At 36.0% G+C, this 72089-nt stretch overlaps 1 long non-coding RNA gene across 1 annotated transcript; it reads left to right on the top strand.

The window, feature by feature from the left end:
- The first annotated feature begins 4850 nt into the window (after positions 1-4850).
- On the top strand, positions 4851-35468 carry LOC138811606 (uncharacterized). Its single transcript, XR_011367447.1, has 4 exons — positions 4851-4931; positions 8224-8271; positions 33438-33515; positions 35433-35468. It is a non-coding gene; the product is annotated as an uncharacterized lncRNA (long non-coding RNA).
- The last annotated feature ends 36621 nt before the right edge of the window (positions 35469-72089 follow it).

Below are 72089 nucleotides of genomic sequence, written 5' to 3' on the forward strand. Positions count from 1 at the left end.
TTTGTATGAGTCAAGCGGAAAAGGTCAGATAATGTAATGTTAGGAAAATGAACCCTTAGATATGTATTTTAATGTTTTTTTTCTCTCATGCATGTGTTTCTAACGCATTTATAAGATTATTTCTTTGTTGCTTTGTATGCCCTTCCCCACAGTATAACCCATGCTTTCACTATATTTTATGTCCGTATAATTTGTGGAGGAGATGGGGAAAAACAAGTCGTTTAAGGATACAGGTGGACCTGTTGCAACAATGAGAAGTACAAGTTGTCATGTCCAAAACTAGCTTTACAATGTCGGTTTTGGGGGAGAAGAAGGATTGGGATTGGGGAGGGAGGGGGGAGGCTGGGAAGGGATGTCTAGGGTAAACAAAGGAGGAGGCTGCAATATTTGGTAAGAAATGTACGCATTATCCTGCCCATGTAATTGTAACCCCTCCATACAATATGTTCACAAATAAAATAAATAAAATTTAAATAAAAATAAAAAAATAAAAAGATGCGTTTGCTATTTTGTTCAGTCCTGGGGCTTTAAATCAGGCCCTGTACCAGGCCTGACATTATAGTCTTCAAGGATGGTGAGCTTCCCCTTCCCCCTCAGTGCAACAGAGCTATCGAAACCTCAGTTCAAATCCCGTCACTCACAAAGATATTCATCCTGATGTCAGAAGCCAGTTGTTTTAAATATTTTCATCTCCTGTGTAAGTCCTGAGTCTCAACTAGGAAGGGGAATTCATAGGCAACCCTATAACCATGGGAACAGGTTGTCCTCCATGTCAGCACAGTTAAACCTGTCACCTTACTTAGTAAAATACACAATACCTCCATAAAGTAGAAACAAAATAAGGAGAAATTCACTGAACACAAGATGTTGTACACACACGTATGTCAATATAGATCGTATGTTTAAATTATGAATTCATGACTGTAGTGGACCACCCTGGTGATCACTGTCAGATCCTGGGAATGGCCTAGCTCATTAGTAGCTCACAGGTTAGTGTGTTCACCTTGACCTATTGGCCAATTGGTCCTACTAGGCCCTGAGTTAAGATCCCAGCACTACCAACAAGTGAATCGTGGAGTAAGAAGCGAAGTGTAAAACTTGTTTTCCTTTTCTCTGAATATCCTTGGTGATCCTGAGAATCCTGGTATGATGGAGAACATTTCTATAAATCTATATGCTTTGTGAAAGGATGTCATCAATGTAATACATGGAAGGGGTTTCATCATAGTACAATCAATGGTAAATAAATGAATATAACAAAAGATACAAGAACAACCACACCAAACATGTATGGTTGAACATCTATAGGTAAGTAAATATCCTATCTTTACAATGTATATAAATAGTATGTTTCCAGGGCTGGGGCTTGAATTCAGTACTAGTGAACAGGCCTGACTTTTTTATCTTCATCCCCATTGCTGCAGGTTTACCCAGATCCTGAGTTCGAATCCAAATCCTGGAAGAATAAACAGCATGAATTGCAAGCCAGGGAGCTAATTTTTTTATTTTACTTTTCTCAATACGGTGCTTGAACTCAGGTTATGGCAACTCTGCCTCAGCTTTGATAACCCTAGGCTGGGGTACAGCCACTAGATCTATAGCTCCTCCTGGGATCCTAGACCCCCAGGCCTTGAAGGGAAAGCAATGCACAAAAATGGCCATTTTACGTTTTCTTCCTTTGCATGGTGACCATCATGGGTCTGAATGACACTGTTGCAAAGGGTACTTCACCTTGCATTGCTGAAGGCTGCCAGACTATCAGGATTAACAATGGAATGTTGTCAATGTCAGGGTTGAATGAATTGATCATGGATGATGCTTTATAAAATTAGACAGCATCATTTCAGGAGGCTGATTGATTTGATTTAATATTTATGAAGCATTGAAAGAATATTATTACTTAAAGGAAGGCAATAAATTCAGGACATTGATTTCATTAATAGTTTAAGAATGGAAACAATTTATTAATTACATTAACTACATTGAGGCACAATTAATACCCAGGAATTGGTAAGAATGTAGTTTATATAACATCTTTGACACTCTATAAAGATATATATTTATTAGCGTACTGCCATCTGCATGTCAACCTTTTCTTATTTTGGTAACCCCTGGGGCTTGATCTGAGGTCCTGGGAACACCCTGTCAGCTCAATTTGCCCCAGGATGGCATGCTAACACTCACCCATTCATGAATTGGGCCTTGTAGGCTTGTAGGCATTGAGTTAAGATGCCAGCACTACCAAAAATGAATCGTGGAGGAAGAAGATGATGGTGACACATGTTTTCCTTTTCTCTGAAAGTTCTGGGTGTAAGGTATGAAGTGGAATACATATGCAGACCTATATCCTGTGTAATCAATGTAATCAATGTTTTATGTTCCATAATAGTCAATAAAATAAATGGTCAATACATGAATAAAACAAAAAATAAAATAACTATACTGAATGCAATATGGAGTCAACCAATGTATATAAATATAAATCATATATGTAAATTCTACATGAATAGGATATTTTCTATTGGTGAGGATCTATTTTAGGCATAAGGAACAGACCGGAATTTCTTGACTTCAAGGAGGCCAGCTTCCCATTCCCACACAGTGCAACAGAGTTACTAAGACCATGAGTTTCAAACCCAGACCTGGCAGAAAAATGGCACTTTTGCAGTATGTGAGGCCCAATTCTTATGTATTTTATTATGTCTAAATTTTATGAATGTGATTGTTTAAATGCTTAATAAAGAATTAACTAAAATCGATCAGTGTCCTATAATATATTGTATATAATTTTATCCTAGAATCATTCAAGAACTGCCCATTCAATCAGGACATACATCACATTCCATTGGTATTCATATGGATAGGAATGAGTTCCTTAGAATCTCCTGCCATTTGGAGGTGGCAGGACCAGGATTCCAACTGTGGGCTCCAGCTCCCAACACTTCAACCTGGGGATAGGGTACGCACCGGTCTGTCCAAGAATATCAGCAAGACCAATGATTAGGCAGGCACCAGTGGCTCTCAACAGTCCTCCTTGATACTTACAAGGCTGTAATGGGAGGATCATGGTCAAAGTCATCCTACGAAGGAAAGTCCTTGAGACCTCTGTCCAACTTCAGTTCCAACAAAGCCAGAAGCCCAGGGCTCCAGTGTGGAAGGCGAGCCTTGAGCAAAAGCAGCTCACAGACTGTTCCCAGATCCTGAGTTCAAGGTCCGGGTCTGGTAACAAACAGACATACACAACAATCTGTGCAGCCATCCAGATAAAGCAGGTCACCCTCTTGTCTCCAACTGAATTGGTCCCTGGGCAAAGGGCTGCGGGAGCTGCTGTCTTTTTGACTCCACCCATGCTGCTTGCATCACAGAAATCCAGCCACACCCCCATTATTTCATGGTTCTTTCTGACCAATGGGATACAAGAATGGTGACCACGCCCACATTCTGTGATGCCCAGTAGCACCTGGATTCCCTCTGTTAGTTTACAACATTACCAGCAGTTGAGGAAGGTAGAGGTGGCTGAGTGATGAGGAAGAGACTCAAGCGACTTTGGATTATAGTAGGAAATTGAGAAGCCTGCCCACACCCTGGCTCCCTCCCCCCTTCCCCAGGTGTGGGATTTCAAACCTCAGGTAAAGTTGCCTGCCAGCCCTCCTAAAGCACTGACCTGGTCCCTGGCCCTGGTTCTTTGCTCTTGGCCCATCTGTTTGCAATGCCACTGCCATTGATGCTTGCCCCACCTGGAGCAGCCTCCAGCAGATTTTCCCAGCAGCACAGGTGAGTGGCTGCACCCAAATCACCACTACCCGAGGTCAGACACCCCTCTGGGGGCACCATGACCCCCTGCTTGTTTCCTCACGCTGGCTCTGAGGAGCCACCTTTCTGCCTTGTGCATTTCTGAAACAGAGACTCAATATATGATTCTGGTTGGACTAGATTGAGGTCCTCCTATCTGGGACAGGTATGCTCTACCGCTCCACCAGACCTGGTCCTCTGTAGTTGGGATGGTAGACATGTAGCACCATGCTCAGTCATCGATTTAGATGGATTATCCCAAACATTTAGTCCACAGCAGCCGATTCTTGACCACAGGTGAAGCTCTGGGTAGGGCCACAACCATCAGACCTCATTCTCTTCACAGGACAGTTTTGAGGAAACAAGGGATTTATACAGAGGGAATCTCTGGAGCATGACTTGGCATGGAGGGAGTGGCCTTTAGAGAAGGTTCTTGGCTATTCTGTTAGCAAATGACAGGAAGATACCCGAAAAGGGCTCAGGTGGGGTCAGTTATTAATCATGCAACAGGTGGGGATTTTGAAACAAAACATGGCTCTCTTTCATCATTACCCTATCCCCATGAGGAAGGGGATGCTTCACTGTGTTGAGTTTTGCATCTGGGGAAACCGAGGCACAGAGAAGTCAGGTGATCTCCTTATCATTTTAACTTCACAGGAAACTCGTCCTGACTTCATTACCATCCTCCCAAGGACAATGGGTGCTATTCAATCCACTTCTTGTGGTAGGAAGTCCACTTCTTGTCAGTTGTGGGGCTTGAACCCTAGGCATGGGCGCTGTTCCTGAGCTCCTCAGCAAAAGGCTAGTGCTCTACCACTTGAGCCCACAGCACCACTTCTGGTTTTCTGGTGGTTCTTTGGAAATAAGAGTCTCAGAGACGTTCCGGCCGGGGCTGGCTATGAACCATGATCCTCATATATCAGCCTTCTGTGTAGTTAGGATTAGAGTTCTGAGCCACCGCCACCCGACTTAATTGTAATTCTGACTTTTCTCTCTCTTTTCACAAAACTGGTTGAATGGGTTCTGGAGGAGGGGCCCAGCATCCCCATATGGCTGGAATCCACGGTGACCCTCTCATTCTGGAGGTGGGCTCTGGGTCACGAGCTGTCTCGCTTAGCCTGTTGAAACAGCTCCCTGAGGTAAGACCCACTGTGCCCTGGCTAGACTGTGAAATTCATTGTCCATCCAGCCTTACTGGACTTATTATATTGTATTGCTTTCTGCATCATTTTCTAGCACCTGGACAAACTTATGATACATACTTACGGAATGAAAATGTAATGCCTTCTTAAGAAATTCTCTTAGGGCTTGGGAATGTGGCTTCATGGTATGGTGATTGCCTAGCATGAATGAAACCTTGGGTTCAATTCCTCTGTAACACATAAAAAAGAAAAACACTGAAAGGAATGCTGTGCCTCAAGTGGTAGAGTGCTAGCCTTGAGAAAATAAAAAGCTCAGGAATAATTCCCTACCACAGAGTTTAAGCCCCTGAACTGGCAAAAAAAGAGTAATTGGAAAATAAAGAACCCATACTTGAAATATATAATTGCTCCTTTCATACTGACACTTGACAATAGCCCCTAATTCATGTATTTTACTTATGTTAGGATACTGTGTTGAAAAAAGGTTTGTTCATTAAGTCACAGCAATTAATGCCAGGAATGTGCTTAGATGTTAGGTGAAGAGTAATTCTGGAAATTCAAAGATTCCAGGATTTTGTGTCATCACTGCTAATCACAAAATGAAAATAGTCTAAGTGTGATTTTGAAAACTTTCTGGTCAGTTTTGGCACCAAAAAGGCAGAAGGTAATTAACAGTTGTGACAGAAAATAAGGAATAACTCCAGATGGAAGGAAAAAATGATAGTAACTAAGTTTACCAGAAACTGGTCTAGAGAACCATTTTTGGTTACTGAAGAGCTAGTTGTCAAGTAGGCTTTTCCTCATTGCCTTTAGCATTCTAAATCTCTTAGGCTAGTTCTTAATCTCTGCATGATAAATGTATCTCCTTCTATGCTGTTCTTTCATACCTTATCTCCTTTGTTTTCTAAAAATCTCATTCTTTCTACATTTCTCTATGAACATTTCCTGATACTAAATACACCTATACAGATGTCACAGGATGCTAATGTAAGGGTCCCATAGCTCATGAGTCATTAATGTAACAAAATGGAAAAGGAGGACATATTTACTGCTACCTCAATTTTTCTGAAAATCTACTATGTTATCATTTGGTTAAAAATTCCATTCTTTGTCTACACAGTGTCATTCAGTGCACATATATGCAAATATGAGCTGGGTGTTGGTGGTTTACACCTGTAATCCTAGCTACTCAGGAGGTTAAGACCAGAGGATTGTGGTTCAAAGCAAGCCTTGTCAGGAAAGTCCACGAGACCCTTATCTTCAATTAACCACCAGAAACCCGGAAGTGGTGCTGTAGCTAAAGTGGTAGTGCGCTCAACTTGAACTGAAGAGCTGAGGGACATTGCCCAGGATCAGAATTCAAGCCACACAACCAACAAAAAGTGAAATATGACTTTAAGTTTTCCCAAAAAGAACGACAAGATCAATAATCTTCCCAAGCAAAAAAATTAATTCCAAAATGATTCAGTGCACCTGCTTTTGCTGAGTTATGTTATAGAATCTTTGCTGGACATATTCTCTAAAAACAAATCGTTTAGGGATACAGGTGGACCCATTGCAACAATGAGATGTACAAGTCATTATGTTGAAAAACGAACTTTACAACTTTGGTGGGGGGGGAGGATAGGGTGAGGGGAGAGGGGGTATGGGAATGGAAGGGAAGGGGAAACAAAGAAGAGGCAAGAATGCTTGATAAGAAATGTGCTCGTTAGCTTGCCTGTGTAATTGTAACTCCTGTGTACGGTATTCTCACAATAAAAAAAGTCAAATACTAGCTTTCCAATAAACATCTAATATTTCTTCTTTGAAGAGACGTCTATACAGTTGATGTCACTTAGCATTACTCCTACGTGGAACACGAAGTATGAGGCCACTCCCTTTCTAAATCATGCTTGCTAATCACGCAACTTTGTAGACAGTAGAATAGAAGCATAATTCTGTTTCCAATGCAAATCAGATATAAGAGCATGGACTTAATTGGAAAAAAAGTCCATCCTGAGAGAGCAGGGATTATACTAGCCATCAACTGGTGGATAAGATCACATTTATTTTCTTTCCTTTACTTATATATTTTTTGTTGGTGGTGGTCTTGGCACTTGAACACAGGGCTGGGAGCTGTCCCTCTGCTATTCAGCTCAAGCCTAATGCTCTATACTTGAGCCACAGTGCCACTTTTAATTTTCTTGTAGTTAATTGGAAAAAGAGTCTCTGGGACTTTCCTGTCCAGGCTGGCTTTTAACCCTATCCGAAGATCTCACCACCACCAAGCTTAGGATCACATTTCTAACAGTGTACACTCAGCATATGTAATGTGCATGTTCATCTATCTTTATATAAATTCTTTAGTTAAAAATCTATGCTACACCTTAGTCTTTACACTCACAAAATATTTGTAATTTAAAATTTGATACTACTGGAGCAATACAACCTAAGAATGTAAAGTAGTCTGGGAAGTTCAGTTTGCATCCAGCCTGGGCAGAACAGTCTTTGAGAAACTATATATAATTAACCAGCCAAAAGTTGGATTGGAAGAATGGCTCAACTATTGGAATACCAGTCATGAGCAAGGTTGCTGAATAAGATGTTGAGGCTTTGCATACATACATGCAATCATACACATATATACAGAGGCACTTATATGTGCACAAATACACATATGAAGCAACTCTCAGAATATGTGGAAAAGTTAGAAAACAATAGAAAACATGTCCTGAGTAAGACTAGAATCAATTGATCATTTTTAATGTTAGAAAATCCTCAAGTGAACTTTCTTCAAAAAAGTTTAAGAATACTACATAGATAGGGACCAGAGATAGTAAGAGAGTCAAGTAATCATTATTAAAAGGATCAGATCCATGGAGGAATGAATCAGAGACTCCTGCAGGTGCATCTGAAAATATTCATATCCTGTGTCAAATGTTAGAACATCTTTGAAGAGTACATGAACACTCTGAGCAGTGCAGTGCATAATATTACTGGAGAAGTTCAGAATTGCTAGTCTGTATCTAGATTAAATAAACCAAGAATCTATGGAGGGGCAATGTGATACAAGGCTAGAATTCTAGCACTGAGATTAAGATAGGAGATTAGATAGTGGAATTACACAGTAATACCTTCCCTGGACCAGGTAGTATACTTTTGTCTTAATAAAATAAACCAAACAAGAAAGGAATACAAAGTTGGACGTTTGGGCTAATTTTGTCATTATGTTTTGAGAAGTCAAGTTTCCTATTGAAGTGCAACTCATATATAATCCTCAGTTGTGTTTTAAATGCACTCTTCATTACAGAACCTTAGATGCAAAATGGATCATGATTCCCATCCAAAATTTGAAAAAGTAAGTAATCATCACTCTGTTTGATTCCAAGGAAAGGATGAAGGATTACAAAAACTTAAGCCTGGGGAAATAGCAAAGTTAATCTAATGAAGGACTATGTAGATCTTGCTAAATTGGAGTTTAGATTTAAAATAAATACTTTGGTTTTGTTTGTAATTTCATATTCTATAAGATACTTACAAAATTCTTTTTAAGTACAGTGTTTAATTGACAAATTTACAAATGTTTCTTGCATTCTATTTGCCTAGAATATTCTTTCATAAGAGTTATAATTAGAACTCAGCTAATAGATAATTACAACACTTCATGTATAAAATTATAATGTGAATAATGTAGAGAGAGTTGCCAACAAATGGATGATATTAATTTATAAATTTAGAAAAAGGGCAATTTTTTTTGGTCCGGTAGTGGGGCCTGATCTCTGGGCCTGGGTGCTATCCCTCAGCTCTTCAGCTCAAGGCTAGCCCTCTACCACTTGAGCCACAGCACCACTTCCGGTATTTTTCTTTTTCCTTATGTGGTGCTGAGGAATTGAACCCAGGGCCTCAGGCATGCAAGGCAAGCGCTCTGCCACTGAGCCACCTTCCCAGCCCGAAAAAGGGCAATTTTTTGAGGCTTTGGTATAACATGGTATGAAGAGAATAATTGTGTGACATCTTCTTTCTTCTAACTGTATGTAACACAGGAAGCAATTTCCCTTAATTACTTCCTCTGTATACAGTGAGAAAAATGCTAGGTTTGGGATTTGTTTTTATTTTTGTTTTTGTTTTATTGGTTTGTCCTAGGGCTTGAACTCTGGGACTGGACACTCTCTCTGAGCCTATTTATTCTCAAGGCGTGTGCCCTACTATTTCAACCTCAGATCACTTGTGTCTGTCTTTTGCTGAGAAGTTTATTGGAGATAAGAATCTAGGGAACCTTCCTGCCCGAGTGGGCTTTTGTCAACATCTACTGCGTTGGTGTCCCTGGGTAAGGGTAACGAAATCACCAAGACATAAGGGATGCAGAGTGCAAACAGCAATTGCCACTGAATGCTGTGCTTTATTGTCAGTGGTATTTAAAGACAAGCAAGCATGATCTTTGCCAAGATTTGGTCAGAAGACATTCACACAAAAATTTCAACAGATACATTTTTACTTGACCTATGAGACAATGTCTTGGTATTTTATGATCTAACCTATTTTAGAGCAAGCTCAAACCACTTCTTCAATATCAGGAAAATGCTTGACCAGCTGATTATCTATGCTTAAGCAAGCAGAAGAGCTACTTCCTCAGCTCCCAGGAGTCTGTGACATGTGTTTTGAGACAGGGAGAGAGAAAATTTTCCCTCTCTAGCCCGGCATCCAAGAGCTTTCTTAATACTCAAACACAGCTCTCGGATAATCCTGAGGCCAGAGCCTGCATCATTCTGCCCCTTTAACATAGACCCTGAGTCTTCACAACTTTATTCTTTTTTCTTTTGTTTTAAAAGAAAAGCTTTCCACAGCGTTATCATAGACGCTTGCATTGGTTTCATAAAAATCAAATATAACAGTACAAGTGCAAACAAAATAATAACAATAATGATTCCCATACTACTAGTAGTATTTAAAATGCCATGTTGTATTTCTTTCGGATCCAACCCTTCCAATTGTTTAATAAATGCATCAGCAATATTAGAAGCATCATCATTTGTAAATTGTTTACCAAAAATATCATGTACATTAAATTATAACTGAGCAATCAATTGAGGAGCTGTAGAATTTCCAGATAAATACTACTGTATTACATTCTAATCATCTATAGATTTATTATATTTTATATTAGTAATGCAAAAGGTAGTAAAATTCCAATCACATTTTAATAATAACTGTTTTTCCACAACCAATAATATTTTTCCTAACCATCCCACTGTCTGTTTAAGAATATTAATCTGTGTTTATATTAGAGCATCAATTTCTACCTGTGAGACCCACAATTCATGTGAATCCCAGTGCCATTCTTCCACAAAGTGCTTAGTTTGTAAGGAAGTGTATAAGGCAATTCCAGACACTGCAGCAACAGTGGTAATAGCAATTAAGTTTAAGATCACATATAATGGCTCCAATCATACGCTTTGTACGTTTTAGTAGTTTGGTAAAAAAATTCAATAACAACACTATCCAAAGGATTTTGGGACCATTCTCTTCCTAATTTAACAGGTAGCCAAATATGAGTTCTTTGTTGTAATATCATAGTACTATTACTGTCATTAAAATTAAGAGAGGAATTAATGCAAGAATACAGGCGACAAGCTACAGCAATAAGACAAGATGCAGAAATAAAGGGGATCCAAATAGGGAAAGAAGTAATAAAACTCTCCCTCTTTGCAGATGACATGATCTTGTATTTAAAGAATCCCATAGACTCCACTCCCAAATTACTCAAGCTGATTCAAAACTTTGGTAAAGTAGCAGGTTATAAAGTTAACCCCCAAAAATCAATGGCTTTTCTGTATGCCAACAATGAGAAAAGTGTGGCTGAAATTAGGAAAGCAACTCCATTTGTAATAGCCCCATAAAAAATAAAATACCTAGGAATTAACTTAACCAAAGAAGTGAAGGACCTCTATGATGAAAACTTTAAAATCTTGAAAAAGGAAATCAACACAGAACTTAAAAAATGGCAAAACCTCCCATGCTCCTGGCTTGGAAAGTTTAACATCGTGATAATGGCAATACTTCCCAAGGCTATCTACAAATTCAATGCAATACCTATCAAAATTCCAACCTCATTCTTCAAGGAAATAGAAGAGGCAATCCAGAAATTCATATGGAACAAAAAAAGACCCCGAATAGCAAAAACGCTCCTCAACGGAAAGAACACTGCTGGAGGAATATCAATACCAATTTTCAAACTCTACTATAAAGGCATAGTAATCAAAACAGCTTGGTATTGGCACAAGAACAGACCTCAGGACCAATGGAATAGAATTGGAATCCCAGAAATGAACCTACAGACCTATAGCCATCTAATCTTAGATGAGGGAGCTAAAACAATAGAATGGAAGAAAGACAGTCCTTCAGTAAATGGTGCTGGCAAAATTGGTTAACTACATGTAGAAAACTAAAGCTAGATCCTTATATATCACCCTGCACCAGAATCAACTCCAAATGGATCAAAGACCTTGAAGTCAAAGCAGACATTCTGAAAACATTACAGGACGGAATAGGAGAAACCCTAGGTCTCCTTGGCTCAGGCTGAAATTTTCTTAATAAAGACCCGGAAACACAACAAATCAAAGAAAGTTTGGACAAATGGAATTGCATAAAGTTGAGGAGCTTCTGCAGGGCAAATGACATAGCTAGCAAGATCAATAGAAAGCCCACGGATTGGGAGAAGATCGTTACTAGCCATACAACGGACAAGGGTCTCATATCTAAAATATACTTGGAACTCAAAAAATTAAACCACCGAGCAACAAATCCTCAAAGAAACAACTGCCCAATAAATAAGTGGGGTAAAGACTTAAAGAGAAACTTCTCTGAAGAAGAAAGAAGGATGGCCAATAGACACATGAAGAAATGTTCAACATCCTTAGCCATAAAAGAAATGCAAATCAAAACAACTGAGATATCACCTCACTGCAGTTAGAACGGCAAAAAATCAAGATGCTGGAGGGGATGTGGACAGAAAGGAACCTTACTTCATTGTTGGTGGGAATGTAAACTTGTTCAACCACTTTGGAAATCAGTATGGAGGTTCCTCAAAAGACTTCACATAAAGCTCCCCTTTGACCCAGCAATCCCACTTTTGGGCATTTACCCAAATGTTTACAAACAAGACCACACTAAAGCTACCAGCACAACTATGTTTGTTGCAGCATTATTTACCATAGCTAAGATATGGAACCAACCCAGATGCCCCTCAGTAGATGAATGGATCAAGAAAATGTGATATATATACACAATGGAATTCTATGCCTCCATCAGAAAGAATGACATTTCCCCGTTTGTTAGGAAATGGAAAGGGTTGGAAAAAATTATATTAAGTGAAGTAAGCCAGGCCCAAATAAACATAGGTCACAAGGTTTCCCTTATTTGCAATATCTAGTATATTTATGAGTCAAGCAGAAAAGGTCAGATAATGTGATGTCAGGAAAATGAACCCGTAGATATGTATTTTAATGTTTTTTTCTTTCATGCATGTGTTTCTAATGCATTTATAAGATTATCTCTTTGTTGCTTTGTATGTCCCTCCCCCACAGTATAACCCCTGCTTTCACTATATTTGATGTCAGTATAACTTGTGGAGGAGATGGGGAAAACCCAGTTTTTTTAAGGATACAGGTGGACCTGTTGCAACAATGAGAAGTACAAGTTTTCATGTCCAAAATGAGCTTTACAACGTCGGTGCGGGGGGGGGAGAGGGGAAGGAGAAGGATTGGGATGGGGAGAGGGGAGGCTGGGAAGTGATGTGAAGGGTAAACAAAGGAGGAGGCTGCAATGCTTGGTAAGAAATATACGCATTATCCTGCCCATGCAATTGTAACCCCTCTGTACAGTATGTTCACAAATAAAATAAAATAAAATTATAAAAAAAAGAATATAGGCGACAATTAAAACAAGAAATAGTAGGAGAAAATGTAAAATTTCCCACTAAAAATACATAAGGCAGAGGTACACAAGCAGTAACATCATAAGATTTGTACAAAGTAAAATTATAAGTGGATGCAGAGTTCGACGTCCCTGAAAACGATCCATTTGATAGCATCACGGGTTTCAGCACTGCTGTGACCTTCCAAATTGAGTCTGAAAAGCAGTGAGTACAGCCATGAAACCCAGCATGCATCTGCAATGCCTCCATCTCCCTAGGCCATCAGTCGATCTCCAGTAAGTGATCCATTAATGGCTTCCAGCATCCTAGTAACATTTGATAAATCACATCTGGTACTATTCCATTCTTAACATGTGTTAATAAACTGTCCAAAAGGTCCCTAATTAATAAAATTATTGAACACTTTTCCAAATGTCCCTCTACACTCTTGCCACACAAAAGGCTGATATTATAAATCAATATAAGTAAAATCAGGACACATAGGTAAGGATAACTTGCCATCAAAGGTGACACTTTCCCAGCTACTATTTATGGACCAAGTAGTTAATCGCTTCAGCTGTGTTGTAGAATTGGAAGTGCGTTTCCCAGGTAAAACCCAATGTTGCCAATTCATAACTAAACATGGAGGAGGCCCCAGACAAACAGGCAAGGGATGAGTATAGTAAGTAAAATTTAAAAAGCTACCATCATCCTTATTGCAAAATGTCAAATTATTCCAAGGAGAGATTAAACAGCAGGAACATTATAGATGGTTATATCCATGTCTCCCCAAACAACAGGTTCCAATAAAGGAGGGTTAGGAACAAAAGCCCGAATAACTTACATTAGCATTAGCATGGACAGGGTTTACAGCAAGCAGGGCACACATGGCTAGAACAAGTTATCAGACATGACAGGTTTACCAGTGCATTGTAACATCTTCTGTCCTTCTCCAGTCAACTTTTTTACCTGTCCCCAGGTGGGCAGTGGGGATTTCTTCTTCCTCAACTGGTGGCTGATTCGTTGCAGGATATGGGGCTGTCCTCACTGGGCCGCGTCTGTATCCATTGTGCAGGAAGTCAGTATTGTTTGCCATCCTGTGTAGACACAAAACTCTATCTTCATCCCTTATGTAATGTTCCTAGTTGCCATTCTGCTTTCAATGTAATCTTAATCTATGTGGGAGCATTTAAATAAGGTTTTTGTGATATTTGTTCAAAATGGCGCTCAGCTCTAGGTAAAATATCTCCTTGTGGTAAGTTAAAAACGTTAAGAACAAAAAGAGCTTGATGTAAAATTATTTTAGGATTTTGTATGGAAAACCACAAAATATCCATACCTTCATCCAACCTTTTCCTCCTTTTTAATTTTTTGATTTGTTGTTTTAGTGTGCAATGAACTCGTTCAATAATGGATTGTCTTGGGAGTTATATTCTATTCCGGTAATATGTACCACATCATAAAGTTCACAAAATCTTTTAAATTTGATACTTTTATAGGCTGATCCAATATCAGTCTTTATTTGGCAGGCACTCCCATAATGGCAAAAACTTCCAATAAGTGTTCTATTACATGGTTAACAGTTTCTCCCGTAAGGGCAAAAGCCCAAATTTGGAATAAGTATCTATTGTAACATGTACAAAGGAAAAATGGCCAAAGGCTTGTACATGGATTATGTCCATTTGCCAGAGCTCCTTAGGTTGTTATCCTGAGGATTTACTCCAGCAGGTACAACTCTCAAATGCATTGGTCTGCAGATGGGGCACCTTTTTATAATTTGTTTACATTGAGAATAAGGTATTTTATAATCCATATGTAAATGGCCAGCATTTGTATGTAAATGAGCATGATCTTGTTTAGCAGAAGCAAAACTAATTTATCAACCTGATTATCGCCATATACAAGGTACCCAGGTAACGAAGAGTGAGCCCTAATGTGAGTTAGCACTTTGGCCTTATGTTGTTGCAGTAATGCTTGTAATTGTTTAAATAATTGGTTTAGCTGGGGTTTAGATGAATAAGGAACAGCAGTGACTATATTAGTCACAACCCCTACAGCATAGGCAGAATCAGTATCAATATTAACATCTCCCACAAAATCTTGTAACACCTTAATAATAGCAAAAAGTTCATTTTGTTGAACTGATGCTAAAGTAGTTGTTTGAACCCAATATGTATTTGTTGTCCAATAAACACTTTTTGTTTTGGAGCCATCTGTAAAAACAGTAAGAGCAGTGGAAATAGGGACCTTGGTAATTATATTATTAAATACAAATTGTTGTTTAAGCAAGCAATTCCACAATCTACCTTTGGGAAAATGATAGGAAAATTGCCCAGTAAAATTTACTAATGTAATTTATAGCATTTCAGACATGTTTAACAAATATTTTACTTGGTCTTTTGGCAAAGGAAGGATAATTTCAAGTAAATCATACCCTGATAGGGTGAATACCCATTGCCTGGCCTGTTGAATAATAATTGCCAACTGTTGTTCATAAGGCATATTTTTTGTAAATCTATGCAGTGTATAAATCCATTCTAATGGTATCTCATTTTGTCCTATAATTCCTTTTGGGTGTTTCCATGTATCTAAAATATATAAATTTATGAGTTGACTTAGCGTTACTCGATGTATAACCATTTATTTTATTCTCTGTTCTACAAATTGTACTTCTCTTTCTGCTTCCTTAGTTAAATTTCTTTTGCTATGTAAATCAGGCTCCCCTTGTAACAATGAAAACAAATTATGTAATTGATAAGTAGGAATTCTTAAGGCCAGTTCCATCCAATTAATATCTCATAGGAACTTTTGAAAATCATTTAACATATGTAATTGATCACGTCATAAAGATATTTTTTGAGGTGTGAATGTTTGTCTACAGACAACATATCCTAAATATTTTACCAACATGTCTTTTTGTATTTTTTCAGGTGCTATTATTAATCCAAATTCTTTAAATATAGATGGTAAGCACTGTAACACCATTTCTAATTCTGTCATATTTGGTCTTCCAACTAAAATATCATTCATATAATGAAAAATATAAATGTGAGGCCATTTTTGTCTAACAGATTTTAAGGCCTTATCAACATATATCTTATCAGCATATAACACATAGTTGGAAAATTCATCATTCCTTGGGGCAACACCTTCCATTGGAAGCGCTGATAAGGGCCTTGATGATTTATTTGTGGTAAAGAAAAGGCAAGTCTGTTACAATTTTTTTTTTTTTGTCGGTCGTGGGGCTTGAACTCTGGGCCTGAGCGCTGTCCCTCAGCTCTTCAGCTCAAGGTGAGCACTCTACCACTTGAGCTACAGCACCACTTCTGGTTTTCTGGTGGTTTATTGGCGATAGGAGTCTCACGGTCTCTCCTGCCCGGGCTGGCTTTGAACCGCGATCCTCAGAGCTCAGCCTCCTGAGTAGCTAGGATTACAGGCGTGAGCCACCAGCGCCCGGCCTGTTACAATTTTTTACATGTACAGGAATGGTAAAAAAGCAATCTTGTAAATCTATTACTATTATTGGCCAATTTTTAGGAATCATTGCAGGCGATGGTAAACCAGGTTGTAAAGCCCCCATAGGGTACATGGATGCCTTTACTCCTCGTAAATCAGTCCAGAATCTCCATTTCCCTGACTTCTTTTTAATAACAAATATTGGAGAATTCCATGGTGACATAGACCGCTCAATATGTCCGTTGGTTAACTGTTCTTCAACTAATTGATAAGCTGCTTCTAATTTTTCTTTCGATAAATGCCATTACTCAATCCAAAGAGGTTCCTCAGATTTCCATAATATCAATATGGGCTCCATCTAAAAATGTTAAAATTGAATATGAGCTCCCCATTGTTCCAGTACATCTCTACCAATTATGTTAACTGGAACTTCCATAATATAAGGTTTAAGGACAGCTTTCTGTCTATCTTCTGAGGTTATAGAAACATACAACACTGCTTGTCCTATAAAATTTACAAGAGTATTGTAAACTCCTTTAATATTACAGGAGATTATTTTATATAATAAATGATTAGGCCATTCATGAGTATTAATAATTGTAATATCTTAGCCAGTATCTATTAGTCCTGTCAATATCTTTTCCTGAATATTAATCTTAATCTTAGGTGCATTTTAGTAATATGAGTAGTCCAAACACATTTTTGTTGGTTAATACTTCCAAATCCCCCAATGTGGGGTTTAAATAACTTTCCAATAGATATCTATGGTAATAACAAAATTTGAGCAATTCGTTCTCCCTTTTTAAAGGAATTATCTGCAGAAGCTGACATTAAAATTTTTATTTCCCCAATATAGTCAGCATCAATAATTCCTAAATGTACTAAAACTCCTTTTGTATTAAGACTGGATCTACCGGTCAATAGGCCAAATGTTGCTTCAGGTAAAGGCCCATAAATTCTGGTAGGAATTTTTTGTGGCTTATCACCACCTTTCAAAATAAAATCTTTTAAGGCTGGTATGTCCACTGCGGTGCTGTGGGCTGTGGCAGGGACGAGGGAAAAGATGGTTGGCTGCCCTCGGTTATTAATCCTGGACTCCGGGGCTAGCCCGATGGAGAGTTTCCCTGCATAGGGTAAGCATATTTTATAGGAATTCCTTTATTGTCTCTTTTTGCTCTACACTCCCTTTCTCAGTGCTTCCCCTTTTCACACTTAGGGCAAATTCCAGGTCTTCTCTTGTTAACATCAGTAGCCTTTTTAAAATTTTTCTTTATATGTCCCATTTGACCACATCCAAAACACTTCAGATTAGAGGGTTTGTTTGCATAGCATGCCAGGTAGTGGCCATAGTTTCAGCAAACACCTGCATAGGCCTGGATTCAGATGTAAAGTCTTTGCAGGCCCTTAAATATGTATTCACATCCCCAAATTCTTTAATAGGCAATAGGGCTCATCTACAGTCCTCATTAGTATTCTCATAAGCCAACATGCGCAGCAGTTGTTGCCATGCAGCCTCTCCCACAACAGTAAGTTCCAAGGTCAATTTCAATCGTGATAAAAATTCAACATAGGGTTTACTAGGTTTTTGAATTACTTTAGTCCAAGAGACATAATGCTCTCCTACCGGTGGAATCCTTTCCTATGCCTCAATACCTATGTCTCTTAACTGCTCATGGATTTCTTCAGGAGAGTTTACTTTTATATGAGCATCCGCATATTGTTCTGTTCCACCTAACATGCGAAAGGTGTGGATTACTGCTCTGTGCATTTTGTCTAGCCCTTTTTGTACATAACTCAGTAAACCACATTTGCCATTGTAGGTGTTTAGGTTTCTTAAGCAAGGCTCTACAAAGCATCTTCCAATCCATGGGAGCAAAATTATTGTAATGTCGGGCAAGCCCATTAAGCAATTCCTTAACCTAATGAGACTGAGGACCATACAACTGCCTTCTTAAGTTTACCAATATCATAAACAGCAACACTTTCATATCTGGCTGGTTGAGCTATACCATTCATAGGGGGTGGTTGAATTACAGGATAAGAAAAAATAGGCATTTCATCATCAAACTCACTGTCTGAGCCCTCTGTTTTGGGAGGGAGTGATGCTGTAAAAATTGCATCAGCCAGTTGAGGAGCCGAAGGCTGCTTTACTTTCACTTTCTCAGGTTCTCCATTCACTCTGCTAATTTCCAACTCCATATGTTGTAATCTTGATAAAATCAATTCCATTTGCTCAGACATTTTATTTATACTTTCAGTTTATTCCTTTTCAGCCTTTAGCTCTTGTTTTTTCTCTGTTAATTGCAATGCATCCTTATCTATTGTTCTTTAACCTCAGAGTCCAATTGTAAATCTACAAAAGAAGGGGGGAACTCTTTCTTTATATCTGCTATTAATCTTTCCTCATTCAAAGCTTTAAAAAGGGTATGTAAAATAGCCCAAATGGACAAAAATATAATAGGAATCTTTTCCCATTCTCGAACAGCTCTTTCTACATTATTCTTTACTCGGGGAACCAAGGATTCCATTCCCTAACTACATTAATACACATTTCTATGTCATAAGAAGACATATTTACAGCATAAGCAGCAAGTAAATGATTAAGCATATGTAAGTACAGAGTAGATTTAACTTGTCCCATCACCCTGTAATAAAAAGTACTTTCCTGAATATCCTTTCCTGAATTCAACAATGCAGGGTCCCTGTTTGGGCACCAATTGTAACAAGCAAGCATGATCTTTGCCAAGATGTGGTCAGAAGACATTCACACAAATATTTCAACAGACACATTTTTACTTGACTTTTGAGATAATGTCTTGGAATATTATTATCTAAACTATTTTAGAGCAAGCTCAAACCACTTCTCCAATCTCAGGAAAATGCTTGACCAGGTGTTCATCTATGCTTAAGCAAGCAGAAGAGCCACTTCCTCAGCTCCCAGGAGTCTGTGACATGTGTTTTGAGGTAGGGAGAGAGAACATTTTCTCTCTCTAGCCCGGAATGCCAAGAGCTTTCCTAATACTCAAACACAGTCCTCAGATAATCCTGAGGCCAGAGCCTGCATCATTCTGCCCCTTCAACATAGACACTGAGTCTTCACAGTCTTTGAACTGTAATCTTCCAATCTTCGCATCCTGATTATCTATGATAGTTAAAAAAGTATAAATATAAATAATATTTGTAAGAATACCAGTGAAGGAAAAATGATACAACCCTGTTTATAGTGGTGTTCTTTTCAGAATATATTGGGCATCACATTAGCAGAGGTGCAGTGTATTTTCACAATGGACATAAGCTATTTTTGATGTAAATTAAGGGAATTTTGAGGTGCACCCTACAAGTTGGAAACTGGTGCGCTAGGATGACTTTATGGCATAAATTTTGTGATTGATGGTCATAGAAATAATAGCTTAATCTGATAAACAACTGCTTAATCTTGAAGAATTAATTATAAGATGCTTCATAGTTTTATCCCATATCAGAATGTGGCTCTTTTTCTGTTCACATTTCAGTCTGTAACACCCCATTGGAAACTGCATCTACTGCAGAATTAAATAACATGCAAACAGGTTCAGAATTTTAAAATGAGTATTTATTAGTCATAAGAATTTTGAAGAACACATACATTCTGTCCTCTTAACAACTTATTTACTTTTAAAAGTTATGGGATTTCATAGAATTAAACTGTTTTCTGTTTTAGTATTACAAAGTACTATATTTATTTTATTTTCAAAATATTGGGAAAAAATTTTCTAGTTGGATATCGTTCAAGTTGATGACCCTTTGATAAAGAAGAGGTAATTAATTCAAATTAGATGCCAATAAGACTGATTTTTTAAAAGTTACTACATAAAGAATAATATTTACTATACCAAAACAGTGAAATTTTATTTCATCAGCTTATTTTTTTTTAATTTTAATGTGAAAATGATGTGCACTGTGGTTACAGCCATTGTAAGGTAGTGAGTACATAACTTTTCAAATTTGTTATCCCTTCACTCAATTTTCTAAGTTTTTCTTTCACCCTAATAACCCTCCCAAGTTGTAATGTACATTTGCAACTTATTGTCTTGTGAGAATTGCTATTGCATTGGTTTGCTGTTTGTCCTTTGACTCGCCATTGTTTTTGTTCCTGTTCCCTTCCTTATTAAGGTAAATGTATACACAATACACAGGGTACCAAAATCAAACACAACAGGGGATAAACCATAGGGGAAAATCTCAAAGAAACTAGAAATCACATAGTACATAAAAAACCAACTGCAAATAAATATCTGTTTCCATATCTTGGAATTCATTTTGTTCAGCATCAGCTTATGTGGTCAAATATAGGCAATACAAACCCACTGGAAAATAGTAGTTTCATGGACACTATATCATTAAAACAACATGTTAACTGTTTTTGATGGTAAAGGTGGGATTAAGATTGGTGAATTCATGATTCTGATAAAGGAATTTAAAAAGAGTTAAAAATTTTTGACAGGTAAATTTTAATTGTTCAAACATTTTAACAACTTAGCCTATTAAGAAAATTTAAAATTGTCTGAGAAAATAGGCTTTAATGCAAAGAAATCCATGGAGACTTAGCTGAGAGGGAACAATGTGGGTGAATATGGCTCATTTTCACACTAAACAAACAAACCTCACAAACCTTGCTGTAAATCCTGTAGGTTCCCTTGAGAATTGTCCTTACCCAGGAAATATACTCTCACTGTGTGAAACAAAGTTGTAGTGGAATTTAAATTCAAAGTTCTTTAAAAAAAAAAAGACATCAAAATTTGTGAATTGACATTTAATTACCAAACAATAATTCTCTGAAAAAGAAGGAAATATAATTCAAAATCACTTGACTTTATTAAAAGTATGAGAAAAGATTAGTGAAGAGAGATGAGAGAAACCATAGGGTACTGTTTTCTCTCCAGTGGTGTAATGGGTTCTTGATCTTGATTCTTCCATTCTATCTTCATAAGCTATAAAGCCACAGCTCAGGACTGGAGTAAACAGTTCAGACAAAGAATACTCACAGAATGGGGGTTCGATACCTCAGATCCACATAAGCAAAAAGAAAAAAGCCGGAAATGGAGCTGTGGCACAAGTGGTAGAGCGCTAGCCTTGAGCTGAAGAGCTAAGGGACAACGCCCAGACCCAGAGTTCAGGCACCATGACCAGACCAAAAAAAAAGAAATACTCACAGAAGAAAATATGTGCAGTAGATGTAGGTGATTTATAACCTTAGACAATCTATTTAAATCTGTTCAAAATTCTCCCCTACCTTAAACTGCCCTCTTTGAACAGCTTTGTTTGCTTTTCCCAAGATTGCCCTTCATTAACTGCTTAAAATTTTGTGAGGTCATATACATACTTTCTAGAGATTGCTGTTTGGTTGTGCTTTTTGTGTGTTTTTGTTTGTAGTTGTGTTTTTAACTGAAGTTCAATAGGTTGTGCAATTGTGTTACAATTAAATATGTCGATCTAATTGTCCAATGCTCCTGGATCAGAGTCACTCCTTCTATCATTCTCAACCAACACTTTCTTCAAGATTTATTTCAGATTTACCACTTCTTTTATTATATGTGTACATTGAGTATTGTAGCTGTACTTGCCCCTTGTTCCATTTTTCATTCATTCTATGTCTTTACTATTATTTCTTTCTGGTTTCAACTTCCTGATAGTTATTCTGTTAAATTGTCTGTTAATACTTTGAAATGTTTATATATATTCCATGGAGTTTCAATCCTGCATATACTTGAACTGATGTCAGCATATACTTCCATAATTCATTCATCTGTAATAACAATTTGCAAGACTGGAGACGTGAAGCACCTAAACAGTCAACAAGAAAGTTTAAAAATTTCTTAGAATTTATAGCTAACTTCCAGTTTTTATAAATGGCTTTGTGCAATGGTCTGTGATTATTTGATTTTACATGGGATGATATTTTCTACTACCTATAAGTTTTGGAAAAAGAAGAAAACTAAAATTTACTACTTAGAGGAATATGATAGAAATAGAAGATAGATTTTATGTTTGTCACATCTCTGATCAGTACCCATATTCAAGACTTACAGTCATATTTATTACTATGTTGACAGATAGGGAAAATATATGATAAGGCAACACATGATAAGGCAACTATTAGTGACTTTTTAAAATGTACCTTCTTATGTGATGAAATTTACTTTATTAGATAATATTTGGGTTTGAAATATGGGAGGCTGATCTATTTAACACATTTCTGGAAGGCACCTACTGAACAACGCAAATGGTGGGAGATACTATTTCCACACTTTAATGAATGGTTGAACTTATTTGGCATTAGTGCTCGGTAAATAAATCAACTCTATTGTAACTTGATTCCTACACTTGAGAAACTTTTAATATCACTATCATCTACTTGTCAAGTGTTATTTTGGTGAATATGATTCTAAAAAGTTTATTTGAAAAGGAACATACTTTCAGGAGATTAAATGTAAGTTACATTGGTTTGAGAATGACAACATTTTTATACTACAGAACCAAGTTTTACTGAAGTGCCAGTGTTTTGAAGCACTAGGGTCTTCTCAATGTTTTTCTAAATTATACTTGACATCGAAGTCAAGTTTCCTAGCCTTGGTAGAACAATTATGGATCTATCATTCCAGGAATTTTTTTGGCCTACTTATGCTGGGCTGAAATCTTTCATTCATCAATAGGAGAGAGGTATTAAAAAAAATCTTGTGACATTTGTGATTTTGTTTACTCATATGGGCTTGTCATCTGTAAATTGAAAGTTTGAACTACAATACTTTCTCTCATATCTTGTGGTTTCTTCTTTCATTTTAAGTTGCCTTACATTTCACAATTGCTTACTGCTAATTACTGCAAGGAATTGGAGCCCTGAAATATTATAGGAAATGAGAAATTGAGATGGGACTTCAATTACTTTCTGTTAGCATGTTGCATGGGCCAAGGTGAGAAGACTTGCCATTGTTATCTGATGATGCAGATAACTGGGATCTGGTATCCTCGGACCCGTGGGTACTGCAGAAGAATAATAGCTTTTAGGCATCATATGGAGAAAAACACTTTGGGACCAGCGAGTTATTACAATAAACACAGCAGCAGTGTAAAATCTCTTCTAGATTAGAGGAAAACAATACTGTTTTTTTTTTTTATTATGTGAATTCAGAAGATCAAGAACACTTAGAAGGTATCACAAGCTTATACCAAAGACAATGAATTGATACTTTTTATATTCGAATATATATTCTAAACCTAATTATTTATGTTCCAATCTATTTATGGGAATAAATTTCAATTTATTTGTCAATTTATAAATTAATTCTAGTTAGATTCACTGTGTGAAATTTAAGATCAGCACATATAAATATAAAATATATAAGTAGATATAATATAAGAAATTGTTATGCATTGTTCTGTGTGGTTAGTGTATCAAAGGCAACTCTGTTTTAAAGTATTATCCCATTATTTCTACCTCAGTTTTTGGTAGAGTTAGACCTAAAGCTTTACCATTTGTAAATTTAAAGCCTGGAGGCAAGAGGAAACACTTTGATTAAAACATTACCCATTTAAGGCCTAATATCGAGGAGAAATATATAGACTTCTCCAGGAGCTATGGAAATATTTGGTGATAGAAAGTCATTAGTGTAAGTTCCTGCCTGGTTGTATGGTAGACAGGCCAGGACATTAAGTAAACATGCATATGAACAACTTTTTCATCTTCTTGGCTTTAGCTACTTTTGAAATTATAGGTATAATGAACAATTATATTTTTTTGTTGTTGTGGTTTTTTTGGGTCCAGTCGTGGGGCCTGAACTCTGGGCCTGGGCCCTGTCCCTCAGCTCTTCAGCTCAAGGCTAGCGCTCTACCACTTGAGACACAGCACCACTTCTGGCTTTTTTCTTTTTGCTTATGTGACCTGCCAGAATCAGCTCGACCCAGGGAAAAGTAATCCAACTCAGGCGCAAGCCCCAGGAGTGGCTTTCTTCACTGGGTAATCAGAGCCAGAGGCTGCCCCTCCCTTTAGCAGCCTTGACAATGAATTGAAATTCAGTAAACATAAATCCAGAGAGTCGCTCCAGGCTGGGCTCTGTGAGTTTCTCACAAACTAGCTCCCAGGAAAAGCTACTGTTTGCTGAAAGGCCTCAACTCTACCCAGTACCTAGCCTCATCACAGCATCTCCAAGCTTGAGGAAAAAGCCATCTCCCTCTTTTGTGATAATCAAAGCATATCCCTCCCATTGAACTAAACTGAGAGGAGGATCACAAAATCCTGGGTAAAGCAAAGCATTTTTCTGCCTGTTCAACCAAACTGACTTAAGAAACCAACCAAGCCACAGGAAAATCAAACACCACAAGCGGACCAGAGACTCAAACAAAAGGCTGTTTATAGACACAAGGGAGATACAGGATTTTTCCCACCACTCCCAAAATAAAGAACTATTTTATTTCCTTTTTTTGTACATTTTATAAAAATTTTTTTCTAAAACTTTTTTTTTTAATTTTTAATTTTTACCTTTTTTAAAATAAAATGTTTCCTAGTAACATTTTTTCCCTCTTATTATTTTTTTTTAGAGGTATATGTGTGTATGCGTTTTTCTTTCTTTTTTTTTCTTTTAAATTTTTTTTTGTTTTTTGTTTTGCTCTATTGAATTTCTGATCTTTTTTCTTTCTTTCTTATTCTTTTCCCCTTTTCTTTTCTTTCATTCTCTTTTATGTGAGTTAATTGTTTTTCTGCACATCCTCAGACATGCCCACAGTTGATTATTAGACCTTATCCTTTATTGTGTACACACTTAATCCAAGAATTGATTATTCAGTTCAAAACCTCTTAGACTTAAATTCCTTAATGGCAGTATTACCTCTTTATACCTATATAATATTTTCAGTATTTTTATTTTTAAGTTTTTCACATCTCCTTTTTATCCCTCCCCTTCTGCATTATATGCATGTGCTTCTCTGAATATTTCGTTTTGAATCTGCATAATATTTTTAATTTTTACTTTTCTATTTTTTCTGGTCTCTTATTTTTCCCCTTGCTCTTTCTTCTTTTTCTTTTATCTCTACTTTCAACCTATCCCACCTATTTCCTGCTTTGAGATTAGGACTTAGTTAAGTTAACTCTCCCTGTGCCTTCCTATTTTTTACCCATATCTCTCCCTAACCCTAATAATTTCTCGTTTGTCAAATTCATATTTGTGGTTGTTAGCCCATTTGACGTTGAATAGATGTACCTATTGAACTAAATTGTATCTGCAGACTATTGACTGTGCAAATACAGACTTTGGTTGATGCTTGTCTTAAGTTAGTGTTCTAGCACTAAACTGGTGTTATTTTCATCCCAAATGGGCCGAGTAAGCCAGAAAAAGACAAGAAAAATGGCAAGTCCTGGGTATCTCAACTCCCACTCATGATAATCAGGGGAGAGAACAGATAATTAATAATCCAGAGGAGAGTTCCCAATTAGCTCTACAAACAGTGCTGGCAAACATGATAAATGAAAAGATTGAAAATATACAAAGGAGTCTGTATGAGCATGATAGAGAGAGAGAGAGAGGAGACAAACAAAAGTTCAATGGAGGCAAACAAAAGGTCAATACAGGAAAAGATTGAAAACTTACAAAGGACTCTGTATGAGTGTGATAGGGAGAGAGAGGAGGCAAACCAAAGGTTTATACAGGAATATTCTGAGCTTAGGAAGCTACTCAAAAACTGATACAGGATTTGGGTGAACAGCTTGAGAATACTTAAAGAAAAAGGCAGGAATGGCATGAGCAGGCTGAGAACACTCAAAGAGAACTACAAGAATGGCGTGAACATGAGGAAGCTAAGCAAAGAGTAATACAGGAATTGAGAGTATACACAATGATCACTAAAGGTATACATGGAATCCATTAACAAATAGCTGAAGAAAGTCAGGGAGACCACAAAGGGAATACTGAATGGAACCCAACCGAAAAAAAGGGAATTTAAGCAAACCATAAACATTCAACTAAGTGATTTGAGAATGAACACTGAACACCAAATTAAGGAAGTAAAAAAGTTCATACAACATCAAAAACAAAGCTTCAACAAAGAATTTGAAGCCATCAAAGCTGACCAATTAGAAGGAAAAGAAATTTTAAAATAGAAAGTCTTGACAGCAGTTTAGACCATGCAGAAGATCGAAACTCGGGGATTGAAGACAGCCTAGATATTATAGAGAAAGAACATACAACCATCCAAGTCAAGTCCAAGAAATATGATAGATCTATCCAACACTTGGAAGACACAATCAGAAGGCCTAATGTGAGGATTATGGGTGTAGCGGAACACCTAGAAACAGAAGTTAATGGTCTAGGAAATTTGTTTAACAGGCTCCTACAAGAGAACTTCCCAACATGAAAAAGGATAGGCCTATTCAGATACAAGAAGCTTTTAGAACTACAAATAGACCAGACAAGAATAGGACATCCCACCGTCACATTATAATCCACATAGGATGAATTGAGAACAAGGAAAAGGTCCTTAAACATGTCAAGGAGAAAAGATCAATCACCTATAAAAGGAAACAAATTAGAATCACCTCAGATTTCTCAGCAGAGACAATCAAAGCAAGAAGAGACTGGAATGATGTATGCCATGCCTTAAAGACAAACAACCAGCACCCAAGAATACTGTATCCACCTAAACTCTCCTTCATAACTGAAGGCCCAAAAAAATCCTTCCATAGCAAAGAAAAATTGAAACAGAACATCTCTACCAAAACAGCCCTACAAAAGATTCTTAAAGATGTCCTACACATAGAAAACCAACAAGACCACAATAAAGGCCTAGAAACTGCACCCAAACTGAGAATCCAAGAACCATAGGAAGAACCCAGTTTTTGTAGACCCCAACAAGGTGGATAACATGGCAGGAACACCCAAATACCTCTCAGTCCTATCTCTCAACATTAACGGTCTTAATTCTCCAATTAAGCGACATAGACTGTCTAGTAGGACTAAAAAGTAAGATCCTTCTATCTGCTGCCTTCAGGAGTCACATCCTGCCAGTAAAAACAAACACATTTTCAATGTTAAAGGTTGGAAAAAAAAATCTACCAAGCAAATGGCCCCCATAAACAGGCGGGAGTTGCAATCCTAATATCAGATAAAATAGACTTCCAATGAAAATTCATGAGAAGACATAAAGAAGATTGCTACATACTAATTAAGGAATCTCTCCTTCAGGAGGATATTACAATTTTAAATATCTACTCGCCAAACAAGGGAGCATCCAAATTTATCCAAGAAACACTAGTTTCCCTCAAATCCCATAGAGTCCAAAGACATTAATTGTTGTGGATTTAACACACTACTCTCCCCACTAGATAGATCAACTCGGCAAAAACACAACAGAGAAACCCAGATCTAAACAACTTCATAGATCAACTAGATTTAACAGACATCTACCGAATATTTCACCCATCAGCATCAGAGTACACATTTTTCTCAGCAGCACATGAACAGTTTCTAAAATAGACCACGTTTTAGGCCACAATGCAAACTTGTCCAAATTCAGAAACATTGAAGTGATACCGTGCATTCTCTCTGACCACAAGGGATTAAAATTAGAACTCAACACCAAAAGCCACCAAAGAAAGTCCTGTAACACATGGAGCCTGAACAACACACTGCTGAATCATGATTGGGTCATGGAAGAGATTAGACAGGAAATTCAAATGTTCATGCTATCCAACAAAAATGAGCACACAAATTACCAGCTCCTCTGGGACACAGCAAAGGCAGTACTTAGAGGCAAGTTTATAGCTCTGAGATCTTACATCAACAAATTGGAGAGATCTGAAAGTAACAATTTAATGAGACATCTGAACCTCCTTGAAAAAGAGCAGCAAGATATACCCCAATGTAATAGATGGAAAGAAATAATTCTTTCAATTAATTCATTTTAATTAAAATTAAATCAGAAATAAATGAATTAGAATACAAAAAAAAAACTATAGAAAACATCAACAAGAGAAAGACTTGGTTGTTCGAAAAAATTAACAAAATTGACAGGCCCTTCGCAAATCTTATCAGAAAATGAAGAGAACACACCCAAATAAAACTCAGAGATGAGAATAGAAACATCACCACAGAAACAACCAAGACTCAGAACATTATAAGGGAATATTTCGCAAAACTTTATGCTAATAAGTTTGAGAACGTGGCAGAAATGGACCTTTTTCTAGCAAATATTGACATGCCAAAACTAAACCAAGATTAGTTAAACCACCTTGAGAGGCCCATTTCAAGCATTGAAATAGAAACTGCAATAGAGACCTCTCAGCTAAGAAAAGTCCAGGTCCAGTTGGTTTAGAGCAGAGTTCTACAAGGCCTTTAAAAGAAGAACTCACACAAATACTACTCCAACTCTTCAATGAAATTGAAAGAGAAAGTTCACTACCCAACACATTCTATGAAGCCATCATAACTCTCATCCCAAAATCAGGAAAGGACTCATCAAAGAAAGAGAACTATAGGCCCATTTCTTTCATGAACATTGATGCAAAACTTCTCAAAATTTTGGCCAATCGTCTTCAGAAAATCATACAACACAATCTAACAGGATTCATTTCAGGGATGCAAAGCTGGGTCAATATTCGCAAATCAATTAATATAATTCATCACATCAACAGGAGCATGGATAAGAACCACATGGTTATCTCAATAGATGCAGAAAAAGCATTCGACTAGATCCAAAACCCCTTTATGATGAAGGTTCTGGAAAAATTAGGAATCCATGGAACATTCCTCAATAGAATAAAGTCTATATATGACAAAACTACAGGCACCATTATACTTAATGGTGAAAATCTAAAGTCATTCCTCTTAACTCAGGAACAAGACAAGGATGTCCACTATCACCACTTCTCTTCAATCTAGTAATAGAATTCCTATCTACAGCACTAAGACAAGATGCAAACATAAAAGTGATCCAAATAGGGAAAAAAGAAATAAAACTCTCCCTCTTTGCAGATGACATGATCTTGTATTTAAAGAATACGATAGACTCCACTCCCAAATTACTGAAGTTGATTCCAAACTTTGGCAAAGTACCGGGGTATAAAATTAAACCCCCAAATCAATGGCTTTTCTGTATGGCAATAATGAGTAAAGTGTTGCTGAAATTAGGAAAGCAACTCCATTTGTAATAGCCCCACAAAAAATAAAATACCTAGGAATTAACTTAACCAAAGAAGTGAAGGTCATTTATGATCAAAACTTTAAAAACTTGAAAAAGGATATAAAAACAGAACTAAGAAAATGGCGAAAATGCCCATGATCCTGGATTGGAAAGGTTAACATCGTGAAAATGGCAATACTTCCCAAGGCTATCTACAAATTCAAAGCGATGCCAATCAAAATCCAACCTCATTCTTCAAGGAAATAGAAGAGGCAATCCAAAAATTCATATGGAACAATAAAAGACCCCGAATAGCAAAAACGCTCCTCAATTGAAAGAACACTGCTGGGGAATATCAATACCAAATTTCATACTCTATTATAAAGCCATAGTAATCAAAACAGCATGATAGTAGCACAAGAACAGACCTCAGGACCAGTGGAATAGAATTGAAAACCCAGAAATGAACCTACAGACCTATAGCCATCTAATGATAAGGGAGCTAAAAAGATAGAATGCAAGACAGTCTTTTCAGTAAATGGTGCTTGCAAAATTGGTTAACTACTTGTATAAAACCAAAGCTAGATTCTTATATATCACCGTGCACCAGAAGCAACTCCAAATGGATCAAAGACCTTGGAGTCAAAGCAGACACTCTGAAAACATTACAGAATGGAATAAGAGAAACCCTAGGTCTCCTTGGCGCAGGCCAAAATTTTCTTAATAGAGATCCAGAAACACAACAAATCAAAGAAGGTTTGGACAAATGGGATTGCATGAAGCTGCAGAGCTTCTCTATGGCAAAGGACATAGCTAGCAAGATCAATAAAAGTCCCACAGATTGGGGGAAGATCTTCACTAACCATACAACGGACAAGGATCTCATATCTAAAATATACTTGGAGCTCAAAAAATCAAACCCCCCAACAACAAATCCTCAAAGAAACAACTGCCCAATAAATAAGTGGGCTAAAGACTTAAAGAGAAACTTCTCTGAAGAAGAAAGAAGGATGGCCAATAGACACATGAGGGAATGCACAACCTACCTAGCCATAAAAGAAATGTAAATCAAAACAACATTGAGATACCACCCTATCCCAGTTAGAATGGCAAAAATCAAGAACTCTAACAACAACAGATGCTGGAGGGGACGTTGATGGGACTGTAAACTTGTTCACCCACTTTGGAAAGTAGTATGGAAGTTCCTGAAAAGACTCCACATAGAGCTCCCCTCTTACCGAGCAATCCCACTTTTGGGCATTTACCCAAATGTTTACAAACAAGACCACACTAAAGCTGCCAGCACAACTATGTTTATTGCAGCATTATTTACCATACCTAAGATATGGAACCAACCCAGATGCCCCTCACTAGAAGAATGGATCAAGAAAATGTGGTATATATACACAATAGAATTCTCTGTCTCCATCAGAAAGAATGACATTGCCCCATTTGTTAGGAAATGGAAAGACTTGGAAAAAATTATATTAAGTAAGCCAAGCCCAAAGAAACATAGGTCCCATGGTGTTCCTTATTTGCCATATCTAGTATATGTCTGAGTCAAGCAGAAAAGGTCAGATAAGGTGATGTTAGGGAAATGAACCCTAAGATATGTATTCAAATGTTCTTTTTCTTTCATGTGATTGTTTCTAATGCATTTATAAGATTATTTCTTTGTTGCTTTGTATGTCCCTCCCCCACAGTATAACCCCTGCTTTCACTGTATTTGATGTTGGTATAATTTGTAGAGGGGAAGGGGAAAAACAAGTCCTTTAAATAAGAATACAGGTGGACCCGTTGCAACAATGACAAGTACAAGTTGTTATGTCGAAAATGAACTTTACAACTTTGGTAGGGGGGCAGGGAGGGCTGGGTGGGAAGGAGGTGGAAGGATGGGAAGGGATGGGAAGGTGGAATAAAAATGTTTTTTTTCATGTTGTTGTTTCTGACACATTTATAACATGATTTGTTTGTTGCTTTCTATGTCCCTTCCCCACAGTCTAACCCCTGGTTTCACTGTATTTGATGTTGGGATAAGTTGTGGAGGGGAAGGGAAAAAAACAAATAATTTAAATAGGGATACAAGTGGACCCTTGCAACAACGATATGTACAAGTCATTATGTTGAAAAATGAACTTTACAACTTTGGCCTGGTGGAGGGGAGGCCGGGGTAAGGAGTAGGGAGAGAGTAGGCGGAGGTGAGGGGTTGGGGGCGCGAGATGGGAAGAGATGGGAAGGAAACAAAGAGGAGGCAACAATTCTTGCTAAGAAATGTACTCATTATCTTGCCCAAGTAACTGTAACTCCTTTGTATGGTATTTTCACAATAAAAAAATCGTAATTTTTAAAAAATAAATAAAATAAAAAAATAAAAAAACAAATAATATAAGGAGCTAGGAAAAAGGAATCTTAAAGTTTTACTTTATGGAATGTAATCTGAAAGGACACATTTATGAATGAACCTATATATTGTAAATCAATGTAGTCTTCAACGTATTATATATAGAAGACAATGAAATATATTATTGACTTTATACAAACATAGATACTTTTTTTAGACAAGCACCAGGAATATCTTTAGTTTCTATACTATTCATTTCAACCATAAGTTAAAATTTAAAAAACTCTCAACCTCTGCAGCAATCATTATAGATGCATACAAACAACTCGAATACATTTTGATATCAAAGTCTGGCAATTCACGTGGAAGAATACTATGGAATCCATGAATTTTTAAATTAAGATATTGCTGTTGCTTTGTATATGAAAATATGTTGTAGGGACACAAAGGATGGACTGGCACTTTTGAAATTTAAGAAACTTAACCAAACTCCTATGTAGGAGAACAATTTGTAGAGCCATCCACAATTTCAAAGAGGTAGTGATACATACTTATCCTTTTGGCAATATCAAATGAAGTTTCTTCCAAGTTGTTCTTCAGACCCGGTTTGATATAATGTTTCAACAGAAGGAGATACAGCATATCTTTGCTATTTCTATTCCCAGCAGCAAGATGCAAGGGTGTCAAGAGACCTTTAGTTTGGGGATTGGTATCTTCATCATGATGAAGTAAGAAAGAATCCATTCTGGTGTTATTCCACATATAAGCACTGTGCAGGGGTGCCAAGCCATTCAGAATTATTGCATGAATATCTGCCTTGAGCTACCAACTCATGGCCAATGTCTAAATGTCCACTCTAGGCTTCCCGATGAAGAGGGGTATACTTACCTCATCCCTAGTATACATATGAGTAGCCTTTTGGGAAAGTAGTCTCGGAACTCTAATATGTCGATTAATTTCGGCATCCCAAAGAAGAAATTTGCATGGATTCTTCTCCATTATTTTCTTGCAATTGATACCATTCCTCACGTTATCATCTTGTTCCTTGTCTTCATCAGAATTGCCTAACCAGAGACTTTGAGTAATAGTGGGAATGAGGTGTCCATGTATTTCCCCAGTAGCTCACGTTGGTTGACATGGTCAGAAAATCCGGTGAATTTTCTGCATATGTTTTTTCACCATGATTTATTTTCTCTTTTTCCATTTTTACTATTCTAAATTATTCTAACTGGATAGTAGTGAATTGATATTCACTCCGTATTCAAATGCACAGACTGAAAATGAGGACCAGTGGTGTCTTCATGTGCAGCTTATTCTAGGAAGGAGAAAATAGGAAACAATGCCTTCTATGTATATGATTTGGGAAATACTATGATATAGTGTAAGAGAACTTACTATTCAATATATGAGCTTTAAGAGCTTTCTAATAGATCCATTTTTTATTGGTACCCAACATTAGAAAAAAAAATGTATAATACAGTAGTAAAATAGAAGTCCTTTGCATGACTATTTAAATTCCTTGTTTTTTTAAAGACACTTGTTTTCATCTAAAAAAGTTGGCCTATCTACTGTTTTCAAGTGATTTTGATGATTGAAGATGCTTAATGAGAAGTCAAAATGTATTAGTATTCCTTTGATATCAATTAAATTTCATTTTTTCTTCTTGGAGAATATAATGATCGAAGCAATATTTCAGAATCAGCAAGTAATAGTTCAGCATCATGTTTCCAATGCAAGTGGATCACCAGTAAGTAATCCTCGATACCATTTTCCTCAAAGTTTTTTTTCACAGATACAATCTGCCTGCCTTCTCTAGCAGCTTTCCTAGCCTGGACCTTTTCTTTCATTGTGCAGGAAAAGTGTGATTCAACTGATTTCAGTCATATTTGTTCCTAGAGTTATCAAGGATTTAGATTCTTTTTTAAAAAAAACATTACTTGTGGGGCCGGAACTCTGGGCTTTGGCACTGTCCTTGAGCTCTTCAAATCAAAGCAAGCGCTCTACTACTTGAACCACAGAATCACTTCTGTGGTTCTGTTTATGTGGTGCTGATATGGGAAATGATAGAGCAGAAAGTGAAATAATGCAACCAAAAATATAAAAGCAAAATAAGTTAGGACAATTATGGAGCAACCATATTGTCTATGAAAATCATGAAAGAGAGAGAGGAAGAGAGATACAGATGTGCAATGACCTAGCTATCCACAAAATCAATGCTTCTGATCTATTTATAAAGCAGTTTTATTGTTTTATTTGTTAAAAGAGATGGAAATAGAATTTATGTATTTACTTGAAATTAGCACATACATTTTTAGTCACCTACATAAAGAGACATAGCTTTGACTAAATTACAGACAAGAATCTTAATCCTTGGGCTGGGAAGGTGATAAGTGGTAGAGTGTTTTTCTTGTAGCTTACTACAGTGCGGACACTACTTTCCAAAAAGGCCACTCATGAATACTAGGGATGAGGATGAGTATACCCCTCTTCATCAGGAAGCCTAGAGCGGACACTTAGACATTGTCCATGAGTTAGTAGCTCAAGGCAGATATTTATGCGATAAATCTGAATGGCTGGACACCCCTGCACAGTGCTTATATGTGAAACATATTGCAGCACACACACACACACACACACACACACACACACACACACACACACACATCATCATCATCATCATCAGATTTCTTCTTAAGTATTTTTGTGTATGATCTTAAGAAGAAATTTACATTACTAATTTGAATTTCTGAGAGAAGAGTATAATCAGTGTACATCTTGCTTCTATACTCTCAATATTTAATTGCTATCGAAGTATATGCAATAGATAAGTATAGGAAAAAGTAGGAGCCACACTGGTGGTTCATGTCATTATTCCTAGCTAATCAGAAAGATGAAATCTGATGATTGTGGTTTGAAACCAGACCAAGAAAAATAGTCCATTAGATTCTGGTTTGAAAGTAACCAGCAAAAGCTAGAAATGGAGCTGTCTTACAAGCAGTAAAATGCTAGCCTTGAGAAAACTAAAACAAAAAAATAACAAATTCTGGGACAGAGCTAGGCCTTGAGTTCAAGCTCTAGTATTAGTATTTAACTAATGAAGGAATGAATTAGTTGATTAATTACCTAAAATAAAATAAGTGGTGACATGTGGAGGGGCAGGTAAAATGTAACAACCCTGGTGACTGGAATATGTATTATTTTGTAATAAGACAAATTATAATTTGTCCTAATCACTCATATTTTATTTGAACTTTTTTGTACAATAAACTCTGAATTTGGCATGCGTGTATATGTGTACATGTGCACACATATGTGTTTAAGTGTGTGTGTGTGTGTGTGTGTGTGTGTGTGTGTGCTGTTGCAATGTTGCTTGCAAATATGAACAGGGTGAGGCTGAAAAGAGCTGTGTTAAAATGTTTTTTAAAATGTTTTTTTATTTATCAGTGTTCTGTCCTGTCATTTCAGTGGAAACACCCTTCTGTACATTTTATTTGTTAATAACATCATCATAATCGAAGCAATTACAACATTAAGTTAGATAAAAGAGATCATTTTCAGCGTTTAGTATGTGTTAGGTAAAAAGATACACATATAATTGGGTAGTAAGTTATGACTGTCAGTTCAAAATATGTATTTGACCTCTTAAATTGATTATATTTTTAAGAAATACTCATGGAGTGATTTTGACCGACTTGAACAAGTAAGTATTACTCTCTGGTTATTTCTGTGAAACTCAAGGTAGGTAAACTCCGGATTTCTGTTAAAAATAACTTTCTTTGTAAGATCGTATCTATTCACACTAAGATAATAAAATCCGTATTTTTAAGGTTTGAATATCCCATCATATTGACTGAAAATCAGTATTGTGGCTATGCGTGTTAGATATATATTTCAAAAACAAAAGCAAAAACATGTGTCACCTCCAGATTGTGGATGCATTTGAAGTTTGTACATACAAAGGTTTCTTCATTAATAGTTCTTTTGTGGGAGTAACTATCACAACTTTAACAAATAAGGCTTTTCGAATATCTTTTCCAATATAAATAACATCCCAGAGCGAGTTTTGCAATTTCTGAAAAACATTTAAATATTTTACTATTATTTTAGTTCATTGACTATACAGCTAAAGACATTTCTGAAATAAATATTGTTAAGATCTGAAAATGTAAGTGGGTATATAGGCTTTTCATGCATCATTTCATGAAAAGCCAGTTTTTATGAAACTAAAAGAAATAGAATAAAAGAATGTAAGTGAATTGGGTAACCTAATTATTAGTATAATTTTATTTTCTATTAGCACAGTCCTTTGAATGTAGATGATGCAGTTAAATTATTTTTTGTCTCACTGTGCTTGTTATTTTTAGATTATTTGTAGTTATAAGAATGAATTTGTAGTATAAATAAAGGTCTTTTAAAATGATTAGGATTAATCTTGTGTTTTGTATTCTACTCCCATGAAAATGAGTTATGATCAAGAGTTAATAGTTTATAATTGAATCTTCAGCATCATAAGAAATTTTGAAAAATTTGGTAGTATTGATGTCTTTTTTGTGGGGGCGTTCGGTAGTGGGGCCTGAACTCTGGGCATTATCCCTCAGCTCTTCAGGTCAATTCTAGCGCTCTACCACTTGAGCCACAGCGTCATTTCCAGCTTTTTTCTTTTTGCCTTTGTGGTGCTGAGGAATTGAACCCAGGGCCTCATTCATGAAAGGCAAGCGCTCTACCACTAAGCCACCTTCCCAGCCCTTCATGTCTTTTTAAACCAATAGTATTCACAAAATGGAGAGTCTTTAATTCATACTTAGGCCTTGATGTCTATGATTTTAAACCTCTCATTCCTAACATTAATGATAGGTCAGAGTGCATTTTTGGTTATAGGAAAGATAAAATATTTATCTAGGGTCAAAGGTGATTTTTATATCAGTCTTGCTTTAATAGCATTTTAAAGTAGTACCTTTCTCTCAAAATGTTGGGTATAAAAAGCAATCAAAATACTTCTAATGGTAAACAACTTAGTTGAGCTACAATGTGGAAATGATTGGTCCATAAGACCTGCAGTCTGTTTCCATCAGGAATTATGGAGGTCATTCTTTCAGTAAGACAGTGTTAAATAGAGATAGGGTCCCCAGGCAGTTCAGTGTTTAGTGAAGGGTTAAAATATGATTTCTACTATTTTGAGCTAGAAATCAACAATGTTATACTTTAGCAGTTCTTTTCACAAGGGAGGTATGCATTGATTATGAACTTTGAGTATTCATATTACAGTTCCCTATTTTCTAAGATAAAGTAAAATATTATGAGTGTACACAATAATTCTGGGAAATTTTCCTAGAATTTGTAGACTAAGTGCTGGTATTTTAGTCATAAAATAGAATGAGGATAATTGATACAGTGGGAGATGAACCTCAGGCTAACACCATGTCTGCAATGTTGTACTAGTAATTCCAACTCTGAAGACTTCAATATAATCATCTGAGAATTAAAAATGTAAGGAGCTCCACTTCATGCAATTATTGTGAGGATTAAATTATATACCATAGGTAAAGTACTTGGAAAAACAATCAATTAGCATTTGGCACATTCTACCTGTTATTTTATCATGTGATGAAATCAAGCATTTTTACTGTGATTTTATATGTGCAATGTGATGTATTGATATGCATTGCATTGATCACTTTTCTGTCACTATGAGGAAAATACCTGCAAAGAAAATTTCTGAGGAGGAAACTATTATAATGACTCATGGCTTAAGAGAATTCAGTTTAAGATCAAATGTCTCCATTGTTTTTAATCATGTTTTTATTATCTTAACTAGTTGTATACGGGAATTTCCATTCAATAAATGAGTTTTTTAAGTATAATGGATCTTTATATAACTTTTCCTACCCTTCCAAACCTCACCCCACTTTAATTTTTTCTAGTTTCATATTATTTCCATTGAATATAATGTCTTCACTGTTACTCCATAACTCTTTTTATTCCTTCCATTTGACTTCCCCTCACATCTTCCAAGTGATTGTTTCTTGGTATTCAATTTTTGGGATTAAAATTCAATTTTATAAGAAATTACACCTTTTAAATATTGCTCTGAAAAATAAAAGCTTTGGTTAATATTGTTGTTTAACTTGCATATAATTCTGGCTTCCAAATACGAGACAGAACATGGGTCCTTTGTGTGTCTGGATCTGACTTCATTTACTTAACATATTTTTAGATCTAGCCATTTCTTTGCAAATAATGTAACAGTCCTCATAATGGATAGGTGCAATACAATTGTGTATATATGACACACTTTCTCCAATCATCCTTCTGCCAAAGGGCATCTTGGCTATGGTGAATAGTGCAGTAATGAAGATGATTGTGAAAGTGATTTTACTGTAACCTTTTAGAAGAATTCATCATTATCTTTCTGGGAGCAATCCTATAGCCAGTTTTTTAGAATAAGCACATCCTTCCCTTCATCTCCATCACAACGTATTGCAAATCCTCAAAAACAAACTACCCCATACAGGTCTCAATAAGCTAAAACCACACTGTGCCCATATTCTTTCAATACATTTTTAATAATTACATAAATTTAGTGAGAACGTTCTATGTACTTTCCTAATGTGGGAATGAGAGACATAAAAACAGTGTAAAAGTAAGAAATATGCATTTTAATTAGCTATTATCATATTTAAAATCTTTTTCAGCTCTAACTCATAGCCTCACTTACTATTCTTTTAATCTTTATTTGATTACTTCATCTAGCCCCTAAATTATAACAGGTGAGTTAAATAAAGACAAAAAGTGTGGTTTGATTTTGACACGCATGTGCGAGGTTGTACAATATGGGTAAATAGATGGATTGGAATTAATAGCAATTATCCATTTTGTTAAAGTAGAGATGGTTTTCCCAAACTGATTCATATTTCATTCAACAAAAAGAAACATGTAACAATTCCCTTTGTTTTCCTCCTCATTAACTTTTGTTTCCATTTTATTTTATAATGAAGGATGATTTCATATATGTACTGTAGATACAAAAATATGTTAAACTATTTCTATCCGTATATATTGATAAATACACACATACATATATTACACAGGTTACAATGATAACTATAACTTCTGTAACTATACAATTTACTAAATTATTAAAAACATCGATGGCTCATGCCTGGAATCCTGGTTACTAGGGAGGCTGAGATCTGATGAACATGGTTTAAAACCATCCTGGGCAGGAAAGTACATGAGCCTCTTATCTCCAAACAACCAACAGAAAATCAGAATTGGAACTGTGGCTCAAAGTAATAAAGTGGTAGCCTTGAGAGAAAAAGCTCAGGGACATCACCCGGGCTCTTAGTTCAAGAACTACAATCTACCAAAAAAAATTATTTAATTTACACCTGTGTAAGTAGAGTATTTCCATCACCCAAATGTACATCCATGCTCATTTGCAAGGTAACTCTGTTTTGTCTGAAGTACCAATAAATATTATCACTTAAGTAGAAAGCATTGGAACATAGGTTCATTCTGTCTCTCTCATGGATTTTTCTCGACTCAAATACTCAAGTGTTACAATTATTCCAATTATTTAAAATCATAGCTTTTATCTTTAATACCCCTAATATTACAGTTTGAATTCAGTGTCTTGTGCCCCCTAAATAGGTGTTCTTACCACTTTGTCATGTGCCCAGCCCTAAATTATCAAGATTATTTTTTCAGATAGAAACTGGCTTCCTACTTGTGTATGATCTTGGCCACAGTCCACTTTATGTTATTCTTCCTGCAATTTAGAATAATAAGTGCATGGTATTATGTACAGATCTTTCTGTCTAGTCTGGGCTTTAGCCACTGTTCTCACAACAGTGCACTCCCATGTAGTTAGGATTTTCAAAAGTTTGTCATAGCTGATTATTTTTAAATCTTTTCATTTCCTGCAGGTTCTTGAGTACTGAATTAATTTGTGTTTTCTTGTGTTGTTTTGTTTCATTTGAATGTATGTATTGATTTGTTCCTTACTTTTCCTTTTGTTTATTTCCCTCAAGTTCTTACCTAAAGTGCTGTGAAACCAATTCTTCTTTCTCAAAATAGGGTGAACATTATTTATTCCAAAGAAATTTCAGTAACATTTAAACACCTTCATATCTATGAATGGTATACAAATGCTAAACGCTGAGAAGGGTGTTTTTACTTTCACGGTAGTCTTTGTCATACACAGATCATGAAATATATGAAGATAATATAACTACAGATGCATGCCAAGAGGAGAAAACCTTATTATTAATTGTTTGACAGAAGCTTCCCTTCTAGTGAAAGAAATATATTACTTGATGCAGGATTTCACAAAATCATATTGCTAGGAGGAACCTAAACAATCATCTAATACTGTAGACTTGAGAGTGATGACTTGACTACCTGAATAATTTACTTTTGGGTCAAATAAAAGCAGGCTTCCAAAATGAGAGTAGATTTTAGAGAAACATGATGAATTTTATGTAAATAGGTCCTTAGCTGATTTTGTTAATTTGTGACCTAATACAGGGAAATAAAGTACAGCAAGGTAAAAATTAAAGAACTTCACATTGAAATACTCATTTGTGTGTGTGTGTTCATGCGCATGTGAGTATGCAAACTCATATGTGCATGTGCTCATGCATGCATTCATCATTCTTGAGGCTTGATAGTGCCTGGGATATATTCCTCAGCTTCTGTGCCCAAGGATAGTGGTCTACCACTTCAGCCACTTCTGTTTTTATTTTTAGATAATCGCTTGTATTTTCATGATTGGACTGGCTTTGAACAGTGGTCATCAGATCTCAGACTCCCTAGTTGCTAGCTAAGCTTATTCAGCCTCTGAGTACCTAGTTAAAATTCTGGGTGTCCTCTATGCTTCACTGCTCTTTTATTCATTTCCTGAGGTAATCACAAGCCTAAGTTATATATATATATATATATATATATATATATATATATATATATATATATATATATATATACATATATGTCTAATTGCTTTAAAAATAGTTACTGCTTGGTACCAGGGGTTCCCATCTATACTCTTACCTACTTAGGAGGCTTGAGAATAGAACCCAGGCCAAAAGTTTAGTGGAATTCCTTCTCAATCTACAGCTGGGTGCATTGGATCATTTCCAACATCCTTAACTATCTAGTTACTAACATTGGAAGGACTGCGGATCCAGGCCAGTCAAGGTAGCAGGCTAGACAAGTTGGTGTTTATGTCAGATGCCATTGATGATGGGAAGGCTAAAAGGACAGATCAGGTGCATGTTTTTGTGGAAAGAAAATCCCTATCCTAAAATTAACCACTGATATGATGCTGGCCTAGAAAGAAAAATATACTCCAGTTTGAAATACCCACAATTTCCCACAACCAAATTAAGTATATACATGAACAATCAAAAACTTAGTACAATCTATTCTTTAATATCAGCTTTATCTGATTATCATATGATGTGACAGAATAGTTTCTTCATTAAACTTATGATAATTTAAAAAGTCCTAGAAAATTCTTTCACACTTATTAAGTGCAAATGAATGGCAAATTGCCTCATTTCTTACATATTTGACTACCACTATAAATTCGTCTTATGATTATTATTAATAGTAATATATTCTGATTTATTACTTTACTTTGTAATAGTTTTTAAACTTTTTTGCTTTTCTGCTAAAGTTGAAGTATTTAAATAGTATCATCAAAGTATATTCCTTGCATATTTAGGGAAGATTTTTAGAAAGTTTTTAACCAATGGCTTCTAAGAATTCTTAATTGGTATATATATATATATAGGTTTATTTTGAATTTCAATTAATTTTATTGTATTGGTAATGTACAAAGGAGTTAAAGTTACATAAATGAGGTAATGAATACATTTCCTAGGGAAGGAACATTGTTATATCTTCCATCGATATTTTTGTACACTCAAAACAAGAACCACTGATACTTTTGCTGTTGCTATTGATCAATGGGTTGATATACAGAGGGTTTACACTTAATTAAGTCAACTAAAGAGTACACTTCATTTTATTTTCTAAATTTCATATTTTGTGCTTAAATGTTTTCATTTGTTTCTTTAGGATAATTCATTTTTTTCAGAGTTGTAGAATTAGTTTATTTATTTTTGCATGATTTTCACACATGTAAATTATTCAGACATGTATTTTGCTTTTATAATATTTAACATGTGACTATTTAAAATTGTTTTCTTAATTTTTATAATGTTAATGATGTTAAATAAATTTATTTTCTTATACTTATTAACATATTTGTCCAGGTAACAAATACTTACTGTATTTTCAGGAAGCACATACTTTATTAAGAAAGGCTTGTTGATGTGATGAATAATATTAATTGATTTGCGTATATTGAACCAGCTTTGCATCCCTGAAATGAATCCTGTTTGATCATGGTGTATGATTTTTTGGATGAATTGTTGAAGTCGATTGGCCAAAATTTTGTTGAGAAGTTTTGCATCAATGTTCATCAAAGAAATCGGTCTATAGTTCTCTTTCTTTGATGAGTCCTTGCCTGGTTTTGGGATGAGGGTTATGATGGCTTCATAGAATGTGTTCGGTAGGGAGCTTTCTCTTTCAATTTCATTAACTACAACAGATGCTGGAGGGGATGTGGACAGAAAGGAACCTTACTTCATTGTTGGTGGGAATGTAAACTTGTTCAACCACTTTGGAAAGCAGTATGGAGGTTCCTCAAAAGACTTCACATAGATCTCCCCTATGATCCAGCAATCCCACTTTTGGGCATTTACCCAAATGTTTACAAACAAGACCACACTAAAGCTACCAGCACAACTATGTTTATTGCAGCATTATTTACCATAGCTAAGATATGGAACCAACCCAGATGCCCCTCAGTAGATGAATGGATCAAGAAAATGTGGTATATATACACAATAGAATTCTATGCCTCCATCAGAAAGAATGACATTTCCCCATTTGTTAGGAAATGGAAAGGCTTGGAAAAAATTATATTAAGTGAAGTAAGCCAGGCCCAAAGAAGCATAGGTCCCATGGTTTCCCTTATTTGCAATATCTAGTATAGGTATGAGTCAAGCAGAAAAGGTCAGATAATGTGATGTTAGGAAAATGAACCCTTAAATATGTATTTTAATGTTTTCGTTTCCTTCATGCATATGTTTCTAACGCATTTATAAGATTATTTCTTTGTTGCTTTGTATGTCCCTCCCCCACAGTGTAACCCCCGCTTTCACTATATTTGATGTCAGTATAACATGTGGAGGAGATGGGGGCAAACAAGTCGTTTAAGGATTCAGGTGGACCTGTTGCAACAATGAGAAGTACAAAATGTCATGTCAAAACCAGCTTTACAATGTCGATGGGGGGGGAGGGGGGTATAATTGGGTGGGGGGAGGGGGGAGGCTGGGAAGGGAGGTGAACGGTAAACAAAGGAGGAGGCTGCAATGCTTGGTAAGAAATGTATGCATTATCCTGCCCACGTAATTGTAGCCCCTCTGTACAGTATGTTCTCAAATAAAATAAAATAATATTTTATAAAAAAAAAAAAAAGAAAGGCTTCATTACTTGGTCACTTTTTGGAAATATTTTTACTTGAAATAAAAAAATGTTTGAGCTCGGCATGTTGTTTTGTGGAATCCATTTTCTAGCTATGGTGGGAAGTGTAAATAGAGTTTGTAATTCGGGAGATACTGAGAAACTCTGTGACCTTATTATAAAACTATTCATAGTGAACTGATTAGAGATATAGCCATCGCTAGTGTTATATACAGCACCTCGCTATCATATTCTAAATCTTGAGTTAAAATACAAGTAACATCAATCTTTTTTCAAAATAAAAGGACACGTTTCAAAATGTTTATTATTTAAAACTTATTTGCAAAGGTTCTCATTTCTTGTATTAATTTTCAATTTACTTAAGCTATTAAAATCCAAGCATACTGTGATTATTTTATTTCTACTAAACTTTTAAATAGTACAAGCAATATTATGATATCATATAACATACTTTTACTATTTATTATAATTTCCTCTGTTTAATATGATAAAATCTATATTCCAAATATGTGTATGTGGTGTGTATGTGTGTGTTTATATGGTTTTTGTGTATGTGCACTTTCTGTGTACTTTGTAATGTTTGGGAGGTCACACCATTGCTTTACACATGCTAGGCCAATGTTTTACCACTGAGCTATACTGCCTAGTTATAATCAAAATAGTGTTTTAAATCATGACTTTGAAACTTTCATTCCTAGTATGTTTTTTCAAAATAATATATGATAAAACGTGATCCATATTCTATCCACGCTAGCAATATTTAGTTACTTAGAATATTCCCACTGCCTTTCCACTTCCAAACTCTTGTGTTTGTTATTGATAAAGGTTTTACTTTGCTTCTTTTCTCTCTTCATTTTTTTTCCTTCTTTCTCTTATTTCTTTGAGAATTAATTATCATATTCTTATTACAATATCCTTACATTGTTACAGGTATATACAATGCTCTATTTTTTATTTTATTTTTCCATTTTCACTGACTTTTGGTCCAAACTATTAGATGGATTAAAAAGAAACTTGACTTAGGACAATTACTCTTCTCCTTCTCTTCTCTGAATTCTTTCTGTGTTTTGAAACACAATAGCAATGTCATATAGCTCCTACATGGTCCATCATTCTTTCCCCTCTCACTCTCCTCTGTTGTATAGCTCAAGTTGTTATCATTCAGATTTATTATGCTACAGCATTATCTAAATCTTAACTCATTCCTAAATTAATTTTAGTTGTTTCAAGTATTCTCTAAAGACATTTCTCGATATATAATATCTGGGGTCTTGTGTTTTTACAAGGTACAAAATATGAGTGACTATCAAACATCTAGATATCTCTGTAGAATATTGGTCCACCTGCTCAATAAACTTGTATGTAAATTCAAGGAATACAGGTCAGTCAGAACAATCATGTAAATTCATTCTAGCTTTGAATCTTATTACCATGTTTACTAGTGAAGACAAAATAGTTCTACTATAAGAGCAGATACATAGAAGATTGTAACAGATTTGTCAAAAATAAATTCTTAGTTTTATGGTCAATAAATTTTGAAAACTATCCTATAACTTTATGAAATAAAAATAAAATCTTAAATGGTGTATTGGCACTATTGTCTCTTGAGATTTAAAGAATGATCTTAGACTACTACCTCAATACTTTTTTGTTTTGTTTTGTCTTTTGTCATTCATGAGGCTTCAACTCTGGGCTTAGGAGCTGTCTGTGTGCTCTTCTGTTCAATGCGCGTGCCCTATCGCTTGAGTCACAGCACCAGATCTGGTTTTCTAGTGGTTTATTGGATATAAGAGTCTCATGGACGTTCCTGCCAAGGCTCGCTTTAAACTGTGATCCTCAGATCTCAGACTCCTCAGTAGCTAGGGTAACAGATATGAGCCTCAGGCACACGTCCTACCTCCATCCTTACACAAAAATTTAAAATAAAAAATGATTATCAAACTAAATGTGAGATGTGAAAACCTATAAAATATAAATATAAATATTCATGACATTACATCAGTAAAGGTTTCTAAAACTTTGACATGGAAAGCATTAGTGGCTAAAGATAAGCAAGAATAAACTGGATTATATCAATTGATAGCATTTCATAATTCAAAGGACCCTATAACCGAAGTGAAAATATATCCAACAGATACAGGGAACATATGTGTTAATGCTCCAATGTTAATGCTACAATGATTCTGAATCTTAAGTATTTTTATATCTTCTAATTCTATATAAATTTTTTCCTGAATAAGATATTTCTTTGAAGAACATATGCAAATTAATAGTCAATAGAAGGAGCATATAAAATAAGTTCCTCTTTAGTATCTAAGAAAAAAGACAAAGAAAACTCACTAGTCTGAACCTAATATAAAAAGATGACACAAAATATAGTAATGCATTTGTGGAGAAAATGATAAGCTCTACATAGGAGAATGATTTGTATAATAGTTCGATCATTTTAGCAAGCAAGATTTCAATTCTTCAAAAGGTCAAAGAGAATTGTATATGATCCAGCCATTACACTTCTATGTATGTATTAAAGAGAAGTAAAAATCTTGTTTGGACAGGGAATGTAGTTCATTGACAGTGCACTTGAGTAATATGTGTGAGACCCTGGAAATAATCCCCAAAAACAAATTTGAAAAGACACACTATAGAGGATGTATGCTGGACAAATTCCTGTAAGTGAATTTTATATCTATTTTAATGTCTGTTCTAAAATTTACAGCATTTCTATTTGAAGAAATGCAAGTTTGTGAAAATTAGGCTTGGAAAACCTATCATTGTATAATTTACTTCCAAAGCACTAAATCTATACAATAAAAGGAGATTAAATATTGCATGTAAATTTCATGGCAACAAAAACAAAACAATTGTTAAAATACTTCACATAAATTGCAGAATACCTAAAAAGATGTTTTCAATATTGACTAAAAATTCTTTGTAAACTACAGCATTTAAAACAAATATGTGATTTTGTGTATTTTGAGTGTTTTTGGTCCGTTTTTTTTTGAGTTCATACAGAGATAACTCAATCAAAAAGTGTATGTGATAACTGTAATATCTAGGAGTTATGCATCACATATAAGTAATTGATAACCTTTTCCGCAAGAAACTTTTAGCAAATGACAGAAGACCCAAATCCATGCATCTGCATTCTATGAAAGTCATATGTTACTTCCTCAATTCAATTGCTTTTCTCTACTTTGCTAGGAAAAAAATTATTCTCAAGGTAAGAGCCAATAGCAATGAAAAGAAACAAAATACATAATCATCTTTATTTATTTGTGAAAATAACAAATGAAATAAAACAATTCCACTTAAGCGACTCCAATATTAGTACCTATGAAGATGTTCCTGAATATCAATATCCAATGAATTTTTGGAATTTTAATTTCTACCAACATATTAAAACTAGAACAAGAAAACAAATATAGCCTTGGAGCCAACCAGCACTGGACTAATTTTTTTAATTGTTTTGAAATTACAAAAGGATTGATACCATTAAGAAAATGATTTTTTTGGAAATCAATTAAAAGTGTTTATTACTTATTATAACTCAAATACCAAACAAGAGTATTTTTATACAATCATTACAAATATCATTTTATTACTATAGTAAAATATAATAAAAGACCAGTCCCAATAAATTATCATTATTCTTAATTCTTAATTATTACCTTAATATCTTAATCAAACTAAATAGTCATGTCTTTAACATAAACATAAATATTCTATACTTTTTACCTAACATTTTCCAGGGGCATGTATTCATGTTTCTAAGAAATGTTCACAGCAGTTAAATGGTGCTTTTGTGAAATTAATGTGATATATTTTGTTGTTGTTGTTTGCAAGGCCTGGGCATTATTCCTAAGCCTTTTTATGCTCAAAGCCAACATTCTACAACTTGAGGCACAGAGGTAATTCCGGTTTTTAGTGGTTAATTGGAGATCAGAATCTAACAAGTACTTCTTTAGTGGGGGGATCCAGTAGTGGGGCCTGGGGGCTGTCCCTCAGCTCTTCAGCTCAAGGCTAGCACTCGACCACTTGAGATACAGAGCCACTTCCAGCTTTTTTTCTTTTTGCTTATGTGGTGCTGAGGAATCTTACCCAGGGCTTCATGCATGCAAGGCAAGGGCTCTACCACTAAGCCACCTTCCCAGCCCCCTAACAAGTACTTTCCTCTCTGAACTAGTTTCGAACACAATTCTAACATCTCATTACCCAGAACAGCTTACATTATAGGCATGAGTCCCTGGCGCTTGGTTGGATGTATTTTTTAAATTTTAATTATGTTTTAAGATTTTTGTTTCACTATAATATACATCGTTCTACACATAAATTCATATATATGTATATATTTCTGATGACAAATAATCTCTAAAAATGTATGTCTTTCTACATATAATATATATATATATATATATGTATATATATATATATATATATATGTTGCTGAACACAGACTTACTCTAAAACTTTTATGCTATTTTTTTACCTTTTTCATTTCAAAGACATACAGTCTATTGTTCCAAAAGTTTCCTAGAATAGACTCACTAATATTTCAATAGAATGTAGAATCTATTCCTTTCAAGGTAATTTTAGATATACACATGATATTGCAGTAACATTTATACTATATTACTTGAAATAATTCTGTTCACACTCTTAAATCTTTGTGTGTAGTGATGGGGAGAGAGGAAGTTATTTCATACTGGTTAGGAATTTGCAATGCTTCCAAAATCTATTCCATAATTTGATATAAGCATGTAGTCAATCTACCTGTTATGGTTTAGTATTTTTGTTTCTTTATTTGTGCAAATTTTTAATATGGATGCATGCACAGTGGTAACATTAAAAATATCAATCCAGATTTTGTGGGTATTTATATTTCTCTTGGGAAAACTAATGAGCTCCAAGAAAATGTCCATAAGGAGCCTTCTAATTCCAATATCACGGTTTGTCTTACAATGCTTTAAATTCTACACACTCTAATGTGGACATAGGGTCATATTGTGGAACTTTTCTCCTCAGAGAGTTAGAACTACACTATTGCTTAACATGGACATTGTACCTTCATACATAGACAGGGCATGTGCAAAGAAGAAGTGGTAGTTGAACAATTTTCTTATCAGTTTTTACAGATGAAATGGAAATAGAGCAAATATGAGCTCAAAAGGAATGTGCAAAGAAGACAAGGGCACAAAATAGAATGTGCCAAGAAATGCTGAAGTATAATTTCAAATAATGTGCTCAGGTGTGAGGGTGTGTTCAAAGTACAAATTCAGACAATGTACTTGGATATCTTGGGGAAAAAACTGCTTTAACCTATTCTGGGATAATTGTACAAGTACAAGCCCTTAACTCTGACTTTAATCAGCCACAACATCATCAACCAGGGACTATTTTCCAACTGCAAAGTGAGAAAAAAAGGGCTCATCACAGTTAGTGTTCAGGTTAAAGCAATGGCAATCACATAACTTTTCTATAATTCTTCAATTGTTTTGGAGCATTAAAATAGGAAAAAGCGAAGTAATTATTTTGCATGAACCTAAATTAAGTAGGATGTATTCTATTGGTCTCTCTTTAACTTGAAAGCTATACATTATGTCTTTTTCTACTCTATCTTGGGACAATGATATGCGGTCAGTCATTTTTTTCTCTTCCCCTTCTTTTGCCCTTCCACTTACATAATTGTTATTTAAAGAGACATACTTAAGCTTGCATTTCTAAATTCTTCAAAATTATCTGAACTACTTTATACTTCTGGCAGCCTTCTATATCTTTCTCAAGGGAAATATTTTTGTCACTACCATTTTTATCCTCTATGATATTGGATATCTTCCTGCCTAATTCACTGCAAGATATACACGAGACTCATCCAGATATCTCAAAACTCGTACCACCATAAAAATCCTATCTTACTTAGAAATCATGCTTTTAGAATGTCTGGGGAAGTGGCTTCTCTCATTTTTGAATGACACTAAGTGATAGTTATATGCAGTCATGTTTTAAACCAATATGCCACTCAGTAGATGAACGAATTGACAAAATGTGGTTTATGTATGCACTGGAAAGACTTGGAAAAATCCTATGAAGTAAAATAAACAAGACACAAAGAAACAGATTCTGTGGTTTCCTCATTTGTAAAAAGTTAGAAATGTCTAGGATAGGGAGTTCCGGGAAGATGGCGGAGGAGAAGCTGGAATCTGAACAAACTCTCGCATAGAAAGTAGGTTTAGAGTTCCAGTGAACAGTACTAAGCCAGAGAATCACACCAAGTGTGTCATCACAGGACAGAGAGTTAGACAAGAGAGGGGAAGCCAAGGAAACGCACCAGCTGCCGCTCCAGCGGCGGGGTCGCAGCGGCGACCACCGCCGGAGTCATACCTGAGACACAGAGAGTCGGGGACGAAGGAGCTAGACGCAGTGGACGAGCGGATTCTATTCAACACCAACAAGAACCAACAAGGAGCAAACATCTTCATCCTGCTGTTTGCAGACCAGAGACAACCCAGGATCCAAGTCTCGGCGTGAGTACAAGCCGACATCCTCACTCCTCAGGGAGCAGAAGAGGGAAGGCCACCCCTCCCCCCCCAGCACCGGTGATCTCCATCTTGGATACCGACAAAGCTCGGAGTTGGGGCTAGCTCCAGCTCAGGCCTTGGATTAAAATGAGTCAGTTAGCAGGTCACAAGAACTTAACGCCGAAGTGACCTGCCAGACTCAGCTCCAACCAGGGAAAAGTCACCCAGCTCAGGCGCCAGCCATCGGAGTGCCTTACCTCACTGGGTAACCAGAGCAAGAGGCTGCCCCTCCCTCTAGCAGCTACCACAATCAATTGAAAAACAGAAACCCTGAGAATGGCTCCAGGCTGGGCGCTGTGAGCTTTATCACAAAATAGCCCCAGGGAAGAACTACTGTTTGTTGAAAGGCCTCAACTCTACCCAGAACCTAGCCTCATCACCACATCCCCCTCTTTTGTGACTCTCAAAGCAGACCACCCTCCCAGAAAACAAACCTGGGAGGGGGATCTCAAAATCTTGGGGAAAGCAGAGCATTTTTCTGCCTCTTCCAACCAACCGACTTAAGAAACCAATCAAGCCACAGGACCTCAAGCTGACCAGAGACTCCAACAAGAGACTGGTTGCAGACAAAAGGGAGATACAGGATTCTTCCCACTCCTCCCCACCCCCCCAAAAAAAAATCAAAAGACTTTTTTTTCTTTTTTTTTTTTCTTCTTCTTCTTTTCTATTTTTTTGCTTGTTTTTTGTTTTTTGTTACCTTATATATATATATATATATATATATATATATATTTTCCCTTCTAAAACTTTTATTAATCTTTAATTTTTGCCTCTTCTGAAAAAATAATTGTTTTCCAGTAACTTTTTTTTTCTCATCTTATAATTTTTATTTTAGGAATACGTGAATGAGAGTTTTCCTTTCTTTTCTTGTCTTCTTTCTTTTTTTCTCTCTTTCTTAATTATCTTTTTGTTTTTTATCTAGCTCTACTGAACTTCTGATCTTTTCTTCTCCCGTTCCCATCCTTAAAGCTTTTCACATCTCCTCTATGTCCCTCCCCTTCTCTGAACATATTCACATTCCTCTCTAAATAGACGGTCTTTTAACCTCTATAATAACATTAATTTTTACGTTTCTATTCTTTTTCTGGTCTCTCTTTATTCCCCTTTCCGTCTCTTCTTTTTCTCTCTCTCTCTACTTGCATCCTACCCAACCCATTTCCTGCACTGTGATTAGGACATAGTTAACTCTCCCTGTGCCTCCCCACACCAATCTATTCCTATTTTTTACCCACATTTCTCCCTAATCCTAATAATTTCTGGTTTTCCAAATTCTTTTCTGCAGTTCGAAGTCCTTTAACATATAGTCGTTTGATGTTGAATAGAAGTATCTGTTGAACTAGATTGTATCTGTAGGCTATTGACTGTACAAATGCAAACTTTGGTTGATGGTTGCCTTAAGATAGTGTTCTAGCACAAAACTGGTGCAATCTTTATCTCAAATGGGCCGAGTAAGCCGGAAAACACAGGAAAAATGGCAAATTCGGGTATCTCAATTCCCAACCTTGATAATCAGGGATTAGAACAGATAAAGAATAATCCAGAGGAGAGTTCCCAAATAGCTCTACAAACACTAATAGCAAACATGATAAATGAGAAGTTTGACAATGTACAAAGGACTCTGTATGAGCGTGATAGGGAGAGAGAGGAGGCATCCCAGAAGTTTATACCGGAATATCATAAGCGTGAGGAAGCTTCTCAAAAACTCATACAGGATTTGCGTGAACAACTTGAGAATACTCAAAGAGAAAGGGAGAAATGGCGTGAGCAGGCAGAGAACACTCAAAGAGAACTGCAGGAATCCCACAGACGGGAGGAAACTAATCAAAGAGTAATTCACGAATTAAGAGACCAGGTAGAGAATACACAAAGATCACTAAAGGCATTCATGGAATCCATTAACAAAGAGCTGAAGGAAGTCAGGGAGACCACAAAGGGAATGCTGAATGGAACCCAACAGAAGGAATGGGAGTCCAAAGAAACCATAACCGATCAACTAAGTGATTTGAGAACAAACACTGAACACCAAATTAAGGAAGTAAAGAAATTCATACAAGACCTAAAACAGAGCTTCAACAAAGAACTTGAAGCCATCAAAGCTGACCACTTAGAAAGAAAAGAGATAAAAAACAAAGTAGAGAGTCTTGACAGCAGGTTAGACCATGCAGAAGATCGAATCTCAGGGATTGAAGACAGCCTAGATATTATAGAGAAAGAACATACAACCATCCAAGACAAGTCCAAGAAATATGATAGGTCTATCCAACACCTGGAAGACACCATCAGAAGGCCAAATCTAAGGATAATGGGTGTAGAGGAGCACCTAGAAACAGAAGTTAATGGTCTAGGAAATTTGTTTAACAGGATCCTAGCAGAGAACTTCCCAAACATACAAAAAGATAGGCCTATTCAGATACAAGAAGCTTTTAGAACCCCAAATAGACCAGACCAGAATAGGACATCCCACCGTCACATTATAATCCACACAGGATCAACCCAGACCAAGGAAAAGATCCTTAAAGCTGTCAAGGAGAAAAGGGTAATCACCTATAAAGGGAAACCAATTAGAATTACCTCAGATTTCTCAGCAGAGACAATCAAAGCAAGAAGAGCCTGGAATGACGTATGCCATGCCCTAAAAACAAACAACTATCAACCAAGAATACTGTACCCAGCTAAACTCTCCTTCATAACTGAAGGCCAAATAAAAACCTTCCATAGCAAAGAAAAATTGAAACAATACATCTCCACCAAACCAGCCCTGCAAAAGATTCTTAAAGATGTCCTACACATAGAAAACCAACAAGAACCCAACAAAGGCCAAGAAACTGCACCCAAACTCAGAATCCAAGAACCTTAGGAAGAACCCAGTTTTCACAGCCCCCAAGAAGGTGGATAACATGGCAGGAACTCCCAAAAACCTCTCAGTCCTATCTCTTAACGATAACGGACTGAACTCTCCAATTAAGCGACATAGACTGTCTAGTTGGATTAAAAAACAAGACCCTTCTATCTGCTGCCTGCTGGAGTCACATCTTGCCCGTAAAAACAAACATATTTTCAAGGTTAAAGGCTGGAACAAAATCTCCAAAGCAAACGGCCCTCATAAACAGGCGGGAGTTGCAATCCTAATATCAGATAAAATAGACTTCAAATTAAAATTCGTGAGAAGAGATAAAGAAGGTCGCTACATACTAATTAAAGGATCTCTCTTTCAGGAGGATATTACAATTCTAAATATCTATTCGCCAAACAATGGAGCACCCAAATTTATCAAAGAAACACTACTTTCCCTCAAATCCTAGATAAATCCAAAGACATTAATCGTTGGGGATTTTAACACACCACTCTCCCCACTAGATAGACCAACTCGGCAAAAACTCAACAGAGAAACCACAGATCTAAACAGCTGCATAGATCAACTAGACTTAACAGACATTTACCGAACATTTCACCCAGCAGCATCAGAATACACGTTCTTCTCAGCAGCACATGGAACGTTTTCTAAAATAGACCACATTTTAGGCCACAAAGCAAACTTGTCTAAATTCAGAAACATTGAAGTTATACCTTGCATTCTCTCTGACGACAAGGGAATAAAATTAGAACTCAACAACAAAAGCCACCAAAGAAAGTCCGGTATCACATGGAGGCTGAACAACACACTGCTGCATCATGAGTGGGTCATGGAAGAGATTAGAAAGGAAATTCAAATGTTCATGCTATTCAACAAAAATGAACACACAAATTACCAGCTCCTCTGGGACACAGCAAAGGCAGTACTCAGAGGCAAGTTTATAGCTCTGAGCTCCTACATCAACAAATTGGAGAGATCGGAAACTAACAATTTAATGACACATCTAAACCTCCTTAAAAAAGAGCAGCAAGATAAACCCCAATCCAGTAGACGGAAAGAAATAATCAAAATTAAATCAAAATTAAATGAATTAGAATCCAAAAAAACTATAGAAAAATCAACAAAACAAAGAGTTGGTTCTTCAAAAAACTTAACAAAATTGACAGACCCTTAGCAAACCTTATCAGAAAAAGGAGAGAACACACCCAAATTAATAAACTCAGAGATGAGAATGGAAACATCACCACGGAAACAACCAAGATTCAGAACATTATAAGGGAATACTTCTCAAAACTTTATGCTAATAAGTTTGAGAACTTGACAGAAATGGACCTTTTCCTAGCAAATATTGACATGCCAAAACTACACCAAGATGAGTTAAACCAGCTTAACAGGCCCATATCAAGCATTGAAATAGAAACAGCAATAAGAGACCTCCCAGCTAAGAAAAGTCCAGGACCAGATGGTTTTACAGCGGAATTTTACAAGGCCTTCAAAGCAGAGCTCACACCAATACTCCTCCAAATCTTCAATGAAATTGAAAGAGAAAGCTCACTACCGAACACATTCTATGAAGCCATCATAACCCTCATCCCAAAACCAGGCAGGGACTAATCAAAGAAAGAGAACTATAGACCCATTTCTTTGATGCAAAACTTCTCAACAAAATTTTGGCCAATCGACTTCAACAATTCATCCAAAAAATCATACACCATGATCAAACTGGATTCATTTCAGGGATGCAAAGCTGGTTCAATATACGCAAATCAATTAATATTATTCATCACATCAACAGGAGCAAGAATAAGAACCACATGGTTATCTCAATAGATGCAGAAAAAGCATTTGACAAGATCCAGCACCCCTTTATGATGAAGGTTCTGGAAAAATTAGGAATCCATGGAACATTCCTCAATACAATAAAGGCTGTATATGACAAACCTACAGCCAGCATTATACTCAATGGTGAAAAACTAAAGCCATTTCCTCTTAACTCAGGAACAAGACAAGGATGCCCACTCTCTCCACTTCTCTTCAATCTAGTATTAGAATGCCTAGATACAGCAATAAGGCAAGATGCAGACCTAAAGGGGATCCAAATAGTTAAAGAAGAAATAAAACTCTCCCTCTTTGCAGATGACATGATCTTTTATTTAAAGAATCCCATAGACTCCACTCCCAAATTACTCAAGCTGATTCAAAAATTTGGCAAAGTAGCAGGTTATAAAATTAACCCCCCAAAATCAATGGCTTTTCTATATGCCAACAAGGAGAAAAGTGTGGCTGAAATTAGGAAAGCAACTCCATTTGTAATAGCCCCACAAAAAATAAAATACCTAGGAATTAACTTAATCAAAGAAGTGAAGGACCTCTATGATGAAAACTTTAAAATCTTGAAAAAGGAAATCAACACAGAACTTAAAAAATGGCAAAACCTCCCATGCTCCTGGATTGGCAAGATTAACATCGTGAAAATGGCAATACTTCCCAAGGCTATCTACAAATTCAACGCTATACCTATCAAAATTCCACCCTCATTCTTCAAGGAAATAGAGGAGGCATCCAAAAATTCATATGGAACAATAAAAGACCCCGAATAGCAAAAACGCTCTTCAACGGAAAGAACAATACTGGAGGAATATCAATACCAAATTTCAAACTCTACTATAAAGCCATAGTAATCAAAACAGCTTGGTATTGGCATAAGAACAGACCTCAGGACCAATGGAATAGAATTGAAAACCCAGAAATGAACCTACAGACCTATAGCCATCTAATCTTCGATAAGGAAGCTAAAACAATAGAATGGAAGAAAGACAGCCTCTTCAGTAAATGGTGCTGGCAAAATTGGTTAACTACATGTAGAAAACTAAAGCTAGATCCTTATATATCACCCTGCACCAGAATCAACTCCAAATGGATCAAAGACCTTGAACTCAAAGCAGACACTCTGAAAACATTACAGGATGGAATAGGAGAAACCCTAGGTCTCCTTGGCCCAGGTCGAAATTTTCTGAATAGAGACCCGGAAGCACAACAAATCAAAGAAAGGCTGGACAAATGGGATTGCATAAGATTGCAGAGCTTCTGCAGGGCAAATGACATAGCTGGCAAGATCAATAGAAAGCCCACCAATTGGGAGAAGATCTTTACTAGCCATACAACGGACAAGGGTCTCATATCTAAAATATACTTGGAACTCAAATAATTAAACCACCGAACAACAAATCCTCAAAGAAACAACTGCTCAATAAATAAGTGGGCGAAAGACTTAAAGAGAAGCTTCTCTGAAGAAGAAAGAAGGATGGCCAATAGACACATGAAGAAAAGTTCAACATCCCTAGCCATAAAAGAAATGCAAATCAAAACAACATTGAGATATCACATCACTCCAGTTAGAACAGCAAAAATCAAGAACTCTAATAACAACAGATGCTGGAGGGGATGTGGACAGAAAGGAACCTTACTTCATTGTTGGTGGGAATGTAAACTTGTTCAACCACTTTGGAAAGCAGTATGGAGGTTCCTCAAAAGACTTCACATAGATCTCCCCTATGATCCAGCAATCCCACTTTTGGGCATTTACCCAAATGTTTACAAACAAGACCACACTAAAGCTACCAGCACAACTATGTTTATTGCAGCATTATTTACCATAGCTAAGATATGGAACCAACCCAGATTCCCCTCAGTAGATGAATGGATCAAGAAAATGTGGTATATATACACAATGGAATTCTATGCCTCCATCAGAAAGAATGACATTTCCCCGTTTGTTAGGAAATGGAAAGGTTTGGAAAAAATTATATTAAGTGAAGTAAGCCAGGCCCAAAGAAACATAGGTCCGATGGTTTCCCTTATTTGCAATATCTAGTATAGGTATGAGTCAAGCGGAAATGATCAGATAATGTGATGTTAGGAAAATGAACCCTTAAGTATGTATTTTAATGTTTTCGTTTCTTTCATACATGTGTTTCTAATGCATTTATAAGATTATTTCTTTGTTGCTTTGTATGTCCCTCCCCCACAGCGTAACCCCCGCTTTCACTATATTTGATGTCAGTATAACATGTGGAGGAGATGGGGACAAACAAGTCGTTTAAGGATTCAGGTGGACCTGTTGCAACAATGAGAAGTACAAAATGTCATGTCAAAACCAGCTTTACAATGTCGGTGTGGGGGGGGAGGGGGGTATAATTGGGTGGGGGGAGGGGGGTAAAATTGGGTGGGGGGAAGGGGGAGGCGGGGAAGGGAAGTGAAGGGTAAACAAAGGAGGAGGCTGCAATGCTTGGTAAGAAATGTATGCATTATCCTGCCCATGTAATTGTAGCCCCTCTGTACAGTATGTTCTCAAATAAAATAAAATACAATTAAAAAAAAAAAAAAGAAATGTCTAGGATAGTCTTAGCAGTTGAGCAAAATGACCTCCTGGATATGGGAACAGAATTTTCTGTTTCTGGTTGTTGTTTTTAATGTATTATGTGATTTCTTTTTTCTTTTGTGTTTTCTGTTTGGTTTATCCCCTGTTATATTTGATTTCAGTATCCTGTGTATTGTAGATACATTTATCTTAATTTGGCAAGGGAGGACGCACAACGAAATGGCCAGACAAAGAACAAAGGCCAAACCAATGTAATAGCAATACTCAAAAACAACATGTTGGAAATTTACATTACAACTTATGAGCTGTATAGGGGTGAACGAAAACTGTGAGAAAAATGAGGGAGCGGGTAAAAAGTTCAACATGTTATGTATTCAAACCTTACAATTAATGCAACCCCTTCTATATAACACCTTGATAATAAAATTATATTAAGAATGAGCTGCATAAAATATAATTTCACCGTATTGGTATAGTAAATATTATTCTATGTGTATTACCTTTTTAAGAAATGAACATTTTGGCTACTAATTTGAATTAATTACCCCTTTATCAGAGGGTCATCATCTTGAATATTATGAAACTATACAATATTTTCAGAATTTACTTGCCATTATTTTGAAAAAAATATTATTTTAGTATTGTCTCATACTAAAACAGAAATAGTTCCATTCTATGGAAACTCTTAACTTTTTCAAACTGAATAATTGTTAAGAGGGCAGAGTATATGTGTTCTTCAAGATTCCTATTATTACTAACTACTCATTTTCAAATTCTGAACATGCCATACTAGAGACATTCAAAAGAGTACCTGTTTGCATTTTATTTAATTCTGCAATAGGTGCAGTTTTCAATGTGGCATTACATATTTAAATTTAACAGAAAAAATAGCCACAGTCTGGTAGAAGGTAAAACTAAGAAGTATCTATATTAATTCCTCTAGAGTAAACATTTGTTCATCAGAGTAAGCCATTATTTCTATGACCATCAATCCCAAGTTTTCTGCCATAAAGTCATCCTAGCTCAACAATTTCCAACTTGTAATGTGCACCTTAAAATTCCTTAATTTCACAACAGGACAAGCATATAATTATTGTGAAAAAATACTACACTTCTGCTAATATGATGCCCTTCGTATTGTAGAAAGAACACTACACTAAACTTTGCTGCATCATTTTCCACCAGTGTTATTCTTTTTTTTTTTTTTTTTTTTCGGTCTTGGGGCTTGAACTCTGGGCCTGGGCACTGTCCCTCAGCTCTTCAGCTCAAGGCGAGCGCTCTATCACTTGAGCCACAGCGCCACTTCCGATTTTCTGGTGGTTTACTGGAGATAGGAGTCTTACGGTCACTCCTGCTTGGGCTGGCTTTGAACCGCGATCCTCAGATCTTAGCCTCCTGATCAGCTAGGATTACAGGCATGAGCCAAGAGCGCCCGGCTCCAGTGTTATTCTTGAGATCAGAACACTTGCAAATATTATTTACAGTTATATATTTTATCTATCATAGACATTCAGGAGATCTGAATGTCTGAATATTAAAATATGAAGACCCTGGTTCAAATTCCACCCAGGAAGGAAGGTTCCTTAGATTCTTACCTCCAATAAACTGCTCATGAAAAGTGGCACTGAGGTTCAAGTGGTAGAGCAGAAGCCTTGAGCAAAAGCAGGCTCAGAGACAGTGCCCAGGCCTAGAAGTTAAGCCCTAGGACAAAGCAAACAACAAAACAAAAACAAACCCTAACCCTAACATTTTTCTCATTGTATACAGAGGTACATAATTAAGGAAATTTCTTCCTGTGTTATGTATAGAAAAAAAAAGATGTAGAAAAAAAAGATGTCACACAATTACTCTCTTCATACCATGTTACAGCAAAGTCTCAAAAAATTGCTCTTTTGCTAAATTCATAAATTAATAGCATCAATTTGTTGGCAACTTTATCTAGATTATTCACATTATCATGTTACTTATGAACTGTTGAAATTAACTATTAACTAAATTCTAATTATACCTCACTTGACGAATATTTTAGGCAAATAGAATGCCAGAATCATTTGTGAATTTGTAAATTAAACCTTGTACTTAAAAACAATTTTATAGTATCTAATAGAATATTAAATTACAAACAAAAATATTTATTTTAAATCTCAATTCTTATTTAATCAGGTCTACAAAGTCCCACATTAAATGAACTTTCCTGTTTCTCTAGGCTTAAACTTCTGTAATCCTTCATCATTTCTTTGGAATCTAACAGAATGATTATTGCTCTTTCAAATTCTTGGTTGGGAATCATGTGCTCTTTTGCATCTAGTAATGTTCTGTAATGAAGACGATATTTAAACACAACTGAGTTTAAATATATGAGTTGCAGTTCAATAGGAAACTTGACTTCTCAAAACGTAATGACAAAATTAGCCCAAACTTCCAACTGTGTGTTTCTTTCTGACTTATTTTTTATTCCTTTCTTGGTTTGTTTTATTGAGATAAAATTATACTACCTAGTCCAGTGAAAGTATCACTATGTCATTCCATTCTCTAATTACCTGTTTAAGTCTGAGTGATAGAATTCCTGGCTTGTATCACATTGTCTTACCATAGTTTGTTCGTTTATTTAATCTAGATACAGACTAGAAATTCTGAACTTCTCCAATAATATTTTCCGCTAGACTGATGGCTCAGACTGTTCATGTACTATTTTCAAAGATGTTCTAACATTTGACACAGGATATGAACATTTTCAGATGCACCTGAAGGGGTCTGTGATTCATTTCTTCCTGGATCCGATCCCTTTATTAATGATGACTTGAGTTTCTTACTATTTTTGTTCCCACCTACCTAATATTCTCAAGCTTTTTGGGGAAATTTCACTTGAAGACTTTCTAGTATTAAAAATTATCACTTGATTTTAGTCTTACTTAGGACATATTTTCTAACTTTTCTACAGAATCTGAGAGTTGTTCCAAATGTGTGTTTTATCATATAAGTGCCTCTGTGTATATGTGCGTATTTGTATGTATATATGTATGCAAAAACCTCATGCTCTTCTTCAGCAATCTTGCTCATAACTAGTACTCCATCACTTGAGCCATTCTTCTAATGCATCTTTTGGCTGGTTAATTATAGTGTCTCAAAGACTGTTTTGCCCAAGCTGGATGCAAAATGAACTTCCCAGACTCCTTTGCATTCTTAAGTTTTATTTCTCCAGGGGTATCAACTTTTGAACTACAACCATTTTTGTGAGTGTAAAATCTCAGCTGTAGCCCAGATTTTTAACTCAAGTTCATATAAAGATAAATGAACATACACATTACGTATGCTGAGTGTACACTGTTTTCACATTTCTATGTGATCCTAAGAAGGGTTCAAGTGGCTCACACCTGTAATCCTAGCTAATTAGCAGGCTGAGATCTGAGGATTGCAGTTCAAATCCAGCATGAGTAGGAAAGTTTCTGAGGCATTTATCTCTAATTAACCACAAGAAAACTGGAAGTGGTGTGAGTCTCAAAGGTATAGAAAAAGTTTTGAGCTGAAGAATAGAGGGATAGTGCCCAGGCCTGGAGTTCAGGCCCCACTACCATCAAAAAAAAAGAAAGAAAGAGAAGAAAAAAAGAAATGTGATCTTAGCCACTAGTTTATTGCTAGTATAATTCCTGCTTTCTCGACATGGACTTTTTTCCAGTTAAGTCCATGGTCTTATCTCTGACTTGATTGGAACCAGAATTATTCTTCCATTCTACTTTTTACAAATCTGCATGATTAGCTATCATGATTTAGAGCTAGTAGAAGAAAGAGAGTGGTCTCACCCTTCATGTTCCACTTAGTAGTAATGCTTTCTCTATGTCACTCCTATAGATCTACATACTGGCCTTGGCTTTATTATTTCAACGTTGTCTTATTTTCAGAGTCTTCTATCGAGTATTGAACCATTATACTTAAATACAGAACTTCTCTTTCTCCTATACCTATTGTTTCTCCTTCTGTTAACTTATGAACACTTGGGTAATAATGCACAACACAAACACTGACCAAAAAATCGTTTCCGAGAACCTTCTTCCCACTTAAAATTTGTCTTAATTTACAGAGCACTTAGGAAATTTGAACTTAATGTACTCCAGGATAATGTTTTTTTTCATGTTTTTTTTATTGTGAAAAGGGTGGACAAAGCGGTTAGAGTTACATAAGTAAGTTAATGACTACATTATCTAAGGAGCATTGTAACCTCCTCTTTTGTCTTTCCCCTGCCATCCCTTTTCTCCCCACCACCCCAACTCTCCCCTCCTATCCCCAAGTTGTAAAGTTCCTTTCAACATAGTGTCTTGTTCATCTCATTGTTACAACAGGTCATACTGGACCCTTGATTTACCATTTTATTTCCCTTCCCCTCCCCACATTAGAAAAATGCGTATGCACGATGCAGTTAACCGATATCAAACAGAGGAAACGGGTTATACCATGGAGGAAGAAAATAGAAGAGAAACAAAAAAATCACATAATATATGTTAGATACATTTAAAACAAAAGTAAAAGGGCTGGGATGTAGCTCAGTGGCAAAGCGCTTGCCTAGCAAGTGCAACGTCCTGGGTTCGATCCCCAGTACCAAAAAAGAAAAGACAAAAAAAAATACAGTTAACCATGGGACCTATGTTTCTTTGGGCCTGGCTTACTTCACTTAATATAATTTTTTCCAAACCTTTCCATTTCCTAACAAACGGGGAAATGTCATTCTTTCTGATGGAGGCATAGAATTCCATTGTGTATATATACCACATTTTCTTGATCCATTCATCTACTGAGGGGAATCTGGGTTGGTTCCATATCTTAGCTATGGTAAATAATGCTGCAATAAACATAGTTGTGCTGGTAGCTTTAGTGTGGTCTTGTTTGTAAACATTTGGGTAAATGCCCAAAAGTGGGATTGCTGGATCATAGGGGAGATCTATGTGAAGTCTTTTGAGGAACCTCCATACTGCTTTCCAAAGTGGTTGAACAAGTTTACATTCCCACCAACAATGAAGTAAGGTTCCTTTCTGTCCACATCCCCTCCAGCATCTGTTGTTGTTAGAGTTCTTGGTTTTTGCTGTTCTAACTGGAGTGAGGTGATATCTCAATGTTGTTTTGATTTGCATTTCTTTTATGTGTCTATTGGCCATCCTTCTTTCTTCTTCAAAGAAGCTTCTCTTTAAGTCTTTCACCACTTATTTATTGGGCAGTTGTTTCTTTGCCGATTTGTTGTTGGGTGGTTTAATTTTTTGAGTTCCAAGTATATTTTAGATATGAGACCCTTGTCCGTTGTATGGCTAGTAAAGATCTTCTCCCAATCCGTGGGCTTTCTATTGATCCTGCTAGCTATGTCATTTGCCATGCAGAAGCTCTGCAACCTTATGCAATCCCATTTGTCCAACCTTTCTTTGATTTGTTGTGTTTCCGGGTCTCTATTCAGAAAATTTCGGCCTGAGCCAAGGAGACCTAGGGTTTCTCCTATTCCATCCTGTAATGTTTTTAGAGTGTCTGCTTTGAGTTCAAGGTCTTTGATCCATTTGGAGTTGATTCTTGTGCAGGGTGATATATAAGGATCTAGCTTTAGTTTTCTACATGTAGTTAACCAATTTTGCCAGCACCATTTACTGAAGAGGCTGTCTTTCTTCCATTCTATTGTTTTAGCTTCATTATCGAAGATTAGATGGCTATAGGTCTGTAGGTTCATTTCTGGGTATGCAATTCTATTCCATTGGTCCTGAGGTCTGTTCTTATGCCAATACCAAGCTGTTTTGATTACTATGGCTTTATAATAGAGTTTGAAATTTGGTATTGATATTCCTCCAGCAGTGTTCTTTCCATTGAGGAGCGTTTTTGCTATTCGGGGTCTTTTATTGTTCCATATGAATTTTTGGATTGCCTCTTCTATTTCCTTGAAGAATGAGGGTGGAATTTTGATAGGTATCGCGTTGAATTTGTAGATAGCCTTGGGAAGTATTGCCATAAAGCTCAGATAATGTAATGTTAGGAAAATGAACCCTTAAATATGTATTTTAATGTTTTCGTTTCTTTCATGCATGTGTTTCTAACGCATTTATAAGATTATTTCTTTGTTGCTTTGTATGTCCCTCCCCCACAGTGTAACCTCCGCTTTCAGTATATTTGATGTCAGTATAACATGTGTAGGAGATGGGGACAAACAAGTCGTTTAAGGATTCAGGTGGACCTGTTGCAACAATGAGAAGTACAAAATGTCATGTCAAAACCAGCTTTACAATGTCGGTGTGGGGGGGGGAGGGTGGTATGATTGGGTGGGGGGAAGGGGGAGGCTGGGAAGGGAGGTGAAGTGTAAGCAAAGTAGGAGGCTGCAATGCTTGGTAAGAAATGTATGCATTATCCTGCCCATGTAATTGTAACCCCTCTGTACAGTATGTTCTCAAATAAAATAAAATAAAATAAAATAAAATAAAATAAAATAAAATAAAATAAATACAGTTAAAAACAATAGTAAAAAAGAAAAAAAACAAGTTGTTTCCCTATTTTGGGGCTCATTTCACTTAACATAGTCTTATATGGCCATATGACCATGGATAATATTTTATAAATCATTTAAATTCCATATTTTCTCGTTACTAAGTTGTCTCTGAAACACGTGTTACCTCATGCCCAAAGATGTCTTTGTGCTATTTCAATTAAGCCAGAAAACATTCATTTTTCCTGGAGCAGCACCGTAGATTGTTACTGGAACTAATTGGAAGGAACTTTTACAGGAAGTAGAAACTGAATCCAGGAGAGAAATTGAACATAGAGAAATGACAAAGTTCAACTTAATTTGTGTGATCCTTTTACTGTACAAGAAAATAATCCAAGGCTTGAAGGAATCACTGTCCCTGACTTTTTCGAGTGTGTTCTTTACTCATAAAACTTTCTGTAAACTTCTAGTTGAGAGTATTACAAAAGGAAACAATATGCCATTTGAAGGCAAGCATAGAAAAAATGGAAATAACATTGTTGTACAATCTTCTGCAAAGAAATAAAGACACGGAGGTTTTAAAATGTCTTATGCATGGATATTTAACTCTTGAGATGATTCTCTTGTAAAAGTCAGATATCTATTCCTTTATTCTGGTCCTCAGTTCACTATATCAATAAGGATTCCAATAAGGATCCAGTGAGTATGATCAGCAAAAGGAGCCTCTTTTCAAACCAGTGCTTTAAGGATGGTCCAAAAAAATATTTGGCTTTTTTTGTTTCATGTTTGTTTGTTTAGTTTGAGCTGCTTCTGGGGCTTGAACTCAGAGGCTAGACCCTGTCCCTGAACATTTGTCTTTGCTGCCCACCTGCCCCCAAAGCTAGTACACAACTGCTTGAGACAAAAGTCCACTTCCAGATTTTGGGGGTTTAATTAGAGATAAGAATTTGACAGATTCTCCTGCCCTGGTTGGCTTTGAACTGAGATAGTAAGAAAGCTAAGTGACACCAACTGTATGGACTTCTCTTTTGAACAAAGAAATATTAGATGAAGTTTATTATAAAGGTAATATTTGACAATTTTTAAAAGAAGAGAATACATCCAGCAAAGAAGCCATAACTTAAATAATTCAGCAAAAGTAGCTGCACTGAATCATATTGGAAACTTTTCTTCAGCTTGGGAAGATTACTATTGACTTCGTAGTTCCTTTTGGGGAAACTAATATTATATTTGACTTTTTTTGTTGGTCGTGGGGCTTGAACTCTGATCCTGGGCACTGTTCCTCAGCTCTTGAGCTTAAATTGTGTGCTCTACCACTTTAGATATAGCACCACTTCCTGGTTTCTGGTGGCTAATTGGAGATAAGTGTCTCATGTACTTTCCTGACCAAGTTAGCTTTGAACCACAATCCTCTGGTCTCAACCTCTTGAGTAGCTAGGATGACAGGTGTAAGCTACCAGCACCCGGCTCATATTTGCATTTATGTGCACTTAATGACACTGTAGACAAAAAAATGAAAATTTGAATCAAATGATGACATTTGAGCTTTTCAGAAAATTTGAGGTAGCAATGAATATGTCTTCCTTTCCCATGCTGTTAAATTAATGAGTCATGAGCTATTGGACTCTTACTTTAGCATCCTCTGATGTCTGCGATGGTGGACTTAGTATAAATAATTGTTAGTAAAGAAATATAGAATGCCTGATATTTTTAGAAAGCAATGGAGATCAGATAGGAAAGAACAACATAGAATGACATATAATTTATCACACAGAGATTAAGAATTAGCCTAAGTGATATAGAATGCTAAAGGTAATGAAGAATAAGCTTGGTTGATAACTAGTTCTTCAATAACAAATTATGGTTCCCTAGAACAGTTTCTGGTATAATTTAGTTATTACTATTGTAAGGTCCACTCCTGGATGGCTAACAGACTCCACCCTTCTCTCAGCAAAATCTCCACCCAGTACCTGCGTTACCTAGGCAACTGGGACACCTGGAAGTGGTCACATCTGCATCCGCTGAGTTCACATCTGAATTTGATGTGGCCACACCTTTCTGCGCCCATACGCTAGATAAGGCCTACCACAGGCCCAGACGTCCTCTCTCTGCACTTTTCTAGCTCTTTCTCAGCTCTTTCCTTCTCTTCTCTTTCCTAGCTCTCTCTTTCCCATCTCTTTCCCAGATGCTCTCTTTTCTAGCTCTTTTTTCCTCTTTTGTAGCTCTTTTTTCTTTCCCAGCTCTCTCTCTTTCCCAGCTCTTTCTCTTTCCCAGATCTCCCAGCTCTCTTTCCCAGGCCTTTCCCCACCGCGTGGAAGACCAAGATGGCCTGGTGCCAGCCAGAACGAAGAATAAACTTACTCCTTACCTGAATACCATGTTCATGGTGCTGTTCTTACTCAGCTACCTCTTTTTAAAAAAATGTAACAATTGTCATTTATTTCTTCGATCTGGATTATTCCTTCACTTCTATCACAACTATTAATTAGCTGGAGCCTTTTTGGTGCAATAACTGACCAAAAAGATTTATAATTCTCACTTAGACTACCCTACACATTGTGATTAGCAGTGACCACTCAAAAGGCTGGAATCTTTGAATTTCCAGGATTAATATTCACCTAATATCTAAGCACATTCCTGACATTAATTGCTGTGACTTACCAACAAAACCTTTTTTTAAAATCAACACAACCTTCTAATATAGGTAAAATACATGAATTAAGAACGATTGTTAAGTCATAATTGGAAGGAGCAATTATATATTCAAATATAGGTTCTTTATTTGGCATTTACTAGGTAAATGCATTTTTTGCCAGTCCTGGGGCTTGAACTCAGGGCCAGGGAACTCTTCCTGAGATTTTTCTCTTTTTATTTTGCTTAACGCTTGCACTCTACCACTTGAAGCACAGCACCACTTCCTTTTCTGTTTTTGTGGTACTGAGGAATTGAAGCCAGGGTTTCATGCATTCTAAGCAATCACTGTACCATGAAGTCACATTCCCAGAGCTCTAAATGAATTTATTAATATGGCATTACTTTTTCATTCAATTACTATGTACTATAATTTAGGCTTGGTGGTAGAAAAGGAAGTGGAAAACAATACTAAGTCCAGTAAGGCTGACATTCCTATCACATCCCTACAGAAGTACAGTGTGAAGACCTGCAGGACTCATAGGGATGTTGCATGTTATATTATTATATAAAAAAACATAAAAAGTCATCCCCGACATCCATAACATTCTGCTTCCACTTTCAAGTTCAAGAGTCAAAAATCGAAGCCTTTTTAATTGATTGGGTATATTTCCTAGGAAGGAAGAAGGAGGATGTGGAAGATGATGTTGGAAAAATATGTATATTGGCTCCCAGTCCACATTTTTTGCAATTTTAAAAAGTGCTACTGACGAACTCTCACATCTACTTGAATATGCTGTCTGCACAAAATGCAGATAAATGAATACATTTATTCTGGTGGATAGTCACATATATTAACGAAATCCAGTTCTCGAAAAAGTTACCAGTATAAATTATTGTCTATAAAATGGTTTCATCTCCTAGCAGAACAAAATGTAGTATTGAATTCTTTGAGATTTTATGCTGCTTCAGTATTAAGATGTTCTCTAATTCCAGTAACATGGAAGCATAAAAGACATGATTTGAAGATCTCAGTAATTTTAGGAACAAAGGTACATAATACTTTCCTTCCTGCAGAGACATGTGATGGCAAGTATGACTGATTGTATTGTAGTTCTCTTCTTTTTCCTCTTTATCTCAAGTGTTGCATATCTTGGCATATTAGACTGGCCTGCATCAGCTTTCTGTAGGTGAGATTTACCTCTACTCTGCAATGTCAAGATTGGTCATGTGACTTACTTCGGCTTACAAAAATGAACCAGAAGTGGTGAAAGGCTATTTCTAGGGGAAGATTTCTATCCCATTGTTTGTGTCTAAGAGCTAACTTTTTTTCCCTTAGCTATAAAAATAGCATATTTCCAGAGGGAATCTTTTTTCAACTTATATACTGAAAGAATATAGCATGCAAAATGAGGCAAAACTCAAACACAGAAAGAATTAAGCGAATATTAGAATGTGATACTAATGTTAATTTCTTACCATTCTTGTATGACTACAGCACATCAGAATTTAAGAAATACTAAACAAGTACTAAAAAAAGATAACACTTCCTGTTTGATGCTATTACATTTTTTAAATAAATAAGCATTCTCTATGTGATCACTTGAGGGGTTAACTTTTTCTATAAATGTATTTAATCACTCTAGAGCACTGTATATAACATCCACAATCATTATCAAGAACTTGTGATTGAGATGAGGAAGAACAAAATATCTAGAGTTCTCACTTCTCTTTTCCTCTTCTCCTTTTTCTACTGAGAATTTTTATCCTTTCTCCAAATTCTCCTTTTAATAAAGAAAGAATGACACATGTGGATATCAAGCAAAAGGCTTCAAAGCCAGAATTTCATTCTTTCAGAAATAGATGAAATAAATCAGAGTGGCTCAAGGAAGAAGCAAAGCATGATTTTTCCCCTTTCTGGCTTCAACAATAGAGTCTGAACACGACTATAACATCTAATAAACAATTTGCCTTGGCTAATTTTTTTTAAATATTGTTTTTTAATAAATAATAATTTTAACAATTAAAAAATTTTAAATATATAGTAATTTGTTGTTTGCTTTTGGTAGGCATAAAATAAGACTGCATTAACATTGTGTGAGTTGAGAGGCTAAATTTTATAAGAATCCAAACAAAATGAAAAATATATGATGTTAAGATAAATAGCTTTTAGGTACATTTTCAATATGACCTATACACAGGGACATCTTTTTTCTTCTTTTCCTCTCCACCTTTCAATAAGCAGTTCATATAATTCAAATAGCTGTGTTTCTTTCAGAAATAGATTAGACATAACCAAGTTAAAAGACGAGAACCAGTATTGGTAGTGCATTCTTTAAAAATAGCAGTCACATAACTATTAACCATAATTCCAAAATAACCACAATCAAATGCTCTTGAAAAGAGAAGATTGTAAGCAGAATATTCAAAAAGTGATAGTGCTAGAACTGCTTCAGGAGCTGCTGTCTGACATTTAAGATTGCTAGTACATGACAATCAGGATTAAATGCTTTCAGGAACCCAATTTTTTCTAGTTATATTTTATTAAAGAAATATGTTGTTCAAAATTAATGAAAGGGTAACAGGTTATAACCTGTAGAAAGAATGCTTACACACTCATTGTGGTAGGCAGTAAAATACCTTCCCAAAATATCTATAGTCCCGAAATATCTAATCCATAAAATGTTCATATACATTTTATATATAAGGTTGTAAAATAATCAACTTTCATTACCCAAGGAACACAAATTTGAATAATTATCAGATGGGCAAAGTATACTCAAAAGTCCAAGCTGTAGTTCGAAAGGGACATCATTAGGTAAGAATCATCAGAATGATGTAAAGATGCTACATTACAAGATAAAGAAAAAGACAAGAACACAGATTCTGAAGTTTCTGGAAAGCAGAACAGGAAATAAATGCTTTTTCCACTAGAATCACTTGAAAAATATTTTAGCTCTGTAGGGGGCTCAATTTTAATCCAGTGAGACTTATTTTAGATTTCTGTCCTTTAGAAATGTAAATGATAAATATGGATTATTCAAGCCAATTATCTTGTAGAAATATTTTACAGCAGATTTGTTGTGGTAAGCTAACTCAACTACAACCTTTTCCTGATGCAACTACAAGGATACCACACGTCCTAGTTTCTGAGAATAAGAAAAAGTTGCCACCAGCTTTGTACACATGTATGATATACATACTACTAAGGGCCTTGCATTAATGAAGTCTTGAATTCCTAAATAATATTTAAACAAGAAGCTCCCTATCTTCATTTTCACATTTGGAGATCACTAAGTACCAAATTTATGTAGAAGGCTAGGGTAAGAATATAGAAACGAAATCTGTCTCCTATTATTATAAAGATAATTTATGTCATTTTGATTTACAGTTTCTAAGGTAATAAAAAAATAAGGTAAAACCGAAACAGTAACTCAATCTTCTCTCCTTCTTAACTTTCCAACAGAAATTAGAGAATCCCGTAAAGATAAGCAATCCCAGGATGGTATAGGATGTTATAGGATCACCAGATGGTGAAAAAGAAGTTAACAAAAATGGGTCCCATGGAACAATGGGAAACAAAATCTACACCTACAGATTGTGATATAGCTAGAAAATAGTTTCCACTATGCTAAGTCTTTGACATTTTAGATTTGTTTACACAGCTACTTTCATCTCTTAGGAAATGACTTTATTAATACTCAAGGGTTTGCAGCGTATGACCCAGGAACAAATAATGCTTCTAAATGTAAACAAGCAGGATACTATGAGTAACCAAGGCATTGCTATAGCTGATAAAGAAGAATGATCTTGGGGCATAGTCATACCTTTCCTCTTCTCCAACATTAGAAGTCCTAGTCTAGATATGTAAAACATTAATAAAGGATTTTTTAATTTTTTTTTCGTTCACACTAAAGCAAATACACTTTTCTTTTTTCCAAACCTGACTTTGAAAGAGTCAGACCCTCACCATTATTTTATAGACAAACATTTACTGCTTTGACTTAGGTGTTTTCTTGACTTTGGGTGTTGCTATTATTTTGGCAACTACATAGAATAACAAGATAAATCCCTTTTGCTTATTTTGGATTGTTCAATGTCAAGCTGCCTTCAGTTTTCTGTTCCCTTCTTCACTGCTAATTAAAGTTTAATTATTGCTGTTTAAATGATAACAAAAACGTGATACTTTAACGTATATTCTCATTGAAACCAGTGAAAACAGGAGTGTCTGCGATTGTTATATAATTGTTTTCAAATATTTTTCTTGGCTATTTTCATTATTGCCTTTGTTCCTGTCTTCTAATCAGGAACACAAGGTTACACAAAATATCTTCCTTAGGAATAGGATGTTAGGCAGAAAAAAAATAGATATATAATTGAAAGTTTTCATCTCTTAAGAGACTGAAAAGATCAAAAGACATTTTGTTATAACTTGTACGGTTAAGATGACTTGAATGTTTTGGTTCTTTTTTTTTTTTTTTGTCGGTGGTGGGGCTTGAACTCTGGGCCTGGGCCAGAGCTCAGCTCAAGGCAAACACTCTACCACTTGAGCTACAGCGCCACTTCCGGTTTTCTAGTGGTTTATTGGAGATAGGAGTCTCACGGTCTTTCCTGCCTGGGCTGGCTTTGAACCACGATCCTCAGATCTCAGTCTCCTGAGTAGCTAGGATTACAGGCGTGAGCAACCAGCGCCCAGCTAATGTTTTGGTTCTTAAACTAAGTGAAATGCATGCAAAATATTACAGTTGTTCCAAAAAATTATTATGGTTTATACATTTATGCTTCAATGAGATGAAACCTCTTACATGTTTGGAGGGCATATTTATTTTACGGTAGAAGGATTAATGTTAGAAAGCCAAGGGAGGTTCCTAAAACAACAATGCCTATCACGTATCAGTTAATTATACTTATGGCATTTAAGTATGTAAACATACAGTTATGAATTGAGTGAGAAATATGTGATTTACACAATTGATTCAATAACAACTAGTATATCTAGTGAGGATTTAAAAGTTTTATTATACATATTTTAACATTTATGCCAAAATATTTGTTTATTTGTAACTGTTTATTTTTAATTTTTGTCGGTCATAGAGCTTGCAATCTTCACCTGGACGATATCCGTCAGGTCTTCAGCTCAAGACTAGTGCTCTTCCACTTGAGCCACAACCAGTTTTCTGGTGGGTATTTGGAAGTAAGAGTCTCACGGTCTTTCCTGCCTAGGCTGGCTTTGAACAATGATTCTCACCTCTCAGCCACCTTAGTAGCTAGGGTTACGAGCATGAGCCATTGGCGCCTTGCAACATAATTATTTTTTACACATTTATGAAGTATGGAGTGATAATCCCATTCATTTATATATTGTTTAATGATCAAGCCACACCATATCCATTAATTTCTGCATGTAACATTTCTTTATAGGGAGAATGCTCAAAAACTTATCTTCTGGCTGTGATGAAATATCTATTCTTAACTATAATCACTTTGCTTCTTGTAGGATAAAATTAATATATTTACTTTTAGTCATGGAAGTCTGCTAATTAAAACATGAATTGTAAAGTGAAAGAAGTTCATAGTTCCATTACTTGTTTAAAAAATAATTATGCATTTTTTTCAATTTTATTTCTTTGGGAATGTGTAGTATTCATTGATTTAACTGTTAAAATTGATAACAGTTACATTATATCAAGTAGATTCAAACTTGTATTTTAAAATTGCACACTTAACACAAATATACTTCCACATTCTTCTAAGACATAATTAAAATAATGGTATAGCAAAGCTTGGTGTTAGTTGTTCATGTGTAGAATCCTAGAAACTCAGGAAGCTAACACCTGAAAATTTTAGCTCAATATCAGTCCAAACAGACAAAATGTGAAAAC

Source organism: Dipodomys merriami, unplaced genomic scaffold (assembly GCF_024711535.1).
Source record: "Dipodomys merriami isolate MVZ:Mamm:240054 unplaced genomic scaffold, mDipMer1.0.p SCAF_54, whole genome shotgun sequence".
In the NCBI taxonomy this organism is placed as follows: Eukaryota; Metazoa; Chordata; class Mammalia; order Rodentia; family Heteromyidae; genus Dipodomys; species Dipodomys merriami.